Source organism: Phragmites australis, chromosome 20 (assembly GCF_958298935.1).
Source record: "Phragmites australis chromosome 20, lpPhrAust1.1, whole genome shotgun sequence".
NCBI classification, from domain to species: Eukaryota; Viridiplantae; Streptophyta; class Magnoliopsida; order Poales; family Poaceae; genus Phragmites; species Phragmites australis.
The window spans coordinates 12,473,028-12,542,330 of NC_084940.1; the positions used below are offsets into that span (position 1 = coordinate 12,473,028).

General features: G+C 48.2%; 4 protein-coding genes across 4 annotated transcripts; 1 reads left to right on the forward strand and 3 right to left on the reverse strand.

Moving 5' to 3' along the window:
- The first annotated feature begins 5,934 nt into the window (after positions 1 to 5,934).
- LOC133902040 (probable protein arginine N-methyltransferase 1) lies at positions 5,935 to 10,221 on the forward strand. Its single transcript, XM_062343613.1, has 9 exons — positions 5,935 to 6,332; positions 7,573 to 7,583; positions 7,718 to 7,873; positions 8,474 to 8,537; positions 8,633 to 8,775; positions 9,003 to 9,090; positions 9,246 to 9,361; positions 9,453 to 9,603; positions 9,716 to 10,221. The coding sequence occupies exons 1-9, from the start codon at positions 6,119 to 6,121 to the stop codon at positions 9,919 to 9,921; spliced, it is 1,149 nt and encodes a 382-aa protein (XP_062199597.1). The 5' UTR covers positions 5,935 to 6,118; the 3' UTR covers positions 9,922 to 10,221.
- Positions 10,222 to 10,344: 123 nt separating this feature from the next.
- On the reverse strand, positions 10,345 to 12,601 carry LOC133902041 (syntaxin-71-like). Its single transcript, XM_062343615.1, has 9 exons — positions 12,449 to 12,601; positions 12,195 to 12,320; positions 11,895 to 12,060; positions 11,409 to 11,494; positions 11,150 to 11,218; positions 11,012 to 11,056; positions 10,842 to 10,904; positions 10,645 to 10,721; positions 10,345 to 10,550 (listed from the first exon to the last, which is right to left on the reverse strand). The coding sequence occupies exons 1-9, from the start codon at positions 12,599 to 12,601 to the stop codon at positions 10,535 to 10,537; spliced, it is 801 nt and encodes a 266-aa protein (XP_062199599.1). The 3' UTR covers positions 10,345 to 10,534.
- Positions 12,602 to 13,453: 852 nt separating this feature from the next.
- On the reverse strand, positions 13,454 to 15,715 carry LOC133901760 (ubiquitin-like). Its single transcript, XM_062343238.1, has 4 exons — positions 15,552 to 15,715; positions 14,855 to 15,068; positions 14,691 to 14,757; positions 13,454 to 13,695 (listed from the first exon to the last, which is right to left on the reverse strand). Exons 1-4 carry the CDS (start codon positions 15,652 to 15,654, stop codon positions 13,657 to 13,659), a joined length of 423 nt encoding a protein of 140 aa, XP_062199222.1. The 5' UTR covers positions 15,655 to 15,715; the 3' UTR covers positions 13,454 to 13,656.
- A 4,081-nt stretch (positions 15,716 to 19,796) lies between these two features.
- On the reverse strand, positions 19,797 to 22,277 carry LOC133901759 (ubiquitin-like). The gene is made up of 3 exons (XM_062343237.1): positions 22,112 to 22,277; positions 20,853 to 21,139; positions 19,797 to 20,066 (listed from the first exon to the last, which is right to left on the reverse strand). The coding sequence occupies exons 1-3, from the start codon at positions 22,212 to 22,214 to the stop codon at positions 20,028 to 20,030; spliced, it is 429 nt and encodes a 142-aa protein (XP_062199221.1). The 5' UTR covers positions 22,215 to 22,277; the 3' UTR covers positions 19,797 to 20,027.
- Positions 22,278 to 69,303: the final 47,026 nt, after the last annotated feature.

Genomic DNA, 69,303 nt, shown 5'->3' on the forward strand with positions numbered 1-69,303 from the left:
CAGCCGTGATGAATGTCGTAGTTCTTGCTAAACAATACGACGACGACGTGTATTGGGAGTAACTTTTGTGATATCGTCTACGCACGTGTTCCTCCTTACTCGACGGACTTGTAGAGCCGGCACTCAGACCTTTCCCTGAGGATCGTGCCTGCCTTATTCATGTTGTGGTAAGTGATGTGGTACTTATAATGATTTTTATTGGTTAAACCTCTGTATTACTGATATGTCCCTCATCTTATACAAACCGAAGAGGCGTACGAGATGCATACGCAGGCAGAGCAAGCTTGTGGGGAAGCAAGCAGGTCATCAACGTGGAGGAATCAGAACCCTCTCCGGGACTACATGAGGACTAGAGGGTCCTGCTTCCTGTCCACTATATGTGGTCTAGGTGGTTATGCCCCCGCGTTGTAGGGGATATGACCTACTAGCTATGGATCCATCTCGTGCCTCCCACAACAAACGCTCGTCTAGTACCCATGACAAACCTATTTGAGCATAGTTGCGAGAGGCACCTACAGCTTCGAAGCATCACGAGGAGTGCACGCAGGCTCCTGCACCCGAGTAGTGTAAATTGGGTTCACAAGCCCCACAGTAGACACATTCTCCTCAGACTATGTTGACACCTCCACCTACAGCATCGACTCATCACGAGGACGTCATTGACTGCACGCAGCAGATGCCTGACTGGAGCGACACACATGATTTTGACTGGGTTGTTGCAATGCAGGGTGCCAACTTCATCGAGCTCCTCAGCGCACAGTAGCCCTAATATCCCGATGCACCTAGGGGTTCACAGTGGTACCAGCAGGGCAAGCCTTCGACACATCGGACTCCGTCAGAGCACGTTCTAAGGGCGTCCACACTGCCTCATGAGGATCCTTCTTCATTGTACATGCAGGGCAGAGTTAGCGGGGTGGGATATACGTTAGGTAGGGGTCCCACAGGGTAGGACGATGATGATGAAGAGTAAGGGAACACGTGGCAGGTGCCATCGCATGCCACAAGGATGAGGGCTACAAACCCACCAGACGCGTACACTCTTGGGGATTCCGTGTGGCGTCATCGTCGTTGAGTCGTCAGTGTTGTTTGTTCGGTGCACTTGTACTTATTAATGACACATGTATTATTGATTTTATTGTCGTAGTCATTCTTATTATGTGTTATTCACTGTATTATTAATTTAATTGTTTTTAATTTATGTAATGTTTGTCAAATAATTATGACACATAATTTTATTTGTTAGTTATTTATTAAGCTTTGTTACATATAATTATGATATTTAATACTTGTTTAATTTTTTTAAATAATTAGGGATTTATACTTTGGTGCAGAGCCATAACGTTGCAGTGAAGGATCGATAAATCTATGGCGGTATCTTTGAGTACAAGTTTTCCACAGATACCTATAACGATCTATATAGCACTTAATGTCTCCTTGCAGGTTGTGCATCAAGAGAAGAATGATCCTTTCAAGGAGAACAACCTTCTATTATGCGTTAACCGTTCCATTCCAACATGTGACCACCAAGGACCTTAGAACCCTCTTGTACAAGTAGCGTCAAACGTATCTCAGGGTATGCGAACTGGCCTACCGACCATCCTTCTGTTATAGGTTTCTCTAGGAGGAAAAATGATAGTGATGTTGCCCGACCAGTATGCATCCCACATTCAGAATCGTAATTTCCTATGTGCTCGCCTACTTATCTTTTTTCCATTGATTTGAATGCTCCTCTTTTGCATTAGGTATTTTTGGAAGACGCATAGTTGATCAACAAAGATATCATAAACTTCTTGGTGATGTATATGCTCTTCGGTGGGGGTGTTATGCCTGATTTGTGTAAAAGACGACAACGATCAGCGAACATAAGGGGTACAAGGACACCCTCTACTACTCATCTAGAAAATAATGAGACTGATGATTTCATGCCCCCAATGCCTCGACGTTCCAGCAGCAATACAAGACAAGGTTCAATGATCACTACAAGAGGACGTTCACGCAACACATCAAGCACTACGTGAAAAACAGACAAAGGAGACACGAAATGAGGTGACAGATCATAACATAACCCGTCACTGATGATAAAAGTGATGGGTCATAGTTGTGACCCGTCACTTATGACTTATCATAAATGACGGGTCATCCAAGCCAGTCATTGGTGATGGGTCACAACTTGACCCGTCACTAATGACTAACTCATCAGTGACGGGTCATCCTAGCTAGTTATTAGTGATAGGTTACAACTTGACCCGTCACCAATAACTTGATCAATACATAGAGCTATCATTTCATGTATTGTGTGTATATATATACCCCTAGGTATTCATACATATACTTAGGTTTATGTAGATACATATACACAACATATATATACGCAACATTTTTCTCTATGCAAAAGTGCATGTGCATATACTCATATATGTATAGTAGGCCAAAAAAAATTATTTTTCTTTTATTTTTCTCTTATTTTTTTCTCACCTAAGCAACATTAGAATAGGAATTATTGTACAATTTTGCTCAAGTTTGATATAAGGGATGACAGCTATGGACACAAACACGCGTTTCGAAAATGGTGCAGAAACTTTCGGGGGCGAGAAGTCAATCTTCTAAGCCATTTTTGGCCTAGAAATATTCTACAAACCTGATGAAGTGGGGGAGAAATGGATGTAACTTTTTATGTAGATGTCCGTAGAGTAAAAAAAATTCAAAATTAGAGTTCGTATGCAAAAGTTATGCCCTTTTTACTAAAAGCACTCTGGTTCAACATTTCGAAAAAAACATCATCGGTGACCCGTCACTTATGCATAAGTGACGGGTCAAAGTTATGACCCATCACCTATTACCTTTGACAACGAAGGTTAAAAGGACAGTATAACCTGTTTCTATCACAAGCACGTGATAGCCGAGGTGGTAAGGGAGTCGCGCGAGGCTAGGCGTGGGTTTGAGTCCCATGAAATGCAAAGACCAAAATAATTTTGAAAATGATGTGGATTGGGCATATGCGATGGGCCTTGTATTAGGGTGCCTCTCGGGTGAAAAAATATTTTTTTTTTGACTTTTTCGTGTCTAAAAAATGTGAAACATGGTTAACAGTCATAAGTGACGGGTCACTGTTACGACCCATCACTTATGTTCAGTTATAAGAGACGGGTCACTGTTATGACCCGTCAACTATGATCACATTGGTGACGGGTCTGTACCCGTCACCCATAACGACTCATCAGTGATGCGTTCGGGGTAACGGGTCGCCTGTCACCCATAAGGGTTATCACCCATCACCCATGTTATTTTTTCACGTAGTGGAGATAGCGTACCAACAAGGAAATAGGACGTGCTACTACCATCATAACTCAAGATGACGATGATTTCATATCACAACGGCCCCTCCCTCCGAGGTCTCAATCTCCAGAGGATATTGATGGCCCTAAAAATGATGGTGGATTCGCTGATACCCATCCTTGCAACTTCCTATTATCACCTTGGAGACAACAATCATCTTACCCTAATAGCATTGACTGGCACATATGATATTCTTTCACTAATTTACGTCGCCACTTTCCTCCGCCGTCTTGAGATGATCTATGTATTCAACATCTATACACTATGAATTATGCAAATGTCAGGAATGACTATTTATTTTGGTTACATTTCTATTTCATTAGTTCACTTTGATGGATATATAGTTTGTGTCTTATATTAACATACTATGTTACGAACTATCTGTGAGCTTTATGTCTAATCAATGTCATGGTATGTTTATTATATTAACGTACTATCCAAGCACAATTCTTTCCAACATATGAAAAATATTTGTGAACTCAAGCTTTAGACACGCCAATGCTTATGCTAGTGTCCTCTTATGACTAATATTGTAGCACAAGCACTTTGGAGACTAGCATAGACTGGGGTTGTATCACTAGCACTTCAGAGACTAACATTAATTGTAGCACTAGCATCAACAATGTGATTGTATAAACCGTTCAACCTCACGCTATTCTTGCTTTAGGATGAATGCTTAAATCAGGCTTTGACTTTAGATTAAGATTAAAGGGATATATGTTACTTTTATACCCACTCAAAATCAACAACTTTTATAGGAAATGCTTTCATATAATTCTATACCTCCATGCAAAGGCAACAATAACTTATTACTAAACTTTTACAGAATCAAATGACCACACCAAGCAATAACTTTTATAGAGAATTTCTACCAAATATCAATATCACAACTTTTTCAGCTTTCGCAGAAGCAATAACTTTCATAGGAAATTTCTGCCAGGCATCAATGCCATAACTTTTTCAGCTTTCACAAGGAATCCTATGCTACAGCCCCCAGCCAAGCTTATGCACTCAGTCCATGTACCAGTCTCTAGCCACCATAAATAACCCCACCCTCATCTATAGATAGACCACTCATTCCTAAAATCTCTCAACTGCAATATCTTCATTAGCTCCACCAAGCCCACCCAAGAAACATTAGGGGATTTTCATCCTCTAGGGGATCGAACCACCAATGTGCTTCTGTGATGATCCTTGTAGGCTTCATAAGTACTAAGATATCTCCTACACCTATGGCCTACGCTTCTTCATACGTGTCAACTACCAATACGATAAGCCTGGATATGGACCGTACGAGTACCCACTGATATAGCGATGTATATCACTAATGTGGCACTTTTCGTACGATTTCATGTATTATCTTACTAATATCCCCTCTTGTTTCATTTGTCTAGTCTCCTTAACCTATTTATGACTTCATGAAATGGCTGAACATTGAGCAAAATACGCACTAGAAGTGGTGGGTTGACATGAGTATACGGTGGAGGAGGAAAACGTACGAAAGCCGGGAGTACAAGCAACAATAGAAGGAACTATGGCTTAAGAGTTAAGAGAAGGAGCGTATGAGGAAGGCAGCGAAGGAGCGCGTCGCGACTGAGGTATGCAAACCAGAGAGAAAAGAAGTAGGAGAGGGCACGTCGCGCTAAAGCAGAGAGCCCTGATGCCCTACGAAAGGGCAAATATCTTAGATGCACACAGTAGAGAGTATCTATTTTAACACGGTCCATTTTCATTCCATAAGATATATTTGGTTTAGCAGCGGCACGCTATTAAGTTAATCTTTAGGCGTACCGTATATGCCAATATTTTTTGTCGTCATCTATTTACAGTTAGTGTCTATTCATGCAACGATGAAAAACCTCATATCCCATGTAATATTTATCAGCGTATGCAACCTATATACTGGGTATGATAATCGTACTTTACAACTATTATTGTTCAACAAATTAGAATTTATATCCTCCTAACGTTACTTCGCTAAAAAGTTATCTACACAAATACATTAAATAAATAATAAAATATTGACAAAATTACGTTCAAACAAATTTACACACACTCACTCATCCAGTTCTTTCTTTCTTTATTCGTTCGTGCCCTGATAAAATAAAGTTGTGCTACTGCACTCTATTCAGTCCCACTATCACTAGTATGTACTGCATTATGCAGAGAGATAACACGAAATAACACACACTCACTCATCAAGTTTGTTTATTTATTTATTCGTTCATGTCCTAATGAAATAAAATTGTGCTACGGTACTTTATTCAGCCTCGAAATGATACACGACAAGACACAACGTGAGCAACGAAGGTGCCGAATACAGGTCAGGCCTATCTTTTTTTTTTGTCTCAGGTACTGAAATCAATTTTTTAATATTTGAGTGTTGAATATCGGTGCTAAATTTCTAAATATACCGATATATTACAAATATGATGGCGTTTGTTGCATATTTTTTTATATTTGCCGAATTTTGCCTACGGTTGCAGTTGTCCACGTATAGAAGTAGACTCCAAATCCAACTACATACATGTACAGGCTCACAGTGACAGATATTTGTGCTACAGTAGCTATAAACCCTCTCTTCCCTAAACGGCTAAATCCGGAACCGGTTCCGCTGACGTGAATAAGAGGCTCAAACAACAGACGAGCCTCGTGGGCCAAACCCCTCTCTCCCTCTCTCGCAAAACCCTAGCTTTCCTCCCCTGCTTTGCGGCGCGCCACAGAAACCCTCCGCCGTAGCGAGGTCGTGCGAGAGAGAGAGAGAGAGAGAGAAAGAGTAGAGATGGATCAGCGCAAGGGCGGCGACCGCAACGCCAACGGAGGGCTGGCGGAGGCGACGGCGTCGAGGCTGAGGTTCGACTCCGACGAGGAGCCGGAGGCCGAGGAGGAGATGGGGATGGAGGTGGAGGAGAGCCCCGACGCTGAGGGGGAGGAGGAGGTGATCGGCAGCGACAAGACCAGCGCCGACTACTACTTCGACTCCTACTCCCACTTCGGTATGTGCGCTCGGTTTCGATTTCACAAAAGAGCTATTTTTTTCTCTGATTCGGATATTGTTGCAGTTAGCTCGAATAGGAAAAAAAATCGATCTTGGGTGCTTTATGGAGCGAAGGAAGTGCTAGATTTGTTTGTATGACTGTAGATTTGATGCTTGCGTTGTCTAAGCTTGAGGTTTTGCTTATTCATTGTACTGTGCTCTAAGGATTATTAGTATTCATCTGCAGTATTAGTTTGGGTGAAGATTTTAAATTTTTGTTGGTGCTGATAGTGAAACTGCAAAAGGCCGATCTTTTGTTTATTTAATGCAGCCTGTCCTTATACTAGGATATCCCTCTGCTGAAACATCAATTAGAATTCCATCATGTATAACAGAATGAGTGGAAAAATAATTATTTTTGATTGATAATCAACTTGATCACCATGCATGAATGAGAAGTGATTGGTTGCTGTATTGAAAGATTGGTATTTGGTTGGTCTTGTAAAGTGCATGGCCTTTCATCGCTCATCCAGATGTTCAATGCTTTCAGTAGTAGGAATTTAACTTGTGGTTCCTGGGCTGAAAATTTGACCCATAATGTAGTTGTGATCATTAGTCGAATTGAACTTATTGGTAGTTATTGTATGCCTGTGGTAAATTTTGCCCTTACTACTTGCAATTTAGTTGTCCATTGGTGCAAAAAAGGCCTAAGTGGCTACATACTTTCATTTAGTTATTAGTCAGTCAATGCATAATTGTTGTCTTGTTGGTATTCTAAATGTTTACTGATCATTGTAACATTGCATGACAAAAAGGAAAAAATATCTTGAGTAGATTTTAGAGGGTGTTCTTAGTTGTATGAACGGTAGTCATTGAAGTCTTGTGCACTCCTGCAGCTTCCTTTTTGTCCACTGGTACTATTTTTTAATGCTGTTTTGCACCAACAAACTAGCACTGTTTTTTTTCCCAGAAGAAACATTCGAATTGAATTGTTGCAACTTCTATTTTTTGTTATCTGACTTGTTGAGATTTTACTTTAAAATTTCTTTATTTTTTAGTTCCTTTGTATCAGTGATATTTTGTAGGGCATGTTCTGTCTCTTGTACTCATTTTTCCCCCATTGCATTTATTTCCGCTAGCAGTTTTAAATTTTCTTTTGTGTTCTGTTTTTGTACAGTAAGTTAACCATGTACTCATGCTTCTCCCATGAATGAAGTGTAATATGTACTCATGCTTTTCCTGTGTTTTGTATTTTGCAGGTATTCATGAAGTAAGTGATTCTGAAGGAAACCTTACTTGTGCTTTTAATGGCTTCGCATTTCGCAAGCAATTAGTTTCTCCTTGCTTGTAACTATTCAGAGTAAGGATATGGTGGTGCCAATTATTGTTGTATATTGACTGCAGGAAATGCTAAAAGATGTTGTTCGGACAAAGTCATATCAAAATGTTATCACCCAGAATGGCTTTCTTTTCAAGGACAAAATAGTCCTTGACGTCGGCGCCGGAACTGGGATTCTTTCACTTTTCTGTGTAAAAGCCGGAGCCAAGCATGTCTATGCGGTTAGTTGGCTGACCTTTGCCCTTTTCATTTCATTATTATGCTAACTTAGTGATCGTAAGTAAGCTATTTAAGTGGGTACATTCTTTTTCCCCTCAATCTAGACTGTTAAGCAATTGTCTGCTACATGTTCTGGTGGAACCTTGTAACTAGTTACCGTGCAAGTATGTGTCTCCAGATATCTATGATCTGAAATTAAACAGAAGTCACATAACCTATTCATATGTACTTTAGAAGCATGAAAAGTACACGAAATTGGTTAGTCTGATGTCCACAGAAGCTATGAATCATTAGTTTTCCCTTCAAGATAAACCCCACATGTTTCCCCTAATGTTGTTATGTTATTTATCTATCTGGATGCCCATTTCGATAATAAGCACAATGATTGTTCATTGTCTAAAACAGAGGACTTGCAATATCCTGTATTGTCAACATGCAGTTTCAGATTTGAGAAATTCTGTAGTTTTAATTCAGGGGATTTTTTCATCTTACACTGGGCTCATTGGCCACTGTTTTCTGCCATCTTGACATCTTGTAAATGTACTTGCAACTTTCAATCCTTTTCTTTTGCTAATACATTGAACCGTTCTTACTTTTTACAGATTGAATGTTCCCAGATGGCAGACATGGCAAAGGAAATTGTGAAAGCAAATGGATATTCTGATGGTGATTTCCTGCCATTTATTTTACTACCTATTTTATTTCTGCATACCATGCTTATTTGGCTATTACCTATCATTAAAGTTATTTTCCTTTTGCAGTCATAACTGTAATAAAAGGGAAAGTGGAAGAAATTGAGCTTCCTGTCCCAAAAGTAGATGTAATAATCTCGGAGTGGATGGGTTATTTCCTCCTGTTCGAGAATATGTTGAACACTGTCCTATATGCACGTGATAAATGGCTTGTAAGTGATCCTTTATAGTTAATATGTTCATAATTTTGTGCTGAATAGATGGTATGTGTTTGGTTCATTGTGTGTTTCCTCTGTCTATTTTTCTATTACAAATGCAATTTGGTTGGCTATGAATATTCTGAACTGCTGGAATATTCTGAACTGCTGTCCTGTGCTTTGTGGACAGTATTTGAACTTTTGGAGAGCTGTAGCTTATGTTGTGTGCTACTGCTATGTAGGCTGACGGTGGTGTGGTCCTACCAGACAAAGCCTCTTTGCATCTTACTGCAATCGAAGATGCGGAATATAAGGAAGACAAAATTGCATGTAAGTTTGGTGGTACTTGGTGCACAAGACTTATCTACATGAGGCTTTTTTGCCTTAAAAAGCTTCAGTTTCAGGAAGTTCTCCTACATTATTTGTTAAGTGATGAAAGTTATATTTGGAGCTCTTTCTGATGGTTTTGTTTATCCCTTGTGCAGTTTGGGATAATGTCTATGGATTTGATATGAGCTGCATAAAGAAACAGGCAATGATGGAGCCACTTGTAGATACAGTTGACGCAAATCAGATTGTTACTAACTGCCAGCTACTGAAGGTATTTACGCGCCTCAAACCAAGTAGTACTTTGTTTCTGTTTTTTCGATGATATTTCAGCTTAAATCCTTCTACTAATATATGCATTTCAGACAATGGATATTTCCAAAATGACTCCTGGAGATGCGTCCTTTACTGTACCATTCAAGCTGGTAGCAGAGCGGAATGATTACATTCATGCTCTTGTTGCATACTTCAATGTGTCATTTACCAAATGCCATAAGATGATGGGCTTCTCAACAGGTTCGTTCTCTTCTGGAATGTACGGTGTTATACTTTCACCTACAATGTACAGTGTTATGCTTTCATTCGATTAATTTTGGTGAGCACAACTCATTTACATTACTCTTTGCAGGCCCGAGATCAAAAGCCACCCACTGGAAGCAAACTGTTTTATATCTCGAGGATGTAATAACTATCTGCCAGGGGGAAACCCTGATGGGCAGCATGACAGTCACACCCAATAAAAAGAACCCCCGGGACATCGATATTAAGCTCAAGTACTCTATAAATGGGCATAGATGTCAGGTATCAAGAACACAGTACTACAAGATGCGGTGACCAATGAACCAACGAGAACTCAGATGCCATGAAGTCCATTCAATTTTGCTTTACTGAGTATCTTGTTTGACAAATATTGATGCCTTTTCTTGTGATCATTTATTATTATGCATCATTGTTTATGTTCTTGGATTATAGCAAAAGTAGATTATGCTGGCCTGCTGATATGACATTGCTATAGTGCAAAACTGTCATATTTCCTGGTTGGTGGCATGACTTTGCCCAAGGATGTTGGCAGTTGTTGTATGCATTTGATTTGAATGGATTGATAATAGATTGCTGCTGCAATTTATGGTTTGAGATACTCTGCCATTACAGTCCTCGTTTTTCTTTTGTATGCACATTATTACTGCTAGAGCACTCAATTATTTGCTTTGCGAATGCTACTTTTGACTGTAAAACTGATTACAGACTGGATGAAGATTCTTACGGCCGTGGATTAAAAAAAAGGCTATCTTGTCTGGCCTGCCTGGAATGTCATTATCAGGTCATTTCAGATGATAACATAGGTTATCTCATAGCCATGCAGGGATCCACTCCTTTACATAAACTAAGGATTTTAGAACATATTGTTCCTGCACAGCGGATGCTTACGTTGCCATGTCGTGAAGCTTCACTGTGAGAGTATGCTGCATCAGAAAGGGAAGCATACAGATAGAACCAAATCAGATGAGCTACCAATAAAACGAATGAAGTAATCAGTGAAGCTGGCGAACTTCTTACTTGTAGAGGTATGCTGCAATGCTAAGAATGATGCATATCAAGATGATGTCAATTGTGAAGTTCCTAGTCGATCGAAACTGCCAAAAAAAAAAAAAAAAAACAAACCCGGATTTGTTAGCTAAACTATGAACACTTACAACTAAATTTTAAGTTTCTGTTAAATAAGGATTTAGGATTCAACAAAATCAGCTGGTCACCTGGTTGACGGTTTCTTTTAGTCTGACATTAGTCTTCCTGAGCTCTAAATTAGCTTTATCCACCTGCAAAAATCATGCAATTGCATAGATTTCCCTCAAACTTCAAGCGATGGACAAGATGATAACATGCATTGTGCAAGTAGTACTCATCCATCAGAGTATAAGCCAACCTTACTGTCAATCTCATCCATCAGAGGAACCTGCCTATCCAATTCCTGCAGAGTTAAATAAACACTGCTGAATCAATGCAACTATAGAAGAAGTAATGGATCATACAGAAGCAAGCAACCTGCATTTTTCTACAAAACCTCATTCATGTCCTCAGCCAGATCCTTCAGTGTGTCCAAACCTTCAGAGATGAAGTTCAGCCCTTCCTCCTGCACATCACATCTGAGAGGTTATGTATAGTTCTGGATCAAGAAGAGAACAAACATCTTCGGGCGAAATGAGTTCATGTTTGCATGTTTATGTTAGCATGGAATGTGCAGCATGGATTATCGTTTGATCTGTGAGGTTTTGATATGCATTTGGTGATAAGAAATCTAGCACCATGAGCAGAACACCTGCCTGTTTGATTCGCCGCATCTCGTATTCTCTTCTGAACTGCTCCGATTCTTCGCTGGTCTGGAAGTGCCCCTCATCAAAAGTTTCAGCTGAATTTCGATCGACAAACGATGAAGCCGGTCAGTTCAGACTCTTTCAGACAATCTAATTCCTATATTTATGCGATTAAATGTGCCATTGATTCCTCGAACTAGAGGAATTTCATTGTCATATTGCATATGATCCTCCACGGCAGAAAGATACAAGCTGAAAAATGAGCTGCTGCCCACTGCTCGCTGCTACACAAAATTGAAAAGCTATGCAGACAGATTTTACATAGCGACAGAATGAGGCCCTGTTTGGGAACGCATGAATTTCTCCATGTCCCTGTGTCAATCGAACTATTTCTCGCGAAATTGCAACAAATTTCTTGTGAAATTCTGCGTTGCAAACAGGCCCAAAAAGATGATTTCGACATCACAGATGTTTACAGAGGAAAAAAAAGGAGACCTGAAGAATCGAACTTGATCCCCGGCCTAGCGTTCCCGCCGCTCCAGCCGCCATCCTGGTCCGCCGCGCCACGGCCACCACCGTCAGAGATCGACTGGATCCTGTGGGGCAGTGCTGCGACCAGATCACTTCGCAACGACCTCTCCTCCGGCGAGAGCCCTTTCACCTGCATACATGTGTGTTCATGCATCCAGATTTCTATCAACCATTTAGCACATTTCATTGTGCTCTAAATCATGTGATGATTAACATTAAATAACAATGGTGATTTACAGTTAAGAAGAATGATCGAGTCTTGACCTTCTTGGCGGCTGTCTTCTGGAGCTTGACCACCTCCTCCAGGAGCCGCGCCTTGGTCCGCCGCACGTCGGCGTTCAGGGCCACCGCCGCCGCCCGGTTCTTCTCCCTCGCCGCCCTCTCCGATTTCTGAGCGAGTCATCCAGGCATGAGTGGCATTCCAGGATCGATCAATTCACGGGACGCAAGAATCAATCCAAAAGGCGGCCGATGAAGGTCTGGTGGCAACGTGAGACGAAGCGATCACGGGGAGAGACCTCGATGGCGGCGTCGATCTCGGCGTCGACGGCAGCGTAGAGGCGCGAGAAGGGGTCTCCGGCGGCGCCGTCGCTCCGGTGCTTGTCGGCGTCGTATCTGTCGTACTTCTTGCAGATGGCGTCCACCCGGGTAAGAACGTCGGTCATGCTCATCTTCCCCGCCTAGCTCCCTCCCCGCGACGATCACCGGTGACGCACAACGCCGCGGCAGGAAGGGTATCGTCACTCTGTCTCCGGCACGCTGCGGTGGTCAGTTTGGACAGCGAGTACGCTGGAGAGGACTGGAGGAGGCTTGGTCAGGCGGTGCCTGTGAGATGATGGTCGGAGATGTCCGGTTGGCAGGTAAGTTAGTTACCCGCGAAACCCCCGGGTTTCTGTTACTTAATGCGTGTTCATCCCCTGCTCTAATTTTAGACAATATCGCTGCATCGCCATGGCTGAAGCTCAATCACTCTTGCCAGAGGCCAAAAGGGAGGCCATTCCTGCTGCCACTCTTCACCAGAGACAAGCTCGTCGACGTCGAAAACAGCCCCATCAAGTCCATTTCCAGCTCAAGGCGCTTGCAAACAACTCCAATTTTTGTGTACAGTGTGGCAGATCAACTGCAACTGTATAAGCAAATGCACAGGAAGTGCATAGGAAATCGTGCGAAATCGGAAACCCAAACAAGAACTACTGGGGCATGTAAAAACCCAAAATTATGCACAGATCGTTGCCCGGATCAGTCATCAAGCAAATGATCATAGATCATCATGACCCGATGAGACATAAACAACGCATGCACAACAGCACAAGAACAGTCACAATGTGCTCCTATTATGTAGGAGAAGAAGAACATGATCAGATAAGCGATACATATCCAGCCATCCAGATGACACCGACCAGTTCAACCAAGAAAAAAAGGCTTATAAAGCAGACAAGAAGAGATCATTCCAGACTTAGTTAAGATTCATGCTGCGATGTTAACTAGCATTAAGAACGATAAGGTTCAACAACAGACAGGGACGTTAAACTAGCAGTTTCTTAAGCTGCATGACACTGCTCTGCAACAGATAAGTATTTAGAACTTTAAACTAGGACTGAGCTTAAATTTTGACGACCCTAACATGGACGCAGGATAACACTGGTAATAAGAAGCTAATTAAGACAGTCGATTCAACTGATGCACGACACTTTGGATTCACCATTGCTTTCCGATGCTGCTTTAGTCAGGTCTTCTTGTAAGCCAGCTTCTTCTTTAGCCTCAGCTGAAAAATGGAATTAATGTTGGGTAAATAACACGTCAGGGCGAAGAGTGAACAGATATTCATTACATAATCATGCATCTTTATATGAGCTTCCAGCTATTGATATCCAATGAGTACATTTATGGTTGTTGCACAAAAGGACTATACAATGGAAAGATGATTTAGTACACGGTACAAAAATCTAAATCACACAAAACAAAATTAAAAATGTAGTAGTGAGCTCTGTCAACATCAGAATTGACACAAAGCTACCTAGATCACAGATGCCAACTTATGAGAACTCTAAAACAAGCATCATAAATATGTTCATCACGAAGGCCAAGAGATCATCGGCGATGATATGACCAGTGGCGGAACTTAGACCGAAATTCAAACCATGCCGGTGAAGCTAAATGGGCTCCAACTAGACCAGGGGGGGCTGAATCAATGAAGTATGATACATTATGCCCAAAATACACTACAAAATGCAGGGGGGGGGGGGGGGGGGGCGGGGCACGGCTTACCTTGGCCACCACAATGCTCCACTACTGGATATGACCAACGCCAACAAAATGGACAAATAACATAAAGGCAGGACTAATTAAGACCATGAACGGCGATTCTGTACATACATAATACTTTGATGACAGGGTGAAACAAGGCAAGCTGTTTCTTTGGATTCAACTGAAAAAGGAATGTTGGAAAAAATGCTACGCCAGATAAAACAGCGAACGAACATCGTATCCATTTTTATATCTAGATTGTTATCAGCTGCCAGAACTGAAACTCACAAGAACATATATGTTGCACAACTTGTCCTTGGGGAGGATGCATGATTGAGAGCAGCAGATGCAGAGCACAGTACACAGAACAAATTTAAAGCAGGCATAACATCAAATAAAAAACTTGGATGACAGGGGAAAATTTATTAACTGCAGCCAATAACAACAATGATGATACCATTAACATATAAACACTTGGATGAGAGGGGGAAATGATCAAGGCAGCCAGCTCACCTCGTTGCTGTGGCCACACTTCTTCTTGCAGCAGTTCATGGCCCTGATGGAATTGCGTGCGTAGCACCTGCATGGCATCCCAGATCGCAGAATTAATGGTGAGTGATTAGTGGCAACCGAGCAGATAATTTGAGAGAGCTAGCTAGGGCCGCCGGGAGTCCTACTCGCGGCAGATCATCTTGTGCTGACGGTACTTGAGCGCGAGCTGGAGGAGGTTGGGATCCACCTTCGGGGGGTAGCAACCGCCCTTGCCGCCACCGCGGAGGCGGAGCACCAGGTGCAGCGTCGACTCCTTCTGGATGCTGTAGTCGGCCAGGGTGCGCTCGTCCTCCAGCTGCTTCCCGGCGAAGATGAGGCGCTGCTGGTCCGGCGGGATGCCTGCTTGGTAGAGCAGAGGCTCGATTAATCGGATGAACCCAATAAGAGATGATGAAACCAAATCGATCAAAGAGAAGGAAAATCCAGCACTGTCTTCTCGTCGGATCCATTCAAGATTAAACTCACAAGAAACGACGCAAGAACAAGCACAACTAAACCCTCTCCGTTCCTCCCCGGATCCAAAAATCCGGGTCGATTTGCTCTCTTCCAGACTAGAACGATGCAAAAACGGAATGAATCGAGGAAATGATGCCCGCGCTGATCATCAAACCACACAACCGCGCCGAGGATTTCTAGCGCCACCTGCTGCTTGGTCAAGCATGGATAAACCAACAACCGGAAGCTAAAGCACCTTTGCGCACGGACCGAAACAGGGGAGCAACGCGCGGAGCAAGAAACAGGGCGGCCGGCCGGTCACCGGCCGGCGAGCAACAGACGAAGGAGAAAGAGGTGATGATCGGAGAGCTATACATGCGTACGCACCTTCCTTGTCCTGGATCTTGGCCTTGACGTTAGCGACGGTGTCGCTGCTCTCGACCTCGAGCGTCACCGTCTTCCCCGTCAGCGTCTTCACGAAGATCTGCATCTTGCCGGAGCTCGGAGCTTGCTCGCCGGAGGAGTGGGGTTTTGGGGGAGTGGGTGGTTGGTTGAGGGTGGCGGAGTTGCCTGTGTGGGCAGCAGCGCCGCGGACGTGGTGCGACTTTATAGCAGAGCAGCGGGCCTGACGCGTCCGGGGCTCGCGCGCGGCGGCAAACGGGCTCTGGACCCGCGTCACGCCGGCCCATGAGCTTGTTGGGACTTGCATATGCATTCTCTTCATCTTAGGTGCGTTTGTTCGCCGAATTTGTCATAACCTAAGCTGACGTAGAAATATAATCGCAGAGAGAAGTGTGTTTGGTTATCTATATCTATAGTTCTAGTCTAGCGTGAAGGATATAAGAGAGAGGTGAATATGTGCTTCAACAAATTTCTTCCGAAATTGACGGTCTTCTCATATATTCACTCAACGTACCTCAAAGCTCAAACAAAGCAAAACAGAGAAAAAGTTCAAAAGGAAGGTATCAAAACAACATTACTCCATTGATAAAATATGAACCCTAGATTCCATTCAAAATCATTTCATGTGTCATAGCACTCAAAAGCTAGTAACTTGCAAAGAAACTAAAGAAAATGATCACCGGGCAAAGAAACTATTTAGGTTGATGATCTAGAGGTAAGAGAACTTAAGACCCTCTTATATACATGAATGTGTGAATTTTATTCCTCTAGCAACAAAAAGAACAACTTTCTAAGATAAAAGGATTGTAGCTCAAAGATAAAAACGAAAAAATAACATGAAAATAGGAAAACCTGCAAGGAAGGCAAGTGAACTAAAAGGAGACTAGAAGGAGTAAGCACGAGCATATGCAAGAAAATAATCTTCATTAAGCACATATGTCATTCCTATTTTCAGCAGATTACAAAGTTATTTCTCTCATAAAAGCTCTAGCCTATTATAAAGACTAAGTCTATCCTCTCATCTCCTCCAAAACCTATCACTAGGCTCTCAAAATGGTTAGCTTTAACTCTCTCTACAACCTTACCCCTCTATTTATAGATCTAGGGAGGTGTCTTGATCCTTAAATTTCCTTGTTCCCAAAATACCCCTCACCGATAATGCACTCCTACCTACCACCGAGGTATTTTGGTCCATTTTTCGCTCCATCTATCGAACAGCTATGACTTCTTCACGACTTAGCTTCGCCTCGACGCAAGTTTCGCGATGATGCTATGTGACCCTCCAGTCATCTCACGGTTTTGTGACCAAACCACGAAACCCTAGCATGCTTTTCAAAGTGTGACGAGCCGTCATTTGCTTTGCCTCAAGCAAGTGCTCCGATGTTGACGCATGTACTCCATCTTACGATCTTGACCGCTGGCAAGTCTCTTCCACTCTCGATCTCTCGGGATGTTTTGTCACTTGCACCGGTATCCCCTTCACTTGACTTTCTCAACACACCGTCTTCATCCTTCTCCATCTATCCTTTGCTTGACCTCTACATATATCGCTAGGATCACCCTTGACTCCGTCTGACCTCTTTGATCGTCCGGCACCAAGCCTCTCGCTTGGCCCCGATTATTCCACTATTGACCGTCAAGTTGCATCCATCACATGCACACCATGAAATAAGTAAACATATTTCTTCCATTCTGAAACCATTTCCAGGTTTGCTTAAAACAAAAAATCTCAAATGAAAATATATCACGTAGAAATCGTGAACACCGGATGTTCTGGTGTGTTCTGCTCTTGAACACCGGACCATCTGGTGAGTTCAACTTCATTTGCTCACAGAAAATTTGCTCTTTGCAAGAAAAGCTTCGGTGAGATGCTTCGGTGATCTCATGTTCATCACCGAATCATCCGATCAGTTCACATGCACCAGACTCTTATTTGCAACCTCTTTGCAAGAATTTGTCCGGTGAATAGTCCAGTGTGCACAAGGTATAAGCACCGGACCATCCGGTGCCTTCATCTCCACCTGACTCGCTTCTGCACCCTCTTTGCAAGAATTAGTCCGATGCAAACTTCGGTGTTCACAACTTGGAACACCGGACCATCCGGTGAAGGCAATACCACCAGACCACGTTTTGCAATTTCTTTGGACAAAATAGTCCAATGTCATCGCTTGCCCTTACCGGACCATCTGGTGCACTACTCCCACTTTTCTTTCTACGTTGAAATGCTTCAGTGCTCCCTTCACCTTACACCGGACAATCCGGTGAGTGTAAAAAATCTCAAGCATTGATCCGGTGAGGTAATTTTCCCTATACTCACACCAACTCTATTGTACTTTCCAACAATAGTTAGCTATAAGTAAAATCATGCATAAACACACTCATACCAACCAAGTTCAACTCAAGACCAACGTTGTCAATGATTTATCACAATCAAACCAAGATACATCTTAACTTGGTTTCTCAACACCTTCAGCCTAGCCCATTGGAGCAAGCATCCGTCCATGCAGACAAACCCACTTATCAGTGTCATAAAATTATCTTCATATGAGCACTCAATCATAATCTTCACTCTTGCATTCGCTCATACGGCCTTTGATTCGATCAACCAAATAGAAGCCCAGCTCAATATATTTAGACAGATACAACCAACTAAATATTTTTTTTTCCAACAAATATGACTCTGCTCAACTTACATCCCCTTAATCTACATATACGATATATAAAAAAAATACTCTATTCAGACAGACAAACAAACCCCTAGGGAATGTTCAAAGTAAATACAATGCCAATTACTTAGTAACATGTTCAAATTCGGACCCCAGAAAAGCAGCTTGATCCACCATATGGTGTTATTCTGTCGTGGGTCATGGATTACCGTAAGTCTAAAAACAAAGAGGTAGAAAGCTGGAGCATTGTTGTTAACTATCCATTTTCATTTCGACAAAACTTACGAACTGACCATCTAGTGCAGTAAAAAAAATCATGCAGACCAAAATCAGCAAAATATTTTTATGAACCCCTGTGATCTAACTGAAAGAAAAATCATGCAAACCAAGATTGCATCCCAAGGCATTCTTTGCACAATATCATTGTTCTGGTAAATTCAAAACCCCAGGTATACAATGCACATATAAGGAATATGGTACATTCTGTCATGGAGCATCAAAGTACGCCCAGCACCATGCCATGCGACCACAATTCTGTCAATGGGTCTAGATTGAGACAAATAGGATGATCATACCAATAAAAAAATGCAGTAATCAATGAGGTTGATGAACTTCTTACTTGTAGAGGTATGCTGAAAACTACAATAATATCAATTATAAAGTTTCTGGTCGACCGAAAACTGCACAAAACCTAGATTTTGCCATAGGAATGAAGTTGTTGAACAAGAATTTAGGATTTAAGAATATCATCAACTGCTCGTATGAAAAACGAAATCAACTGCTTCATCACCAAAATTAAGATGAAGATGGTCTGGAGGAATCAAGCTGTGAGATGATTGGAGATGTCTGATCGGCAGGTAAGTCAGTTAGTTACCTGCGAAACTCCCGGGTTTTCTTTGTATTATTTGTGCATTTACTTTTTTTTTTCCTCGGGAACATGAAACCACTTGTACCATGCCTTTGAAATGACCTTGAGATTCGTGCTGAGGTAAAATCACTCCTACTGATTTATGCCTCATGCCCTCATCAACCACATATGAATTGTAGCCATATCGATGATGTGTAAAGGCTAGGCCGAGCTTGTACCCTTTTCTTCTCGTATGCACACACTTATTTCGTTTTTTTTTTTGTGTCTAACAAACCTTTCGATAATGGTGGTTCTCATTTTGAAAAATCTTGTTATGTAGAAATATTTTAATTGGAACAAGTTACAAGTGTAAGAGCTCATTTGGAACACAAGAATTTCACATGAATCAATTCAATTTCGTAGGAAAAACACAGGATTTGGAAAAAAATCCCGCGTTCCCAAGGAGGCCTAAGTGCATTTAATCACATTGTGTTGGTTCGAGGTTCTGCGTTGTGACCGTGTGATTCGTATACACAATTGCAGCGTGCTCCTACTATATAAGAGAAGAGCATAACTTGATCTGCAGTGAATCTGGCACACGCATATGACATTTCCAGGTAACACCAACAAGTTCAGGTTAAAAAGAAGCAGAAAGCAGACAAGAGCTCATTCCAGACATAATTAAAATTCACGCTGCCATGTTAACTACTAAGGAAGATCAAATTCCAACAACCGGCAGGAGCTTTGGCTAGCAGTTTCTCAAGCTGCATGCCATTGCTGTTGCATCAGATAAGAATTCCAGCAAGAACTTTAAACAAGGACAAAAGTTATATTCCTACAACTCTAATATTGACTCTTAAGTCTGATAAGATGCTAAGATAGATAGTTGGTTCAACTGATGCACGACACTTGGATTGATCGTAGCGACGCTTGTTTTTTTATGTTGTTTCAGTCCTTCCTGACTACCATCTTTTTCTTCTTCCTCAGCTGAAAAGGAATGGTGAAAAAAAGTACATCAGATCAAAGAATGAAGAAATCATATTCATAGAAGTAGCTTGTTATCAGCTGTTAGCAATTGAGATATATTGTCTTCTTGATGCAAAAAACTGTTCTAGGATGGAAAGATGATTTACATTTAGCACAGAAGATGCAGAGAACAGTTCCAGAATACAAATCTAAGGCAAGCACAACATAAATCAAAACTGAAGCAGTGAGTGAGCTCCGTTAGCAACGTCTAAACTGGTACAAAGCTACCTAGATGACTTAGCAAAGTGATGCCAACTTATGAGAATCTGAAACAAGCATCAGAAATATATTCAGCCAACTTATGAGAACTCTGAAACAAGCATCAGAAACATATTCATAATGAAGGCCAAACGATCATGGGCGATGCTACCATCGATGACTTAAGCCAAGAACATGGACAGCATTAAGACTACTAATTAAAGCCAAGAACAACAACAATGAATCCTATATAAAGAACACATTGATGACAGGGGAAAGCGAGGCAAGCTTTTTATTTACCCCCAACTGAAAACGAATAATGTAGGGAAAATAATACATCATATCAGAGAATGAACACATATCCATTTCAGTAGATTGTTCAGCTGCCAGTAACTGAAACCTAGGAGCACACATTTGCTGCACAAAATGTTCTAGGACGGGAGGATGCATAATTTAGCACAGCACATGTATAGCACGGTAGGTATACAGCAACACGAATCTAATCAGCCAGACAAGATAAAATCAAGAGAACATGGGAGATAAAATCACCTCGTTGCTGTGGCCGCACTTCTTCTTGCGGCAGTTGTCGGCCCTGATGGAGTTGCGCGCGTAGCACTTGCGGCAGATCATCTTGTGCTGGCGGTACTTGAGCGCGAGCTGGAGGAGGTTGGGGTCGATGTTGGTGGGGTAGGTGCCGCCCTTGCCTTGGCCACCGCCGCGGAGGCGGAGCACCAGGTGCAGCGTCGACTCCTTCTGGATGCTGTAGTCGGCCAGCGTGCGCTCGTCCTCCAGCTGCTTCCCGTCGAAGATGAGCCGCTGCTGGTCCGGAGGGATCCCTGCAAAACACAATGCGTGTTGGTTACTAAGGGATATGACGAGACCAAATCCAATGCACTCTACTTGATCTTGTTCTGGCGACTCGATCGAACAAATTAAAGAGATGATGTAAGAATCCATGTGCGAAACAGGGATCTGCACGAACTAATCTAGTTCAAGAAACACAGAGAGAAGCCATATCCAACCCTGACCCTCCTAAAACGCTAGAACAAGATCATCTAAACCCTGTCCTCTCCTCCCCGGATAAAAAAAAGAGAGGATTTTTTCTAATGCCCTTCACTAGTCTAGTGCGACCGACCAGTCACCCAGGTCGACGGATATGCTCTGCTGCGGACCACGAGGATCAAACACGACAAGAAGCGGGCACAATTGCACAACGCATTTTTAGTCGCCTAGATGTGCATGGCCACACACCAAGAACGGAAGCCTTGTTCCGAAAACCAAAGAACGGATGCCAAAAGCGGCACATCGAGACAGTGATCTGTCCAATCGAGCTCAAGCAACACATCGAGAAGCCAAATCCAACACCGTCCTCTCGTCGGATTCAAAATCAAGCTCAAGAAACGCAAGAACAATTCATCCCATACAAAACCCCATCCTCTTCTCCCGGATCCAAAGAAGAGCCTTTTATACGTTCAGGGATGCAGCTCAACCCGACCCATCACCGGCCGATCTGCTCTGTTCCGGAGCAAAACACGGCCAAACACCGGCAAGAAGCGATCACTTTACGACCCGCCCACACCGAAACCGATCACACGGACGCAAAAGAGAAATCTCTAGCGTCTCATCTGCTCAGAGCCTTAGACACACGTGGCTAAACCAAGAACGTATGCCAAAAGAAGCACCTTTGAGCGAGCCATCTACGGCGCCCGAAACAGGGTCACAATGAGCGGAAGATGCAACGCCGCTGGCCGGCGCGCAGACCAACAAGGAAAAGGTGACCAGCGAACACGCACATGACCGCTACATACCTTCCTTCTCCTGGATCTTGGCCTCCACGTTGGCGACGGTGTCGCTGCTCTCGACCTCGAGCGTCACCGCCTTCCCCGTCAGCGTCTTCACGAAGATCTGCATCTTGCCGGAGCTCGGAGCTTGCTCGCCGGAGGAGTGGGGTTTTAGGGGAGTGGGTGGTTGGTTGGGGTGGCCGAGTTGCGCAGCAGCGCCGCGGACGTGGTGCGGCTTTATAGGGGCGTGGCCACTCCAGCGGACTTGACGCGCCCGCTACGAAACCCAGATCCCCACGGAATCCTAGTTCGAGCAGGATAGCCTAGCTGGTGACGGAAGATTTTTTTATATATATATTTTAAATTTTTTTGTAAAATTGTTTTAAAATATTACAATAATAAATTACCATGATCTGTTCATCGGACGAGAGTAAGATTTCCCGATGAACAGACAAGACCTTATAAGCCATGTCGGTCTGTCAATATTAAATGCGTTTCCCCAAGGTCTCGCCTGCTGGGCGTCTGCTGTGTTGGTCATGATGTACTGCGGCCTGCGCGACGCCCGTATGAAGATCGACAACAACGCGATCCTTAACAGGTGTCTCCTGCTATTTCAGATGTGGTCGTACGAGCGCATCGCCATCGGTAGGCCCTTTGAGGACCATAGCGCGTACTAGTTTCCTGTCGATGGCGTTGACAGCCTGACTATGGGATCATTGTGGTGCAGACGTAGGGTAAGAACTATGAACTTTGCATGTATTTGTTAATTACTTCTTTTTTTTCTCTAACGTAGTTTGGTTGCATAGCCGACTTGGTCCAGTGTGCAGACACACTGCGCGTACCCGACTCTGTTCAACAGTTCGATGAACTAACGGTGAACGACGTTCGCTGGATGGCGTACACGAAGGAGAAGGTACCTCGACACGCCCTGCTAGAACTTTCGGTGATGTGCTTACGGGACCGGGAGTACTGGCTTACGCGGTGCGCCCTTGCCTATGACATCTACGTTGAGGAGTACTCTCCGCACCGCGTGATGCGGCAATTCGGGAAGTTGCAGGCGTTCCCACTCCCGCTCACTAGAATGGTGCCTAGCAATGTACACACGTTGTAATTACCTTTTCATTGGAGACACCGTTGCAAATTTTTTCATATGCTTATGCTTTTACACGTTGATGCGCAAGGGGGCTCATACCACAAGCACGTTTGCGTCTCGGGTGCAGACATGGGTTGATAGATGGGAGCATGCTGTCAATGACATCATGGACGAGGATCGCCCGCACTGTGAGGAGGCATATGCGGAGTAACTATCCTGGTTCGTGGCTCAGACGCGGATCTGGGTCATGTACACACCGACTAAGTTTCCGCGGCATGAGCCGAACGTTCGCGATACGTACCCGATGCACATGAACCAGGCGTGTTCGCTTGAGGTACGTGGAGTAGTACACGACTCCTCATTTACTATACTTATTGGTACAAATAAATTGACTAATCAAATAAAACTTTTCTTTGCAGAGGGACATATTGCGTCAGATTGATGTCGAGGCACGCGCGACCAAGGTGCAGATCGATAGTGACCTCGAGGTCCCCAGGGTGGAGGTGAGCGCGACGTTAGGCCAGATTATCCGGCAGGTGAGCAAGGCCTTCAGGTCGTTTAGCTGTACCTCATCCTCGGACGTTGCGACAGGACCACTAGCATCAGCTACTCCCCCGGCATGCCCATCGACTACATTCACCGATCCCCCACACCCATCGGTACGTCCCACCTACATAGCCTAGCCATCGAGGCTGTCTTTCTCGTCGAGGCAGTCCTTCTCGGGGACCAATGACCCGCACTATAGTGGCGCTGGCCTATGCATTCTTTCTCTGGCGCCGATGACCCCCGTTACGTTGTCAAGTCTCCAGGCCAGCCTTCACCAGTGCCGGTGACAACTTCTACGCCGGCAGCAGGTCCATGCAGCCTTCCTCCGCAGACTCGGGTCCTTTGAGTTCTCGCGTCCCCAGCTCAGGTATGACACTCACTTCATGATTAACCAATTGTTACGTATATCACCCTTTACTGGTGCTAACATGTTTTCTTCGTTGTTCTATGTGTAGAGGTTGACGATCTCAAGGACGTAGAGGCGCAGGGTAGCTACATGGAGTTGCTCACCAGGGAAGGTAGTCAGGTCCCTGGGTACTCGTACATCTTCGGACAGAGTGACAAGCTCGGTGCGTCCCAGCTACCTGGCACGCCAATTTCGGGGACACAACCCTCCCAGGACAACTACGCCACTTCACCTCCCGATGGACGCCCTGGGAGGACGATCGTTCCACTAGACCCGTTGACGTACTCAGCTCACCAGGTGAGAGCACAAAGGCACAGGGTCCCGAGGTCGGATGCGACCAGAGGGGTCGTCCCCAAGAGGGCTATGTTTTGTTACGTTATTGTCGGTGTTATGGTATTATGTTAATGTCGGTGTAATGCTATTTTTTTCATGCTACTATGTTATTATTAGTGTCATAATATGTTTCATGTCTCGTGTTTTTTTTTTTGCGATTCTATTTGGAGCATCTAGTCATACCATGAGCATTCCATAACAATAATAATAAACATGTTGACCTAACGTGCAATGGCATTCTGCGACATACTAAACATACCTTAGGGGATTTAAAAGGGCAAAGATCGATGGGACGATACACAAATTACAATGCCGTCCTGATAGCGGTTCTAATCGTACTGACTTGGAGTGAATTGTGAGGACGCTCCTAAGGCCCAATAATCTCCAGCACCGTATTGCATTGAAGGAGGAGGAGCATGAGGTGGAAGAGGAACATCCCTATTATGGCACGGGCAGGTACACCATGGATCAATGCATACAGAAGGGTTCTCCATGTGTATTACAGGAGGACTTGGCATATTCTCCACTTCTCTCTGCAAGTTGAATATTTGGTCTCACATGTGGTGGATGTAATCATGGAAATGCTGCAGAACAGGAGGATCGTCCTATCTCGTGTACTAGCAGTTGTCAGGGTCGTTGTCAGAGGCCTGCAAAAATGTGAAGGTCACAATATATAATGTTTTCAAATATGGATATAGACGATGATGGTGAAATAATTCTTACCCTACCAAGAGTACATCGGAAGAATCAACACCCCTCCCATGAAAGCTCCCATCGTACATCTGAATGACACAATTGTAGCCATATGAGCACTTGGGCTATGGCTCATTTGGGTGCTCGTAAATTCTTAGGTGACTTGGACGACAAAAATCACTCCTATCCTGCAAAGAAAAGTTGTAGAGAGGCTCTTCGTACTCAGTTGGACCAAATGAACCTTCCCATCTCACCGCCACCCGCCCCGTCCCCTTCTTCCTCGCCCCCTCCCTCCCCTACCCTCCATTGATTGTTGTGGTTTCAGTTTCTAGATACATGAGCCTTTTATAGATGCGTTGTAGTAGCATACATCCTTTTACCATGGCGTAATATTACTGTCAAATTTGTGTTACCCGCACACATCCAACCGTGATAATAAAACACGTACTCTTTTTTCAGACCTAGCCTATTCATACCTAGTATTTTTCAGAATTAGCCTTCTCATCAGTAGCCTTTTCAGACGTAGCCTTTTCAGAAGTAGTCTTTTTAGACGTAGCCTTTTCAAAAGTAGGCTTTTTAGAAATAGCATTTTCAAAAGTAGGATTTTCAAAAGAAGCCTTTTCATAAGTAGCCTTTTCATGAGTAGCCTTTTCAATTGATATGACCACACCTTACTACAGAATCAACTCCTTTTCAGATCCGATTTCCGTGGACTTAGTCCATGTACTAGCACGAATCTGCAGTATAAATAGATGACCTCCTGGCCACATGTACAACCAAACCAATAGCCTCAACCTCCACAACTTCAACGAAAATGGCGTCTGATCCTTTTCCCAAGAAATACTTGCCATATACTATGCCTAATGGGGTCGAAGTGCTCATGCGCTGATGTGGAGACCTTTGTAGGGTGATGAAGTTGTCACGTCCTGAAACCGTAATCATGTAATTAAGTCTAATTATGTTTCATTAGTGCCATGATTAGTTTTGAGGCAATTTATTTTGGAATGCTAGTGCAATTCATTTAAAGTCACTCAAATGAGAGAAAAAAATTAGGGAGAGAAAAGAATATAATTCGTAGTTAAAATGGACTCCTTTATCTAACATGTGGGGCCCACATGTAGGCCAACCACTCCTCTATCTCTCCCTCACTCTCCCACTTGCCCCCTCACCCATGCTCCCTCTCCCTCACCGCAGCAAGGCAGCAGTGCCGCATCTCCTCTCTCCTCTCTCAAGCTCTCTCACTCCTCTCTCGGATTTCTCCCTCTAAAAGCGAAGCTGAGGTACGCATGTGGTATCCATACGATCACTAGATCCTAAGCTATGCATCCCTCCAAATTGTTTGCTCATTCCCGAAGGATTCGAGCCGATTTTTGACAATTCTTAGTGTTTTGGTTGAAGCACGAGGAACACCGGATTTCTTCATCTCCCGGGCGGATTCCTCCGTTTCCTTCATCACCCGACGGTCACCAACCACCACAAGCACCATGGGTAAGTCTCTTAGGCTTTCCTCGGCGAGAATGCGAGATTTGGTTGGTTGATTTCGAGTTAGAGTGAAGTTCTAAGGTTCTTGAGCTTTGGAGCAAAATAAGGATCGAGATTTGAGTTAGGAATCGAATTTGCTAGGTTGGTGAGTAAGTTCTATATTCTATGAACTATCTCAAACATATCTCTCTTTGGTTTGGAGTAGCTCGCAAAATCAAATCGGCCATTTTCCCTACAAAGAAATGCTTTTTGCAGAACTCGAGAGACTCTAGAAAATTGTCCGGAGACTCCGCAAAAATTCGTGAGACTCCGTAGTTACTGTTCACCAGACTTTTCTTCGTGCTAATATCTTGTAAAATTCATAATAAATTTTCCGTAGCTCCAAAAATTATGAAACTAATTTTGTTGGTTTCATAATAACCTCGTCTACCTATTAAAAATATCCTCAGTCATGAAATAGTTAATTAACGTTCTGAGATAAATTAATTAGGTTAACACTTCATTAGTTCACCGTTAATTCTTTATAAGTCCAAAATTGGTGAATCTAATTTTGCTAGTCCTCTTATGACTTGTTGTAACTAGGAAAAATGTTCATACATTATAAAGCCTACTTTTCATGACATTTCTTTATATGCATATGGTGGCATACATTGTTGCACTTCATTTATGCTCATCATTGCACGCGTTCTTGTTTAGTGAACGAAGAACCGGCGCGTGCCGTGAAGGCGACGCCAATCTACCAAAATTTTGTGAGTGTTACTAGGTAGCATTAGGCGGTCACTTGAGCAACAAGGCAAGCATCTAAGCGTAGTTCTCCCATTACTTTGGATCATATGTGTCTGATGTGATAAATTATGATTTATATATGTTATGCATGAGTTTGAGTCGATGTAGGGTTTATGATGGGTAGAACCTATGTTGATGCACTAATTCTCCTGTCTTGATTAATTGTTGATATGTATCCTTATAGCTCGGGTTTAATATGGTGTTGTCTAACGTAAAATATTACTCGTGGTGCTTAGCAAGTGCTTAGATCTTTGGTAGAAGTCGAACAGTGAAATGTTTCATCGTTTGCAAGCATAAGCTTTAATTACTTGCACAATGATCACAATGATAGGTTGTTGGTGTTGGTTGGATGAGTGGTGAGGATGAGAAGAGATGTGGGCGGTGTTAGAGGTGTTTCTCCTGTCCGGATGTGGAGTTCCCCTAGGTAGGTCGGGAGAGGAACCCAGACACCATAGACCGCTTGCATCGCTTAAGCACCGATCATTGTTGCAGTTGGCTTTAGCACTTTTTGTGCTTACTATATGTCGCATATGGGAACAATAAGCCGATTACCTTTGTAGCTATGGCTTTTTGGCATGCGGGTTGATGGTGTCGGGCATGAGTCCCGTTGGGGTATCCAATTTGCTTCGGGAGTAGTTCTGGATGACCCCCGCACCTATCGGCGCATGTTCAAATGGTCAGAGCTTATTGGAAAAGGTTGACATGAGTACCCCCTTGTATAGACCTGTGTGGTCATGTAAGAAGTATGGTCCTCAAGTCGTATAGGTAAATGAGTACCCCCTGTAGGGTGTAAAAATATTTCAAAATGCCGCACTCTCAGTCATGAGCATGCTTTTGTCCATTTGCACCGATCATAGTTTCTTTTGTTGGTTAGGAGTTGAGTCGGTTTTTGTCTCATCCTAACTCTCTTTTGCTGTAAATTGTAATAACTTGGTAAATGTTTAAGAACTTGTACTTTAATGTTAATTACTCGCTCTTTATTAAGCTATGTTGTGATGTTAAATGTTGGAAAGGCATGTGTTCCGATCTTGGATACAAAACACATGCCGGGACTACCAGAGAGGTATTTTGATTAATCATTGAAGTCGTGATTAGGTAAATAATTGACTTAATGATTAATTAGAATATTATTTGGACGGTTCCTTACAGAAGTCATCCGAGTTCTCTGACACCTACAAAAGGAGGTTCTTCATGTGCCACAACTATGAATACGATCTACTGCAGGGAAGCACCAATATTGGCTCCCGCCGCCAGGTAACCATTCTAGCCAAACTACTCCAAATACAACTAAGAATTACCACTTAATATTTTTGTCTTCGTTGCAGTCTCTGCCACCACTATGTGACTTCTTACAGTAGCTGGATACTGAGCAGTCACAAGCGGATGTGTTCCTCCTTCACACTCAGCAATCACGCTGCTTGGAGACGCTTCCATGAGATGGAAGCCGATGAGAGGAATGAGGCTACGCGCAAGCGCATTCAGGAGGAGCAGCAGAAGGTGAGGGAGGAGTGTAACCGCATGATGGCGGAGGCCCATGAGGCAGAGAGGGAGAGGAAGTGCGAGAGGGCACGTTGGGCACGTGAGGCAGGACTGGAAGCGGCGAGGAAGGGAAAGTAGCCACGTATGACTCAATAAATCACATGTTGTAATCATGCTATTTACATTCCCTAAGACATGTTAGGTTTAGACGCGGTGCTTGTTTAGGTTAGAATGATTGTGTATTGTACATGCCACCTTTCTGTTTCCTATTAAAATCACCATGTTCACCTTTCTGTTTCCGTAAAATCTGGGTATCCAAAATATCGTACAAGCATCTAATGGCATTGGATTAATCTAAAACATAAACATTACGGTGCAGGCCTGTTGTGCCAAATAAAAAGAGAAGGTAGCAAGGTGTCGTCCGTTGATTGGGCGACACCTTGCTATCGCGCGTTCAATGGGCGGCATGAAGATCTCGCTTGTTCATCGGGCGATAGCAAGGTGTCGCCTGGTGAACGGGTGACATGTGGTCTCATCGCATTTTTTAATCTTCTGACAGATGGGGACCACAAAGTCTCGCCCGTTCATCAAGTGAGACCTTGCTCTCGCCCGATCAACGTGCAACGATAGCATATTGTTGTAATATTTTGAAACGGCCGTGTAATTTTGCAAATTTTGACAAAAAATATATAAACAAATTCAGTGACGGAACCTACGTGATACTGGGCTGCCCAATGCCATCCGCAAATATGGCCCATGGCCTGTTTGAAACACATTATTTTTGTTTTGTTTTGTTTCCCGTTAGAGTTGAAGGCACAATGAATATCCACCGTTTCAAACAAGGAGACATTATCGCATTGCCTGCTGGTATAGCTCATTGGTGCTACAATGATGGTGAAGAGCTTGTTGTAGCCATATATGTCTTTGATACAAACAATGGTGTAATCCATGGCTCCTGCAAGCTCCCTCCCTCGCTCTCCCCCCACCCCAAGCTCCATCTGCACTGCCCTCGCTACTGCCTCCCCTGCACTTAACACCCCCATCGCCACCCATAGCTCCTCCCTCTTTGCCCCCTCCTGCTAACTGCTAGCTGGTGCCGTGTGCTCAGAGATGGGTGATCGCTCCTCCATGCTGTCGGAGGATTGGGACCTTTTGGCTGGCAAGGAGATCCAGGTAGAAGTCTTGGCATGCTTCAAGTCCTCGGTACATCACCCCTCTTCCTCCCTCGACGGATGCTTCTTTCTGCTTGCGGTTTTCTGTCGTTACACATTCAGGCTTTCCAAATCCTTTGTTAGCCACACTCTTCATGTGGTTCTGGGGGGGGGGGCACCCCGACTATTTTTACATTTCTATAGAGTCGGATTGGCATTTCCGTTTCTCTATAGCTTCCAAAGCTGTTGGTCCTTTGTCTATTCGCTCAACAGAATCACCACGAAGCACTTCGATGTTTACTTTCATCTGTGGAGAGATGGTGGTGCCAATTGACATAAAGAGGCTACCATTCGGGAAGTAGAGGAAGTAAATCAATGGTCTCTTGTCACTAGAAGGAAATCTTGGAGCGTAAAGAGGGTCTCTTTCCCTCTAAGGGTTGTTCAATCTTCACCTAAGAAGAAATCACTCCCTTCTCTTCCTTCATCCCATTCTATCAAGATTGGGAGTGTCCTCTGCCCGTTGCCAATTTCCAACCCTTACCTAGATCATCAAGCCTTGCTTAGCACCTCATGTCCAGCCTTAGTGCCTTCCAATTCGTTTTTTGTTGGTCCTAATTGGGAGCTTAGCTTTAGCTCTCACAGTTTATCCCTTAATCTACAAGCTATATTTCATAAGACAATCTCCAACCATATTCCCTTTATTTCGTTCTCTTCCCGATTCCTCTCCCCGTTCCCATTCCCTTTATTTTTTCTCATCTCTAACAACTTCCCTTCGAAGGGATTCGTGAAGTGGAAGGAGAGAGAATCTCGTCCTGAAAGGAATGACCTTTGAAATCCCTTCATGATGAGAACCGTAAAGAGAAACTATTGGAGCGCTGAAGGGAATGGAAATCCCTTCGTAAAGGGAATAGCAAAAATCCCTTGGAGATGGTCTAACAAGACCAACCAATAGTTTAAAAAGGAGAGCTCCCATTGGTCGCCCGCTCAAGCAAAATATTTGGGCATCCTTGTAGCATACCCCCTCACGCACACTCGCGTCTTCCCCATGTTAGAGGGTTCAAAGCCCGAGGGAAAAGGTTGGATGTTATCCCTGTTGGCTACAAGGCGGCCTATGCGAAGGTGCACTCGAGTGGGACAGAATTTGAGAGGATGTCGACCACCCGATCAGAGCGTCTGCTTAGTCATGTCAATAGGGGAAACCCGGTGCACACTCGTTCTTGCTTCAGATGCTGAAGCTCAGACCATCTGATAAGGTTTTGTACAAACAAACTAAGGTGTAGAAGCTACTACAACTATGGGCATAAGAGCCACCAATGCCTCGTTCATAAAGGCAAAGAGTAATTCAGCAGGAAGGAAAAAGCTTCTTCCCAAGTGAGACCCCCGGACCCACCACTGTGCAGAACCACCCTTTCGGTGATGTGCGATCGTGCCCCTACTAGTACAACTGCACAATCCGCTCAATTAGAGAAAACCCCCCTCCTCTCCAACTCTTGGTCTCCCTGTAGCCCTCCACATCAACAGTAGAAAACCCTCTAATCAGAGCTCCTCACCGGAAGCTATGGTGAACTTTGCAATCAACATGATTAGATTCTTGCCGCCTGAGATGGTCATCAAGGATGGGGGTGAGGAGTGCATTCCTCGTTCTCAGGTCTCACTTTCTGGCAACCCGCTCTATGCCCATGAGGAATTTGTCATCGTTGAGGATGAAGGACAAGTTCTGCACCCCAATGAGTACAACAACTTCAGCCATGAGGTGAGGCATTATCTACAAGATGAGATGTGCCTTCAGGTCCAGTACAGCTACCTCCATCTTTTTGGTATTGGCCTTTATCAGTTAAGAGGTGCCTTCCAGAAGGAAATCCTCCTTAGTGGTAATGATCATTTGGTGAATGGGGTTTTGGTTCATTTTGTGGAGCATGAGAAGATCCTTAACCTCAGAAATTCACCTTCTCATAAGATTGGTTAGTTCATGCTTCTTGGTTACCCACTTGACTAAGAAACTGGTTCACTGCCATTCCAATGCATGCAGTAAAGCCTATATCTTGGTCAGATGTTGTTGGAGCAAGAGTTCGTCTTGCCCCAGCAAGTACGGTGAGAGTTTCTTCTAAGGAGGAGACTCAAGCTTAGAGACAAAGTTTGAGAGGAAGGAACACCATGAATGTATTGATGGTAGAAAAAATGGATCGATCTGGGGGGAGTATCATAGCGTGACTTGGTATTTTTTCACCTCTGTGTCCTTCTGCCGTTCTAGCTCATCCCTTTGCCCAGGCGACCAGGGCTCCTATTTATAGGGCCATGCATAGCTTGGCGTACAAGTTATCACAATGTACAAATATCTGAGATCTGACCGAATTATTGGGCCTTATCCCGGATAACTACTTTCTACCCTACCTGAGAGATAAATATCTACTGTGGTAACTATCGTGGTGCCTGCCCCCTAAAGTGTGGTAAGTCGGTCACCAATTGCGGCCCGGTGCCGTACTGTTAGGGGTGTCAGGATAGCCTCCATTACGCTGGGGTGTCAGAGCGGCGTCCATCAGCCTAGGCATTTAATGCCGGTCACTTCCTTGCAGGCGAAGCATGACCGGTGCTCCCCTTCTGGCAGATCTTTCCTAAGGCCTGCTAACTCACCTTATAGCCTCCAGGAAGCCGGCCTGAACAACTGGAGATGAGGGCTTCGGGAGGCATGGCTCCGGAGGTGAAGGCTTCGGGAGGCAGAACTCCGGAAGACCGGGGCTTTGGGAGGCTGAGGCTTCAGGAGACCTAGGTCTCGGAGGGCCGAACTTCGGGAGGCCAGGCTTTGGGAGGCTGAGCCAGTTAAGCCAAGGGAAGGCTTCGCAGGTACGAAGAGGTACCGCGAAGGAGCCCGATGACTTCGGAGGTCGAGCCTTTAGCTGAGGATCCGGAGATCAAGGCTTTGGAGGGACCTAGATAGTAATCTTCAACCATTATCCTCAAGCTAGTTTATTTTCCCCCAACAGTACCCCCTCATTCTTGGGCCCCGATGTTTCGGAGGGGGAGAGGATGTAGAGGAAAACTAACCCCAACCTGGTATAGTATCAAAGATGCCCGATGGTAATTCCCTGTCCTTAAGAAGTTTTTTCGTCGGGAACCGTGGGCGTCGATGGCGAGGCCCAAGGCTGATGGCGTACTGGTGGTGGCGATCTGCTCCCGAGCTTGTTGGAGCTGGCATGCGCGGTGTCGGGACCCTGGGCCAGAGGGGCGTCGATGGATGTGGTGTACTCCGGGGTCCGTGCCGAGGCCGATACAGGTTATCCGGATTCCTTTGGTAATGGTTCTTCCTGCCTTTTGAGGTCGCCAGAGTAGAGGTTACGTGTAGGATTGGGGGACCCTACGTGTTTGCCTGGCAAGATCAGACGTGCCACTGCCGCGTTCTGACTGGACAATGCGAGGGGTCGTTTAGGGTCTTGTGCCCACGCCCCTGTCACGCGCCGAAAGGAGTATGTGTTATTAATGTGATGGGACGTTTGTGCGAGAAAATGAGGCATTCATCGTGGAACGCTGCCATGTGCTGGCGGAACGACTGGGGGTATGGCCACAGTCCCCTCAGGAATTCAATGGGGGACACCGCTGTGTTGGTTCCGCTTCATCTTCCGAGCTTACGTGGCTGCTTGGCCCGAGTATATAGCTGGGGTCACCTGGCTGGATTCTCCACAGCCTTACAAATGAGTAGTTAATCTTGACTTGAATATGGCGTCGTCTTCCTCCTTATCCTCTTCAGAGATGTCGATGATCTTGACGGCTTCTTCGGGAGCTGGACCGTTTCGATCGTCGGCAGAGGCGCCGGTGGCCACGCCGCTTCCATCTCTGCAAGGGAGGCTGCCTGCCGCTCTGGCCTGACCCTTGGCTTGGGAGGTCACACCCGTCGAGATCATCGATATCTCCAATGACGATGAGGAGATCGACTGGGATCTCCTGCGGGGGGAGAGCGAGCAGGTGTCTACGGAGACGACGACGACTTTGACGGCGAAGGAGGAGGCCAGGAAGGCGAGAGAGAAGGCCCTGCTGGTGACCTTCTCGAACTCTTCTTTGTCCTCTGACAGCTCCGGAGCCAGCTACTGTATGGCTTCCGCAGCGGTAGGCCGCAGATGAGGCGCAAGCACCGCCCCATGTGTGGCCCTTGCCGGGACCCGTAGGAGGTGAAGGTGGTCTCCTGGAGGGAGTTCTTGGTGAATTCATGAGGCATTCATGTCTCACAGTCGACCATGGCCTTGCTGTAGGCCCATGGCTTGACTTAGTCGCCTTGTACTCTTTCTCACCCTGTTTTGCTCTGTCGGGGTCTATCTTCTTCATAGCAATTTCTATACTGTTGCTTTTGTATGTGTCCTCTAGATGTACTAGTTATTTAATAATATAATATGGACCTTCGGGGATGGTCGTGTCTCTTTCTGTATAGGAGTGCAAGGGGATCTTTTGAACGGGTGACCGTTTGTGTGTGTGCCTTCGTACCTTCGAGCGTGCTTCTTCGTCCCCTTCATAGGCGATGGTTAGTTTTTCGGATGACCGAGGTACCGAGCCTTTGCATACATCATCGTCGGTTTCGTTCCTTCTGGGGGAGAGGTGGCCTCGGGAATCTGGTGGCGGTAGATACGTAGGGTAACTAAGGAGGGCCGGGTGAAGCAGTGGCGACCTCGTCGTTCCCGATTATTGCGTACTCCTCGAGCTCGGCACTGGTAGGGCCTTCTTCCAAATTTGTTCCAGATTTCTGACCCAGCGAAGTCCATCTGGAACCTTTGGAGACAAGCTCTGAAGGTGGTCCTCGACCCTCCGGGTTCCTTAGCCATTGCCCGGCTTCGAAGGCGATCTATTTAAAGCATAGCGACATCGTTGTTGGAGGCGAAGCCGAAGGCTAGATGGGAGAGGTGGTCCGTGACCCCCTCAGCCCTTAGCCACTGCCCGGCTCTAGAGGTACTCTGTCCGGTGCCTGGCGACGGTGTGTCGGAGGCAAAGCCGAAGGGTAGGCGGGAGAGGTGGTCCGTGGCCCCTCGTCCCTTAGCCACTACCTGGCTCCGGAGGTACTCCATCCAGAGCCTGGCGACGGCATGTCGGAGGCGAAGCCAAGGGACAGGAGGGGGAAGTGGTCCGCGACCCCCTCGGACCTTAGCCGCTGCTCGAATCCAGAGTTACTCTATCCGGAGCCTGGCGACGGCGTGTCGGGGGCGAAGCCGGAGGCCAGTCGGGGGACGTGGTCCGCGACCCCCTCGGCCCTTAGCTGCTGCCTGGCTTTGGAGGTACTCCGTCCGGAGCCTGGCGACAGCGTGTCGGAGGCAAAGCTGAAGGCTAGGCTGGAGAGGTGGTTCACGACCCCCTCGGCCCTTAGCCGCTGCCCGGCTCTAGAGGTACTCCGTCTGGAGCCTGGCGATGGCGTGTCGGAGGTGAAGCCGAAGGCTAGGCGGGGGAAGTGGCCTGCGACCACCTCGGCCCTTAGCCGCTGCCAGCTCTGGAGGTACTCCGTCCGGAGCCTGGCGATGATGTGTCGGAGGCGAAGCTGAAGACTAGGTGGGAGAGGTGGTCCGCGACCCCCTCGGCCCTTAGCTACCACAATGAATTTGCGACCTCTGCAATTGACAGTCGAGGGTTCCACTATGTTTCCCATGCCATGCAGTGTGGGCTTTTATTAAATATCAGTATAACGCTCATAAAATGACGTATGAAATGTGTCTTTAAAGGAGATGGTAGGGTAATGATTTTACCTTTTACCATACATGTTTTGAGTCACGCGGGTCATACCTTTCACCGTAGGGAGGGGGATTTTTATACCCCTTTGATTTGTTTGCTGTGCCCTTTGGAGGCTAGCGGGTTTCGTACCCCTTCGACACGGAGGTATTTGCCTTCAAGATGCCAGGGTGCTCTTCCCGTCATTTCCTTTCAAAACCTTTCCGCCCGGCGGAGTTTTCAAAAAATATCCCCATCTGCGGGGTTTTTTTTGGAAGTCTCTCCACTTTGGCGGAGATTTGGTAAACTCTCTGTGGCGCAGAGGTTTGGTAAAGCTCTCCGTTTTTGCCGGAGGTTTTGTAAAACTCTCTGTTGTGAGGAGGTTTTTGGAAGTCCCTCCTTTGTAGCGGAGGTTTTTGGAAGTCTCTCCATTTTTGCGGAGGTTTTTCAAAGTCTCTCCATTTTTGCGGAGGTTTGGTAAAGCTCTTCATTGTGCGGATGTTTTGGTAAAGCTCTCCGTTTTTACCGGAGGTTTTGTAAAACTCTCCGTTGTGCTAATGTTTGGTAAAGTTCTCTGTTTTTGCCGGAGGTTTTGTAAGACTCCATTTTTGCCAGGGGTTTTGTAAGACTCTCCGTTTTTGTAGAAGGTTTTGTAAGACTCTCCGTTTTTGTCGGAGGTTTTGTAAGATTCTTCGTTTTTGTCGGAGGTTTTGTAAGGTTCTCCATTTTTGCCGGAGGTTTTGTAAGACTCTCCATTTTTGTCGAAGGTTTTGTAAGATTCTCCGTTTTTGTCAGAGGTTTTGTAAGGTTCTCCGTTTTTGCCGGAGGTTTTGTAAGACTCTCTATTTTTGTCGGAGGTTTTGTAAGATTCTTCGTTTTTGTCGGAGGTTTTGTAAGGTTCTCTATTTTTGTCGGAGGTTTTGTAAGGCTCTCCGTTTTTGCCAGAGGTTTTGTAAGATTCCTTGGCATGTATTAATGCTGAAGGCCCTACACACTATCGGATCTACGCAATACCTTCTAGGAAACCTAGGTAGTCTTGCCTTCCAAGTGACCTAGGTATGCAACACCCGCGGTGTGTAGGCTTGTCGTGCTCCCGAGGAAACGCTCGGGGGGTGCACCGCAACACTTTCCACCAAAGATGTGCCCTGGCGCGTGGAATTCATACGACCGAAGCTATGCAATACCTTCAAGGAAACCTAGGCCTAATGCCTTAGCGGTGACCTGGGCATGCTGCACCCGCGGTATATAAGCATTTCGTGCAACGAGGATTCCTTGCAACAGCATTCCTCAGAGCACCGCATCCTCACATCAGGGCAGTCCCCTGATATGCGGCATCCACACACTATCGAGGCTATACAATACCTTCCAGGAAACCTAGGCAGTCTTGCCTTAGCGGTGACCTAGGAATGCTACGCCCGCGGTGTGTGGGCTCCACTACCTACCAGGGCAAAGCCTACCCTCCGGGAAACCTTTTCAGGTGACCTTGGGTTTAGGCAAGCAATGCTTACTGGTGTGTGGCCCTATCACGCCTCTGAAGAAATCCCTCGGGGGTGACGCAACTACATTACCAAGGAAGTCCCTTGATAACCGGTATCTACACACTATCGAGGCTACACAATACCTTCCAAGAATCCTAGGCAGTCTTGCCTTCCAGGTGACCTAGGCATGCTACGCCCGTGGTGTGTAGGCATGTCGTGCAACGAGGATTCCTTGCGACGGCATTCCTTAGAGCACCGCATCTCCACCACCAAGGACATCCCCCGGGGCACGGCTTTGACACCCGAGGGTATGCAAATGCCTTCCAGGGCACCCTGGGTATAATCTTCCTTCCAGGTGACCTAGGCATAAGCGGCGCCTGCGGTGTGTGGGTCTTACTGTCTACCGAGACTACGCAATGCCTTCCAGGAAATCTAGGCAGTCTTGCCTTCCAGGTGACCTAGGCATGCTATGTCTGCAATACGTGGGCTTGTCACGCCACCCGAAGATGTCCCACGGGTGGCACCGCAACACGGTCTATCAAGGAAATCCCTTGATACGTGGCAACTACACTTCCGAGGCCGCACAATGCCTTCTATGAAACCTGGGCAAACCCGCCCCCAGGCGACCTAGGCATGATACGTCTGCGGGAGTGTAGGGATTTTGCATAGTTATACTAGCTAAGTTTTGCAGTCTACTGTTCGCAATAAGAAGTTGATTGCAGTATAAAATATAGCTAGGTTATATAACTATTCATGCTAAATGAGGATGTAACTCAAGTTCTACTGCTTCTACCTAGTGGCTATCTATTGCAAAAGACTTCTAGCAGTAAGGTTGGAGGCCTCCAACACACTCTAACCTTGTTGTATGAAAGATAGATCACTAGGTAAACTACTGATAGTTAATAGTGGGAGTATCTTTGTAGAAATAAGGTCTCTATTGTGAAGCTTGGAGTCCTCAAAGCCTGTGGCTAGGCCAGGAGAGGTGGTGCTTGACCCCCTCAGCCCTTAGCCGTTGCCCGGCTCCGGAGGTAATCCGTCCGGAGCCTAGCGACGGCATGCTAGAGACGTAGTCGAAGGCTAGTCGGGAGAGGTGGTACTTGACCCCCTTGGCCCTTAGCCATTGCCAGGCTCCGGAGGTAATCCGTCCGGACCCTGGCGATGGCTTGTCCCCGACTCAGTTCTCGTTGCTGGATATAGTACCATTGGTAATAGGGTTGGTAGTGACGGTGTAGGGTTGAGGGGCTGGGGATTTGCCCAGGAATTTTCCCCAGGCCTCCGAACCCTACGTCATCCTTCGCCAGCTCCTTCTACGGCCAGGTATTCTGCTTGCCTTCCGAGGTATTCCTCCCGGAAGGTCATGAGGGTGCGGTAGTCGTTGGTGTTGTGGCCGCGCCCTGGTCCGTGCAGGATGCACATGTGTGCCTCCGGGGGCACCGGAGCTTGGAGTTGTCGTTGGGGTCGCTGTCGAAGGCGGCGTGTTCCAGAGCTTGTGGTTTCCCAGGGTCTCCTTCCCCTTTGGGAGGCCGTCGAGGCTGCCCGGTGAACCAGCTTTTGGAGCCGAAGTGGTTATGACTATGCCTCTCCGGATGAGGTGGGCTTGGGGTTCCTTGCACGCGATTGGCGTTGCGAGGGCGGTGTCGAAGGCTCTGGCGGGGTCTGCACACCATGGAGCCCTGCGTCTCCTTGGAACCCTCTTTCACCTGAGGGGCCCAAGGAGGACGCTGGGTGGACAGACTTTCCAAAGATGTTGGCTCACTTGGGGTGTCCAAGGTCTTGTCGAAGGGGATACTTCGGGACCAAGTCCAGGTGGGAACACTCCTAGGTTGGACCACCCAGAACCACTGGAGGGCGGCCTGCTTGGCTGTGGCTTTCGACTGCGTCCTCTCTTGAGGCGGCGAGGTCTTCATCGTGCAGAGGTTGGAAGACCTTCGCGCCGTCTGGAGTTCCTGTACCCACCCAAGGTTCTGGGTTGGCTGAGGTTGGAGGAACGCCGTCCCACATGGCAGCGGGGCTGGAGCATGCATACGGTGCGCATGGCTGAGAGAGCCATGCATATGGTTGCATGCTTGCAACGGTGGGTATGGCGGTTTTGGCTAGCACTTTGGTGGTTTTCCTACCTCTCTTAGTACTTCTGTGTTCGAGTCCCCATGGACGGCGCGCTGTTGGAGCAAGAGTTCGTCTTGCCCCAGCAAGTATGACGAGAGTTTCTTCTAAGGAGGTGACTCAAGCTTGGAGACGAAGTTTGAGAGGAAGGAACACTATGAATGTATTGATGGTAGAAAAAATGGATCGATCTGGGGGGAGTATCATAGTGTGACTTGGTGTTTTTTCACCTCTGTGCCCTTCTGCCGTTCTAGCTCGTCCCTTTTCCCAGGCGACCAGGGCTCCTATTTATAGGGCTATGCGTAGTTTGGCGTACAAGTTATCACAATGTACAAATATCTGAGATCTGACTGAATTACTAGGTCTTATCCCAGATAACTACTTTCTACCCTACTTGGGAGATAAATATCTACAGTGGTAACTATCGTGGTGCTTGCCCCCTGAGGTGCGGTGAGCCGGCCGCCAATTGCGGCCCGGCGCCGTACTATCAGGGGTGTCAGGATAGCCTGCATTACGTCGGGGTGTCAGAGCGGCGTCCATCAGCCTAGTCATTTAATGCTGGTTACTTCCTTGCAGGCGAAGCATGACTGGTGTTCCCCTTCCGGCAGATCTTTCCTAAGGCCCGCTGAATCACCTTGTAGCCTCCGGGAAGCCAGCTCGAGCAGCTGGAGATGGGGGCTTTGGGAGGCATGGCTCCGGGAGGTGAAGGCTTCGGAAGGTAGGACTCCGGAAGGCCGGGGCTTCGGGAGACCTAGTCTTGGGGGGGCCGGACTTCGGGAGGCCGGGCTTTGGGAGGCTAAGTCGGTTAAGCCAAGGGAAGGCTTCGCAGGTACGAAGAGGTACCGCGAAAAGCCCGATTACTTTGGAGGTCGAACCTTTAGCTGAGGGTCCGGAGATCTTAGCTGAGGGTCCGGAGATCAAGGCTCCGGAGGGACCTGGAGTCCTGGATAGTAATCTTCAATCATTATCCTCAAACTGGTTTATTTTCCCCAACAAATGTCCGCTTAAGAATGATCACAAGGTTCCCGGATGGGAGGAATCGGAAGATCCTGAAGAGTGCCGGTCTACATCCTTAATCATGAGTTTGCAGATGACTTATCCCAGAGGAAGATGACCCACCGCCAAACAATGGCAACCCACACCCATTTGAGGAGCCACAACAGCACAAAGAGCTAGGACAACATGAGGAGCTAGACAACCAGCAGCATGATTAGGTTCAGGGAGATCCCAATTGGGACCAGGCTGCCCAGGAATTTCAAAATTAGGGTTGGCTGGTTTGGCCAAACACCGGGAACCAGCCAGTTCAGCCTATTCTAGCACAACAACAGATGCTTATATCCTCTTGTTCAGAGAGTGCCGTTGAAGGTTCAAGATCCTGTTCAAGCTATGAAAGTTCTTCTACCCGATATTTACCTATTCATGTCCATGCGTAGTATCTTCGCTCCCAGAACTTGCCTCTGATACACCCATAAGCTCCCTTGCCCCCTTTGACCTGGAATACAAGAGCAGACCAGGGATCTTCGGTTCAACTAAAGGTAATAGAAGAGCCATTTGATGTTAAAGGAAAACAAGTCGCGGAAGAAGGAACATACAAGTGGGCTGCTCTCAAAGCCAAACTGGTGTTTAAGCACGCCTACCAGAGGAGGAAGCGGGCTCAAGGTCTCAATGCCAGACCGGCAATAGGCAAACCAAGGATCACTGGAAAGAGATGGCTTGAACACTTCCTGGATGAGGATCAGATGGATGACAGCCTAAGAAGAAGCAAGAGATTGGGGATGAAGTACAAAGGCTGTCGCCCATCGCTGGCTACTTCGACATCATCCTGAGGGAAAGGGAAAGCAAAGCCTCCTTCAACACTGTTACCATCCCCAACACCAAGCGATGGTAATCCCGCCTCCCCTTATCCTTTCTCTATCCCTGTCAAATTCCCCTCCCTTTCTGACCTTAATAATTATATGGGAGTCTTCCCAGAAATTGACACAGAAGCAATCCGGGAAGTGGCGACAACAAGGTGCAGCATCCCTCATGAGGAGATGACTCAGGAGCTGCTATTGGAGCCCAGGACGGTAGAAGAGCCTGGGCAGGAGCAAAGGAATTAAATGATGATATCATCCTCCAACTTCTAGCGAGTTTTTGGTGGGGTTGAACACTGCTTGGGATCGAGCTTTGAACTATGTTTTGAGTTGTTATGGGGTGACTTTTCCCCCTAAAAGCTTCAGTGTCTGGAGGAACAGTTTGATAGATGTGCTGTATTTTTTGTGCGCTATGTTAGCGTGGACTCTTTGGTGTTCAGTTGTCCCTAGATCTCGTTCTTACTTCGATAGATCTCCCTCTTTCCATGAAGATTTTTTGCACGAGCACCAGTTTTACTTCTCTTGTCATTGTCTCCTTCCCTCCTGCCGTGGACTCTTTTTCCCCGTTCTTGAAACTCTCTGGAAGTTTCGCAGTTCGTATGTCTGGACTTTGGCCTCTCCCAGTGTTATCATCAGCACCTTATGAGATCGGGACACCCTAACGCATCCTAGGGGGCATGGGGGTTTCGCTCGGCCTGCTCTTGGTCCGACAATAAGATTTTTCAGTCCGACAATAGAAAGAACCCTCACCACCTCCTCCTTACCTCATTAATCTGGGACTACCGAGCAAGCCCTAAAATCTACTAGATCATTTTTTGTGAATCGAAGCGATATAAGTTGGAATATCCTTAATTGGAACGTTCGATGCCTTAATAGTGAGGATAACTAGAGGGCTCTGTGCAATAAGACAGAGGAGAGCGGTTGTGCTATCTTCTGTATCCAAGAAACCAAGAAAGAATTTATTGATCACAATAAGATAGAGGATAAATGAGGTGCTTCAACAAATTCGCTTTTGCTCCTTCTGCTGGAGCCTCAAGGTGATTCTGATGTTCTGGAATGACGCCTTGTTTTCTGGTGATATTCAGTTTATGTCTAACTTTGCCATCATAGTGAATTTTCAGTCTAACTTATATGCTGCAAAGTGGACCATGTCCACTGTTTATGGTCCTTGACATGGGGAGAACAGAAGCAACTTTGTGCAATGGCTGAAAATCATGGTTTTCGATGATGTCATCAGTGATCTTGGGTAACATGCAAGAGGACCCTCTGCTAATACAGCTGGATTGGTGCTTCACTACGATCAACTGGAGTCTCAGCTACCATAACACTCTTCTAATTCCAATGGAAAAACCAACCTCTGATCACACCCCCTGCACAGTCCAAATTGGCACTTCCATCCCTAAAGCCAAAATTTTCATATTTGACAATTTCTGGGATCTTCTGGTGATGGATCAACGATTGTTCTTTGGCTGGATGTTTGGAATGGAACGTATCTTAAGGAGCACTTACCAAGGTTATTTTCTTTCGCAAAGGATAAAAGCATTTCTCTGGCTCATTTTGCTACTTCGGGAGAACTTCAGGCTCAGTTTCACTCCCCGCTAAGTCAACAAGCCAGTGTTGAACTCAGTTTCACTCCCCGCTAAGTCAACAAGCCAGTGTTGAACTTGACATGCTTCAGGAGCACATGAGTCGAGCTCACATCACAGCTGGGCAGACACATGGACCTGTAACTGGGGATCCAACTCTTACTCCTCAAGCAAGTTCTGCGTTTTCATTTTCAAAAATCTCACCCCCTCCCACTCCCTTCAACTAGATTTAGAAGTCCAAATGCCTCAAAAAGATAAAAGTTTTTTTTATGGCTGCTCTTCAAAGATAGGATCAACTCCAGGAACCTCCTCAGAAGGAAGAACTTTCACATAGAAGGAAATGACTACAATTGTGTTCTTTGCACACAGAACATTGAAGAATCCACCTATCATCTTTTCTTCGCCTGCCCATTTGCCACAAGATGCTGGCAGCACCTCCAAGTCGTTTGGGATCATTCAAGACCGTTCTATTCCATGATCCAAGAAGCTAGGGAGCAGTCTCAGCTGTCCTTCTTTATGGAAATTTTCATGATTGTGACATGGGAAATCTGAAAGTAAAGAAATGCCAAAATCTTTCAAGGCAATATGTCGTCGTTGCAAGCCTGGAAGGCTTGCTTGTTGCTTCAGAGATACTGTTCTTTTGCACTTGTATAGAATGAACAATGTCCTAAGCCTAGCTGATTCTTCTTGGTTCGACTCTCTCTCCTAGTTTCGGCTTTTCTCCTTGGGCTGGAACTGATGTTTTCTTCTCTTTGTACATTTTTTGTCTTTTTTGCTCTTTCGTCTATATTACTAAAAAGTAACACAGTAGGGGTCTCTCATATTGTACAACCTCAAAAACAGTGAATATAATTGTGACCATGTTGGGGGCGGTCACCATCAGGGACCCTCAACACGCCTAGGCTCCGCCTTCCTCGGTCCGAGGGTCGCCTGGCTTCGGAGCCCCTCCGGAGCCTATGGGCTTCGGACTCTCTACGGAGCCTCAAGCGTACGGAGGGCTGGGGACCGCTGGAGGGCACTAACTCCTGGAGGCCTTGATGAGGCGGTTGAGCCCCCAGAAAGATCAGCAGGAAGAGGGCCCATCAGCCATAATCCGTCTGCCATGAAGTGATCGGTGTTTAATGTCAGTCTAATCGATAGCCAGTTTGACACTCTGTGTAGGGTGGGCACCGCAATCGACGACAGGGTGCGCGCGGCAACCACTTGGCTCCACTATAGTGCCGTGATTAAATGATGCCATCAGAGTAGGCACATAATTACCTGGGCCTGAGCAATGTTTTACCAGGCTAGCCCTAGGTCCTGGTTGTATAATGACAACTTGTATCTTAGCCCTCCATAGGGTTATGCATGTACCCTTGCCCTCTGTAAGACACTATAAATACAGACCGTGGGTATACGGTGAAAAGGGACCTTAGCCCAAAAAATCAGTCATGGTGTTTCGTTCCTCTCCACTTCTCCTCCAAGCCTGAGCCATCCCTATGGGATGGCTCTCGCCACATTTTGTTCGTGGAAGACATATTTTCTTTCACCAACATCTGGCATTGTCCGTGGGGAGAGAATATGTGTAGATGCACTCGGAGAGGTAGGATGCCACCAAAGAAGAAAACCACCAAGCCAGCGGCCCAGGTGGCTAGCTCCGCGGCCACGCCTATGCGAAAATTCACATGGCAACCGCGACCAAGCGCGCGCTATACCGACACCAGCCCCACAGTTGCACGTAATGAGGGCCCCGTGGCCACCATTGATCCAACCCTGGCCCTGGCTGTGGTTGACGCCAGGGGGCCCGCCGTTCCGGAGGCCCTTCAGTAGTAGCACATCGAAGACCCTGCTGTGTCCCTAGGGGCTGCAACTAAGACCGCTATTATGCACGCCGCCACAGTTGGCCAGCAGGCGCATGTGGTGGCCCTTCGAGCTCAGCTGGAGGAACCGCAGGCAGCCCTTTGGGCTTAGCTGGAGGAACTCGCAGATATGACCATTGTTGCTTCTGTGACGACCAACGCTATGCTGACCCAGGCTCTAGGGGCCGATGAGGGCTTCGGCATTGCGGCTCATCGTCCCTGAGCATCGCAAATAGTCAATCTACAGGCAGCAGAGCCACATGCCTATTGGTGCGAGGCTTCGCTCGTAGACCGCGACTCTCCCCTTCAAGAGAACCTGCAGGCCGCTCCCTTCCTGGACGGGTTCCGAGCCCCAAAGCTACCTAAATCTAAGGGTGATTCGGACACAGATGAGTTTATTCGTGCATACACCCTCGCCATCGAGGCCAGCAGAGGCAGATATGCCACCATGGCCAAGTGATTCCCTCTCGCTTTGGAGGGGGTAGACATCCGGTGGTTCTGGGCGCTAGAGCTCGGGACTATTTACGCTTAGGCCCAGCTCCAAGACGCCTACTGCAACAACTTTCAGGGCACCTTTGTTGAGCCAGTGACCTCTGAGTGCCTGTTTGCCATCAGGCAACAGTCAGGTGAAACCCTCCGGGAGTACTTCCGGAGATTTGCCCAACCAAGGCCCAGATAAGAGGCATCTTAGAGTCATTGGTCATCGACGCGGTTACCTAGGGTCTGGCCTCCGGGCCCCTCTTCAATCGATTGCATTAACGCCCTGGATGCTCAATGAGTCCCCTCATGTGCAATTTCAAGGAGTACGCATGCGCGGAGGAGGAGCAGCTCCATCGGGGGGAGGGGGGTCATGTATGTTACCACAACCCCCTGCATCGAGTCCGAGAAGCCAACCTCGCAAGAGGGGTCCTCACACGCCTCACCACCTCCATCGGCAAAAAGGGACCCTGAGGATGCCAAGGTCTTTAGATCGCGCCAGCCCCAGCAACGGCAACGGCGCCACATCCACAACATTGACAATATGCGAGGGGCTCCAAACCCGCTCCGTTCTAGGGGGCGCAACCGGGGACGCTCCAGGTCCTTCCTCGAGCGGTAGCTCACCCTGGGCAAACTGCCGAAAGGAAACTGGTGCACTCTACACGGGGTTGGGCATGCCCACAATGCCAAAGATTGCCAAGAGGAATACCTCGAGAGGCAGGCGGCATGCACACGGGACATAGGCTTGACAATAAATGACCCGGAGGACGTAGGTCGACAGCGGCCCGCTAGGTGGATCATCTGGCCCTGCAAAACCCTCCTCAGCTAGCTATGTCGCCTCCGCCTCCGCCGCCAATAGTGCAGCACGTCGATGATGGGGGCCATGCCAGGCAAGTGGTCTTATCCATAACGGGAGGAGGAGGTTCCGACGGCTCCGGAAGTGGAAACGATGAGACTACACGTAGGGGATCCACCATGTCGATGCAACCAGCATCCACTACCATGCCCCTGGATGGATTGAAGCCCCTGTGACCTTCACCTACGATGACGTTGTAGGGTTGAACTTCCCCCACACCAACGCTCTAGACATCACGGCCAACATCATCGAAGTCGAAGTCCGGAGGGTGCTGGTCGACGGAGGAAGTTCCGCAGATATTCTCTTCATACATGCCTTCGACCAGCTCCCCATCCCGTGGAGCCGGCTCTCTCCAGCTCGGAGGCCCCTTCAGGGGTTCAATGGGGCTCCCCTCGATGCCCTGGGTCGGATAGAGCTTCCAGTCACCTTCGACGAAGGATTCACCATGCAGATCGAGATGGTCACCTTCAATGTTGTGGGCGTGCCCTACACATAAAACGTTATCCTAGGCTGGGGAACCCTGAACAAATTCGGGGTGGCCTCCCATCACAATTACCTCTGCATGAAGATGCCTGGACCCTAGGGGCTGGTCTCTGTCCATGGTGATCAAAACGTGGCTAGGCGCATCGAGTATGGGCACCCTGCCCCACTCAACAGCAGCCACGTGCATAATGTAGCTAAAGGACCCCCACCTCCGGTGTGCCTCGAGCATCGTGGCCCTCCGAAGCCACAGCCGAAAGGGGACGTTAAGCATGTCCCGTTAGGTATGGGGAACCCTGACCGGGCTTTTCAGATAGGGGCGAACCTCACTCCAGAGCAGGAATCCTAGCTCATGGCCATCCCGAGGGCCAACTTTGATGTCTTTGCATAGTCCCCACAAGACATTCCCGGAGTCGACCGCCACATCAACGAGCATGCACTCTGAGTCAACCCGCAAGCTCGACCCGTACGCCAGGAGCTCCACAAGGTGTCCACCAAGTAGGCAGAGGCCATGAAGGAGGAAGTCCAGAAACTGCTAGAGGCTAATGTCATCTGGGAGGTCATCCACTTAGAGTGGCTATCAAACCCCGTTCTGATCAAGAAGCCTAACAGAAAATGGCTTATGTGCATCAACTTCACGATGCTCAACAAAGCCTACCATCGAAATCCATACTCGCTCCCTCGCATAAACCAGATGGTGGACTCCATAGCTAGCTATGAGATGTTGAGTTTCCTGTATGCGTACTCAGGATACCACCAAGTGTGGATGGCCGCGGATGACGAGGTCAAGACTAGCTTCATTACCCCCTTCGGGGTATACTGCTATGTTTGGATGCCCTTCGGCCTCCTGAATGCTGGAGCCACCTTTTCTCTCCTGGTGTGTAAGATCCTAGAACACCAACTAGGCTGTAATGTGTAGGCCTACATTGATGACATAATCTTAAAAAGCAAGCTCGAAGAAAACCATGTTGCTGACCTTCAAGTGACCTTCAATAGCCTCCGAGCTGCCGGAGTGCAGCTCAACCCGGAGAAGTGTGTCTTCAGTGCCAAAGTTGGAAGGTTGCTAGGTTACCTCATCTCAAAGCAAGGCATCAAGGCCAACCCCGGCAAAATCCGTGCCATCACGGAGATGGCACCCCCCACCAACTCGAAGGGGTCTAGCGCCTGGCTAGTCGCCTTGCAGCCCTCAACCATTTTCTCGCCAAGTCCACCGAGCACATCCTTCCTTTCTTGAAAATGCTGAGGGGCTCTGAGCCATTCAAATGGATGACTGAGTGCCAGGATGCCTTCAAGGCCCTTAAGGCCCACCTCTCCGACCTCAAGACACTCTCAATACCCCTTCCTGACGAAGAGCTCCTCTTGTACTTGTCCGCCTCCGCCTCCGCCGTAAGTGTCGTACTTGTGCGGGAAGAGGAGAAGGAAGGCTGCTCTATTCAGAGGGTGGTTTACTACATTTCGTAGGCTCTAGCAAGGGCCAAGGCGTGCTACACGTAGCTCAAAAAAGTGGCATATGCCCTTCCGACGGCCTGCCGCAAACTTTGGCACTACTTCCTTACCCACGACATCACTGTACCTACCCCATACCCACTATGTGATATGTTCCATGACCGGGAGGCGATGGGACACATAGGCAAGTGGGCTGTGGAGCTAGCGCCTTTCGTGGTGAAGTTTGTGGCCCGTACGGCCATCAAGTCGTAGGTCCTTGCGAACTTCATCGCTGAGTGGACTCCCCATCTGCAAGGCCCCCGGAGACTCCACCCCAAGATGTATGAACAATATACGTAGACAGAGCATACGAGTCCAGTGACGCGGGGGCTGGGGCGGTCCTCATCTCCCCAACTAGCCAACGAGCAGCTTTCGTTGCCCGCTTGGAGTTCAAGACAACCAACAACATCACCAAGTACGAAGCCATCCTCTTGGGGCTCCGCAAGGCTCGAGCCTTAGGAGCCGGTAGACTCATCATCAAAATCGACTCCCAGGTTGTTGCTAGGCACATCAACAAGAGTTTCCAGGCTCGACATCCAGACCTGCTGAACTACTTTGAGGCCATCCGCAAGAGCTAAAGGGTCCTTCCAAGGAATCTCAGTGTGAAACCACAAGGCCGATGCCTTGGCCATGGTTGCCGCTGGAAGTGGAGTCCTCCCCTCAGGGGCCTTCTTCGAGGTCCTCCATAAGCCGGCAGCCTGCACCTGTGATGATGTTGCCACCACCATCCTACCTATTGGACTCTAGGACTAGAGGGCCTCCCTCCTTCCTTTCCTAAAGGAACAGAGGAGCCTGATGACCCCGTCGAGCTCTGTTGTATTCAACAACACGCCAGTGGCTACCTCTTGATCGACGGAGCCCTTTACAAGGCTGGAGTCTGCATCCCCTCCTCCACTGACAAAGGAGCAGGGAGTCTCTCTCCTAAGAGAGATTCATGAGGAGCTCTGTGCCAGCCACCTCACACCTAGCGCTCTGGCAGGCAAGGTACTCCGCCAGGGGCTATACTGACCCACGATCATGATCGATGCGGAGGAACTCATCTGCACCTGCCAAGGATGCCAGTGGATGGGGTGTCGAAGCCACCGACCTCCAACTCCGTTGCTGCCAATCGCTCCCATCTGGCCCCTGGCACGATGGGGAATGGACTTGATCGGACCATTCCCTCGTGCCAAGGGGAATCTCTGGTATGCGGCCATGGCCTTGGAGTACATCTCCAAATGGATCGAGGCCGAGCCCCTCACGATGATTACATCCAAGAACGTCAAGGAATTTTTCTGGAAAAATATTATGTGTCGTTTCAGCGTGCCACGTCAGCTCACCATCGACAATGGGACACAGTTCGACTCCGGCCCTTTCCAGGAGTTTTGCGCCAAACTCGGCATCGAGATGTGCTTTGCCGCGGCTCATCACTCACAGTCCAATGGGGCAGTCGAGCATGCCAATAGCAACATCCTCTCAGGACTAAATTGGTGCCTCATCAGCCTCGTAAAAGGCCTATGGGTCAAAGAGCTCCAAAAGGTGTTGTGGTCCCTCCGCACCATGGTCACCTACCCCACTGGGTTTACGCCCTTCCGCCAGCTGTTCGATGATGAAGCTATGACTCCGACAAAAGTTAATGGATGCTCACCTCTAAGTATAGCTACCGGAGACCACTGAAGAAAGAAAAGTATCCCTCAACCTCGTAGAGGTCACGAGGCTCCAGGCTGTCTGGAACCTCGACCGCTACATCATTGAAACCAAGGCTTGGTACAATCCTAAAGTCACTCCATCGCTCCGCGAACCTTCAAGCCTTGAGACCTGGTCCTCCGGCGCGCGTTGGCTTCGGGAAAACTTCAGAATAAATGGGAAGGCCCTTACCTTATTCTCAAGTCCAACAGACTAGGTTCCTATCGATTGGCGGACACGGAGGGGGACCCCCTCGAGCACACCTGTATGCGGAGGCACTCCATAGGTACTACGTGTAGAGAATTTGGTGTTTTACCTGAACCTCACCAATGTTTCGATTAAGGGACAACGTCATGTGCATATATAAAAAAAAGGAAAAGAGAGAGACAGAGAGAGATGATATGAAGGAGATAGCCAAAGTTGCATACAAATCATTAAACCAACGGTTTTTTACATCCAAAAGATGTGTACATACGCAGGCCACCTCTCCGAGCTCCTGGCTTATCAAGCAACTCAAAAGAGAAAAGCACACAAAAAAAAACAAAAACCCCAACAAGCTGCGAGCTCCTAATGACGGCATAGGCTCTTCAACCGCGCCCCATCTCGGACGCTGATGTAGTAGCCAGCCCCCGACCCACCCCAACCATCGGAGGACAAGGCAGAGCTGGGGGACGCCTCCTTAGCCTCCTCCTTCACCTTCTCCTCCCTTGCCTCCTCCTCCTCCTTCTCATCCTCGTCAATCTCCTTCTCCAGGAGATCCCAGTCAATCTCCTCTTCATCATCCGAGATGTCGATGATCTCGACTGAAGCAACCACTTGGGCTGGAGATCGAGATGGAGCAGCAGGCGGTGGTCCTCTCTGCAACGACAGAAGTACGATGGTTGCCAGCTCTAACCCTGCAAGCAGGACCTCAGGATCACCAGCCCTCGGTTGCACCACGGCCAGCGGGACCGGTGCCACCGTTGATGCCGGTCCGTCCAGGCCGCTTGTGCCCAAGGTGGGAGGAGACGCCATGGGAGATACAAGCTGAATTGCAAAAAAGAGATCTTATCTTACTCAGATGCAAGAGGGTCACGAGGCAGGGCACTGCTTATAAAGCCTGGTCCCGGTGACTCCCATTCCAACTCGGGAGCATGCGGCCACCCAATGCCCTGGTTTTTCGTGCACACATCCTCTCACAATTATTGCTCGAATTAATTTCGCCGCGTACAAGGTTAGTAGGCACAAGACCCAAGGAGTTAGATGGAAGCGGTTCCTCGAATGTAACCTCAACCTGTGACATGGTCCCACAAATCTTGCTAGAGTCAGATGCGCTACCATTATTTTGTGTCATCATGTACTTATGCCAGAAAAAAGAGGATAATATCTCACCACCACACAAAATATCCATTGTGGCATTCCAAATTTGGAAGACTTGCCAACGGAGAATCGACAGTCACCATAGGGGGGATGTGGACATCACTCAGAAGAGCTCCACAGATCTTCGTGATGAGGGCATCGAGTTGTGAGTCAAATTCCTAATGACGGCCGCCCCGAGGAAAGATGGCCGACGAGGTCATGGAGGTCATCTAAAAAATCAATTTTGGCGCTCGCATGCCCTCTCCATCACTTAGTACCACCCCAATCGGCCACCAATCTGGTCGCGGTACTGACCCTGTTGGTCGTGGTGGTGACCAGACTACTTGGAGCTGGGTATTGCCATAGGTGGAGGTTCGGAGAGCTGCGCCGGTCAGCAGAGAGTCAATCAGCCTCGCTCCAACTAGCCTTGCTTCAACCAGCCTCGCCCCGACCAGACCGGGGGTGATCCACCGCGACATCAGCTTCAACTCCATCCAGCCATCGCCAGCCCCCCCCCCCTCCGAACACCGTCGTAGGGCTCCAGAAGGTGCTGCCTTCGTTGAGCCCCACCGCGGCCTTCACCAAGGGGTGGGGTAATCCATGAAAGTTACGCTCCACCGCTGCCCTCTTCAAGTTCAGCACTGATGTTTACTTTCAACCCTTACAGAACATACTAAGGGCCTTAGTCTGCCATGAACTAAATAATATTCGTCCGACCTAGTCATATCTTATGCTGCAATTAGCTATTCGCTGGCAACAGTAAACAAGAAACCTTAAGTTAGATCTCTGTTCAAAATACTCCGCATCTTGAAGGCATCATCCTCGGTCGCATCAAGGTCGACCCTCCGCACCTCGAAGGCATTAGCCTTGGTCGCATCGAGGTTCACACTCTGCACCTCGAAGGCATCAGCCTCGATCACATCGATGTCTACCCTCCGCACCTCAAAGGCATCAGCCTAGGTCACATGGAGGTCTACCCTTCGCTCCTCGAAGGCATCAGCCTCGGTCGTGTTGAGGTTTCCCTCCTCACCTCGAAGGCATCAACCTCAGTAGCATCGAGGTCTACCCTCTACTCCTCGAAGGCATCAGCCTTGGTCGCGTCAAGGTCTACCCTCCACACCTTGAAGGCATTAGCCTCGGTCGCGTCGAGGTCGACCCTCCACACCTCAAAGGCATCAGCCTCGGTCACTTCAAGATCCACACTCCGTACTTCGAAGGCATTAGCTTTGGTCGCGTCGAGGTCCACCCTCCCCACCTCAAAGGCACCCTGCCTCGGTCACATAGAGATCTACCCTCCGCACCTTGAAGGCATCGAGATCACTAGTGTGAGGCTTCATCACTCTAGTCACACCCTCTGGCCTCTAGCAGCCATAATATACGAGGAGGTTGGGAGAAGGGAAGCTTCTGGAGCGTAGGCGTGACAAAAAATAAAATACGATAAGCGAAGTCAACACATCATGATCTTTTTTATAAATAGTATGTGCCTTACAATCAATCTAGTCCTAACAGACGAGCTAGGCCTCCACGCCTTCCAGAAGTGCCGGCTCATAGTAGAGCCACCACCCCCGCGACTAGATTGACGTATGCGGCGACGTAAGGTGGACCCTCGACGTAAAGGCCTCCTACGAAAGATAGAGTCCCCTCAAGCCCGAGAGGTTGAGGCTTCGGCCTGGAGGGGATCCACCTGGAAGGGGTAGGAATCGAAGGCTAAGAAATCCAACTCCATCAACGGTGACGGGTCCTCCGTAGCCGCCGCATCCTTCGCCTTGATCCAGGCCATGACATCCTCAAGGGTGTCCAATTGAACCCTTCCATCGGGATTCCGAGGGAGAACAAAATGCCGAGAGTCACATGGGTTAGCCGCGTGGCACACTCCTCCCAACACAACACACAGATGAATGGATAAAACACAAGAGAAACATAGCCCCGCAAAGGGTGGCAAACAAGCCAAGGTACATGAACCAGGAGAGCCAGGTTAACATACTAGGTCTCCGGCCCAATCCGTGTGATAAAAAAGAAGATAAACAAAAAGATAAAGCCCACTCAGAGCTACACCTCCGTCCGTGGATCCTGTAGAGCGTCGCCCGCGCATGGAGGCTCTTCCTGCGGAACGGTGTCCAAGCGAGGAGCCATCCCAGACAAGCTGATGTCCTACAGTGGCGGCGGTGCGCACTAGTAGGCCTCCAAATGCGAAGTCTGACCTCCTGCAGAAGGGCCCGACCGAGGAGATCCTCGAGCACTTGACTTCACGCGATTTTCCATAAAATGCAGGGTCGCGGGTCAGCCATGCTTCACCCATACCCCCCGGAGAAATCCGTCCAAGGCTGTGCAGATCTCTACCAGTGGCGCCTCAAGCCGGATCTACTCGACCATGAAGTCTGGGGTTGGCTGCTCCAACGCTTTGAAATGGCTACACCCCGTGCACTGTAGCAGCACCAACTGAATGCTGAGGCTACTCGGAGGCAAGAGTTCGTGTAGGCCTCGGCAGTGTTGGCCATCAACCCCGCTGCGGACTGAAACCAGCGGAATGTGTGGACCAGGACCTCCAAGCTAGAGGGCAAGGGTGGGCACTTTGCCCAGAGGCCACCTAGGGACTTCTCAATGGCGTGGGCCTCCTCCGTTGTGCACTCGGCCAGCCTCTAGCGCTCCGTACGCATGGCTTCCTCAGCTGCCAATGCTGCCTCGCGTTCTTGTTGGGCTACAGCCACCACAATCCGGAGGTCCCGGGCTTCGCCTTCTGCAGCGACCCAAGTAGCGATGGCCTGGGCAATATACTCCTCCACTGTCTGACGGGCCTCAATGGTCTCCTAAGCCGCAACTTCCTCCACACAGTGGGCATCGGTAGCCTCCTGGGCCATAGCCTCCGTGAGCTCCCGATGCCATGTCTCCCCCTGTAGACGCCCCTCCGCACGCTTCTCAGCCACCTCCAAGGCTTGTCGGAGCCCAACCGTTTCTCGCGAGCCATATCTTGGGCCACTGTGAAAGCCCGACGATGCGAACAGCCCAACGCCCTCGCTAAGAACAGTTGCTGCAAAACACGATAACAGAGAGATGAGGTTAGCTGCCCCAAGGTCAGAGCCAAGAAGACTTCATCCAACAAACAAACCTACCAGACCACCACCTCTAGACGTGTCGCCACCTCATCCGGGGGCCACCGAGCCATAGACAACTCGGTCTCCCCACTCCTGAGGAGAGATGAGGCAGAGGCAATGGCACTCAGCGCCTCTGGGGTCAGGGCCTCGAAGCTCAGATGCTACTCTAAGAAGGTTTAAGCCGCCACCCCAGAGGGCCCGGCTCCCCCAGCTCCGACCGCAAGGGCCAGGCCAGGACCGACAGGGGAACTCTGGGATTGTAAAGTCACAGCCTCCAGAGCGGCTGCCTCTAGTGCCTCCAGAGGAGTCAGAGGGTTGTTTGAGGAAGCCAGCACCCTCGGATCAGAGGCCGAAAATGGGTCCACTCCAACAACCCCTGCAAATAGAAAACAGACCTAAGTTAGGATCCCTAGGAGCAAGTTCGGCGGGGTAAAGGGGAAAACAACGCCTCACCCCTGCTAGCAGGTGCAACATCGAAGGGGCCCATGACGTCCTCATCATTGGAGGGGTCGGCAATCTCCCACGCCATGTAGCCATCAAGGGAGGCCTCGTGAACCCCTCCACTTTGGTTGTGTCCAGCAGGGTCCGAAAGGGTCAAGCCCTTCCCATGATCGCTTCCTCCAGTCCAAGGCTCGTCTCCAGTTGCACCACCAGGGCCATGGTGCTTCGTTCCATCTGAGTCCACCTTAGAAAATTTGGTAACTGAGCTAGCATACGAGACTGTAGGGGCAGCCGGGGCCTGTGTTTGGAGTGGGATAGCAAGAATCACAAGGGACGCAGTGCCAGGGGCCCTGTGCCCTCGCTTCCCTATGACCCAAGGCTCCATAGGGTCCGGCCATGCTGGAGACGCCAGTCCAAGGTAGGAACTGATGCGGTTGTGCTGCTCCCAACTCCCAACCAGCTCTAGACGTTGGTATCGCTCCACAACAGAAGGCTGACCCAAGAATTTTTGCACGATCTCAGTCGCTTGGTTCAGTGTAAGGCAACTCTCCGAAAGTAAAAGGTGTTTCACTTCTGTGGACTCAAAGCTAGACAAAGGAGAGGGCTCACCCGAACTGATGATGGGCCCAGAGTACTCGTTCAACTCTCCCTCCTCACTTTCCTCGAAGGAGTGGTCCCAGCCCGCCTGAAGGGACGGATGCGAAGCATCATCAACTCCTCCGTGAGATCACGCATGCTCATCCTCCAGGCCACCCTCCAGAGGAGCGCCACCCTCGAGACAAGATGTGCCTCAGAGGTGTCCACCACCGGGGTCCTAACGTAGAGGATATCCCAGTTGGTGGAGCGAAGGGGGGACCAAAAGCCTACATCATAGCAAAACCACGCCTTAGGACACCCGGTGTACCACTTATCATCGATGGCTTTCGTCAGGAATGCATCCTGATATTCCTGACAAAGCTGGAAGTTCATGCTACCGAAGCTGAGGACCTTCGTCTCCCCGTCCATCGTCCAGATCTTCGGCTAGCAGCTTACTTCATGAATGGCAACGAAGAGCTCTGCTCGTCCCTCGTAGCCCTCCGCCTGCATGGCCCATTCAAAGAAGGCCAGGCGGGCGATGGTGTTGGCAAAAAGCTAGGGGAGCTTCATGTAAAAGTGGTGAAGCACACCTTCGAGGAGTGGCACGGCCAAAAAACTAAGGCCAGTGTCGAGGAAGGCCTTGAAGACCACGGTCTCATGGTCCTGCGGTGTCGGGAGCGCCTCTTCCCCCAGGATGCGGATGACAGATCTGGAAGGGATTTTCCCCTCCCCGACCATCCAGTCGAGCTCAACCTCGGTGACGGTTGATTCCCCCAGTGCGTGCATCTGTAGGGGGCACTTCTTATTGGCGAGGTGAAGCTTCACGCCCAGCAGCAATCCGGGCAGCAGCGGAAGGTCCGCTTCTGCCATAATTCCCACCGGCCTACGCACAACGGCGACCCCACCTACTGCGGGTTCACCGGTGGCAACGTCGGTGGCGGAAGGTGGATCCGCCTGATGGGTGGTGGCTGAGCCTACCAACCTACCGGCGGGGACCCCCTAGTCCACACAGCCCCCCGTCGAGGAACCAACCTTGCCGCAAGCACCCGAGCGAGTCATGGCGTCCCTATGATATGGTAAAAAGGACTAACCGGTGATGGAGGCTGGAGGTGCAGAGGTCGGCAGGCACAAGTGCAAGAGAAAGGACGACAAAGAGCAATGATGCTAGATAAGGACGCCGTTCGTCCAAGACCCCTGCTTTATTGGCCCGGGGAGACGTGATGCCCCCTTTGGGGTGCGTGCCCATGCCCCGTCCTATCCATTCCCCAATGATCATGGGGAATTTAAACTGCTCTCCACAAACCTCCAGTACTAGGGCGCCACGTGTCCCACTACTGCCTAGCAAGGCTTAACCGTACCACTAACCATAGGTTGCATTTAATGCCCTCCAGTGCAAGTGACATTAAAATATTTGGTCCAGCCGCTCGGTCGGCCTTTCAAAAAGGCTCAAGGCAACCGGAGGACTGAAGGGCCACCCAGCAGCAGAGCCTAGGACCACCAGAGGCCCCACTCCGAAAGAACCACAGGACCAGCCGCACCGCGAACCATCCCCACAAGGGGCTGCTGTTGGGGGGTCGCCCTCAGGGACCCCCGATGCTCCTAGGCTCCGCTTGCCTGGGTCCGAGAGTCACCTGGCTTCGGAGCCTGTCCAAAACCTATGGGCTCCGGACTCGCTACGGAGCCTCAAGCCTTCAGAAGGTTGGGGACCGCCGGAGGGCACTAACTCCCGGAGGCCTTGATGAGGCGGTTGAGCCCCCCCCCCCCCAATAAAGATCAGCACCCATCAGCCATCATCCGCCTACTATGAAATGACTGGCATTTAATGCCGGTCTAATCGATGGTCGGTCTGACACCCTATGCAGGGCGGGCACCGCAATCAGCGACTAGGCACGCGCGACAGCTACTTGACGCTACTATAGTGCCACGGTTAGATGATGTTAGCAGAGTAGGCATAGAATTACCTGGGCATGAGCAATGTTTTACCAGGCTAGCCCTAAGTCTTAGTTGTATAGCGACAACTTGTATTTCCGCCCCTCATAGGGGTACGCATGTACACTTGCACTCTGTAAGGCACTATAAATACAGACCGTGGGTACATGGCGAAAAGGGACCTGAGCCCAAAAATCAGTCGTGGTGTTTCGTTCCTCTCCACTTCTCCTCCAAGCCTGAGTCATCCCTGTGGGTTGGCTCTCGCCGCACTTTGTTCATCGAAGACATATTTTCTTTCACCAATAGACCATGTTAACAAAAGCAATCAAAGAAAATACAATTGGGAATCAACAACAAACCTACGTAAATTGGCGCATGGAAAGGCACAACCTTTTCAATCCTTGCTGTTGTTACATTATTACATACAAGCATGGAAAATGTTTCCAAAAGTATCACTATGTGAAAACCAGACAAAGAAGACACAAAATTAGTGATGGGTCATCGGGACCCGTCACTAAAGACCCATTAGTGACGGGTCCCACTACAACTCGTCACTTATGTACCATCTGATCGGGGCCTGATATAAACATGTCACTAATGAGTGATCATTAGTGACGGGTCGTAACATGACCCATCACTGATGACAATAGTGACGGGTCAAGTTGTGACCCGTCGCTAATGATAACTCATCAGTGACGGATCATGTTGTGACCCATCACTAATGACCAACTCATCAAGGACGGGTCGTCCTAGGCTAGTCATTAGTGACGGGTCATGTTGTGACCCGTCACTAATGACGATATTTTTCTTTTATTTTTCTAATCTCACATCACTAAATAAAAAAATGAAACAAGGTTGTGAGAAAAAAAGAAAAATTATAGAGTTGTAAACTTTGTTGTACTCGTAACACCTAGCATTTATCAAACACTTAAGATACTCATGTTATTAATTTTGCTTAATTGGTTTGAAGTTGATTATCTATTTTATCCTAGTTATTCGTTGTTATTCCTTTTAATTGATGGATTTGCATAGCCTTTCATTTTAGAATAGATGGAATGCAATAGACTATTCACAAATATTTTCTATTTTTCTCTTATTCTTTTCTCACCTCAACAGCACTAGAATAGAAACTATTGTATATTTCTTCTCAAGTTTGATGGAAGGGGTGGTAGTTATGGATACAAACGCGTGTTTTGAAAATAATGCAGAAATTTTAGAGGGTGAGAACTCAATCTTCCAAGCCGAATTTGGTCTCAAATTTTTTTCCAAACCTGACAAAGTGGAGGAGAATCAGATATAACTTTTTTCTGTAGATGTCTGTAGAGTACAAAAACGTCGAAATCGGAGTCCGTATGCCAAAGTTATGCCCGTTTTACCAAAGGCACTTCGGGTCACCTATCAAATGGCGATCGTTTGCACGAGATATTCAGAAATTCATAAAATATTAATCCAAATTTGCATGAAGAAAAATTTTATATGTAAAATTATAACCCTTGACGAAATTTGGTAAAATCAGTCATTAGTGACGGGTCAAGATTACAACATGTCACTAATATTTAGTCATTAGTGATGGGTCATGGTTCTGACTTGTCACTAATGACCTTCGGTAAAGAAGGTTAAAAGGATTAAATATCCGGTTTCTATCACAACTACGTGATAGGAGAGGTGGTAAGGGGTTACATGCGTGAGGGGGGGGGCTCCCCAGTTCGATTCCCACTGAATGCAGACTAAAAACAGTATGAAAATAGCGTGACTTGTTGGGTATATGCGATGGCCTGCATTGGGTTGGCTCGGTTGAGAAAAATATTTTTTTTGACTTTTTGTGTCCAAAAAATATGAAAAATATTCATCAATCATTAGTGACGGGTTCTATCATTAGTGACGGGTCAAGATTGACCTGTCACTAATTTTTTAAACGAACGGCATCGGACAGTGTCCGTTTCTATTAATATAGCAGGAAAAAATACAAGAGTATAGCTCTAGAAGGCTATAATCAGGAAAAAGAAAAGCAACAACTGAAAAACAAACAGCTGTAGCAACTATACTCGACCAGTTGGACAAAAGGACCCCAACACACATCGACAACTATAACGAACCACCATGACTTCCCTCGTCACCTTGTCGGGCACAAACGCCTTTCGCCGAATTTGGCAGCCGCTATGCGTGACCGACCGCCGCCGCACCACTGTGCCCCACTAGCTCCAATGGACAGAGGCTAGCCCCTCCTCCGCTGCCATCGAGACCTTAGTGGTCGCCGTGTCACGCTGAACTTGCCGCTGCCAACCCGGGTCAGCCGTCGTAAGCACATAGTCCCATCGTTGCCGCTTGCGCCATCATCGACGATGTCCCACACCATACTAGCCGCTGCTAGGCAGGGCTAAACGCCGCAGTCCGCTGCAAGCCACCATCTTGACACGCGTACGGCTGCCTCTTGCCGCCGCTACACCGTCCATGTCCTCGCCGAGTACACTGGTCACATCAAAACTAGCCACTTCAAGCCACTGAAACGAAGGCTGCCTTGCACCGAAGCAGCCACCGCAATGCGGGACCGTCCGCCACCATGCCGTGCAAGCCATAGCGACATCGCACCTCTACTGGCCTCTGCAACCCACCACGACTGCCGTGCCATTTCTCGTGATCGCCCATAGCGACGGCCTCGCCTTGCCACCGCCTACTGCTCTGCCAAACAGAAGCCATGCCCATCAACCACCGCGCGCACGTCCTCGTCCCAGCCGCTATACGCAACCACCCACGCCCACACCCTCATCTTGGCCGCTACCTCTGAGTGGATCCGACCTCTTGGTTGTTGCGCCGAAGCGACCGCCGCCATGCGGGACCAACCGTTGTAGCATCCCCCTCCGCCGCCTCCGAGCCAAAACATAGCCAGCATGCTGACACACCATCGTTGTTGCTTGCGCCATCTTGAGACGATGTCCCGCACCGAACTAGCTACTGCCAAGCAGGGCTAGATGCCACAGTCCATTGCAAGCCTTCTTGCTGACACTCCATCGTTGTTGCTTGCACCATCATCGATGTTTTCCCGTATCATACTAGCCGCTGCATTCCGCTGCAAGCTACCATACCGACACGCATTTGGCTACCTCTGGCCACCGCCATATCGTCCATGACCGGCCCAATGCAGACCCACCAATCACGCAGCCTCAGCAAGTCCAATCCCAGAGCCGATGTGAGCCGTCGTCACTGCTACCACCGGTTAGCACCGCTGTTTGCCCCGCTGAGCTAGGACTTCACCCCTAGCCACCAAGCGCAGGATGTTGATTCTCGCCGATCCGGGCACGAAGGCAACGCCGCCCAGCACCGAAACAAGCCACCGCTGTGCCAAAAGTGGCCCTGCATTTAGATCTAGCACCACCGTTGACCTTCTCACCACCACTGAGTCTCCATCCGTCGTCTTGCCACTGCGCATACATATGCCATCGCCGTGTCGACCGCACCTCTGCGCCGACCAACTACCGCACATGGTCGCTTCCTCCAGTGTCGTTCGGCACACACGACCACCTCCTGCGAGCCGCTCGTGGCCCACACACAAGCACTGTCGTCCCACGCGGCCGCCGCCCCGATCCGGCCCTCCCCGTGCAGATCTGCCCACTGGGGCACTGCAGCTGCCCCTGGCCTCCGCCGGTCCTCAATGGTGGCGCCGGACCTGACCGGATCCGAACGACCACACTTGGATCCACCCAACCCACCAGCCGACACCTCGAACTGGCCACCCGTCGAGAAGCTAGCGATCACTTCCTCACGCCGACCCGCCACCATGCTCCAGCTTCACAGCCCTGACCACCATGGATGTGTCTAGCTAGATCCGGACGAAACCGGTCTAGAACCAGGCGCGTCAAGGCCGGATCCGGCCGCCATGGATGCCCCGGCCGTCAATCCTCAAGACAACGAGGGAGAGGATAGCGGCGCAGACGGGAAACAGCCCTGCTGCCGCCGTCCTTGCGGCCGCACGGACTTCCGACAGCGCACTCAGGCAGCGGCGAGGCGGGGACACCAAGGGGAGGGCCGGCGGCGCAGCGGGTTTGGTGGCGACGCAGGGGCAAGGGTCGCAATGACCCGTCACTAACGACAAACTCATCAGTGACGGGTCACAGTTACGACCCGTCACTAATGACCTTACATTAGTAATGCGTTTGAGGTGATGGATACAGGACCCGTCACTAATGACGTTTATCACCCACCACTAAAGGTTTTTTTCACGTATTGTATACATATAAAACATGGGATGTAGCTGAGAACCGGGATAAGCTACAAGCTTTACGCAAACCTTGTGTCACACACAAAAGTGCGGGTTTTCAAAAATCATTGCACACATAAGCTATTGAGATTCAAAAGAATGCACAAATATGCACTAGTGTGCCTTGACAAGAGAAATAGTTCATCACCAAACACATTGCAGACTTGTAGTGGAGAACCATTAACTCTGAACCAAACCTGCAGGTACGGTACGGGTACAGCTTCATCTTGCCAATGGGCCAAATTGGACATCAAAGCCGCGCTATCACTTGTTAGGCTCGCTGGGACGCTACTGTCCATCTCCCAAGCTTGCTCCAGCGCCAGGCTCTCCTTCAGCTGCGCCACTACGGCGGCCATGGTTGGCCTTTTAGCAGCACTGCAGCAGCATCTGCCGTCCACATCATGGCGGTCTCGACTACCTTACACATGGAACTGACGTTGTAGTCACCTCGACTCACCTTGAAGCTGTGGATCGGCAACGGAACTGATGTCACCGGTGGCGATCATCTGTTTAACATGCTGAACGCTGTGGCTGTAGCCTGGCACAATGGGAGGCTCGCCGGTGGCCACCTCCAACAGAACAACTCCGATGTTGTACACATCGCTGCAGCTTGTAATAAGGTTTGGGACAGCTTGCAGCTTCTCCAGGTACTGAGATACTGTAAGCTATATCCCATGAGTCGTTGTATTTTTTTAGAACGTTTTCCATGTTTATATGTCATAGGGTAAGAACTACATAAAGGCTTGATTAATCTGAACAAGGATTGAAATGATTGTGCATTTTTCATGTCCCTGTACGTAGGTCTGTCTTATGTCCTATTGTTTTCTCTTTGATATCCTGTTGTTACCATTATTACAATTTACATTTATATTCATTATTGTGCCTTAGCATATAGCTGTTGTTTTCTACTAGTTAAATTATTTAATATTGTAGACAAATGTTTGCAGTCATTTTTTAAGAAAAATTGGGCAACTGATATGAGCAAATATTTACTTAGATGAACTGTAGCCATCTTCAGGCAGATGAGAGCACAGCATAGCCATCTTCACTGCATTAGTTGGCTTCTGTGTGTGCGAAAGCAGTAAGGATTTGGTGTTCAGCCACTGATCTGAGTTATTTTCCATGCTTATCGGCGGCAACATCCTAATGCTAGTGTCTGTAGTAAGCTGAAGCAAGGATTGAAAAGGGTATGCCCATCATGTTTTCTAGGTTTCCCGTTGATTCCCACAAACTTCGTACTCCAAAATCGAGCTATTTCAAGATTTTGGCTCATAATTGCAGTTTACTTCGAAACTTGTCCCTTTTTTATTGACATTTGAATGTCTAGCGACTTTTCTTCCAATTGAAAGTTCTCTGGTTCTAAATTTCTGATTTTTCTTGTTGAAGTTTGAGTTTGTAAATAATTCCTTTTAGGAAAAAACCGTAGGGATTGCCTGACAGTATATATAAAGGAGTTTATGAACAAGAAAAGGAGGCCGGCGGATTTACAAAAATGAATATTAGTTTGACTCTAGCCATGAAAAGTTTATATTTCTATCAGATTCCTTGACTCGATGCACATGCAAAGAATTTTTAGCTTTGAAGCCAATCTTCCATGCAGCTATTGTAGATCTCTTGTTTTCGAATATATTCACATTTGATTGTTTCCAAATGCTCGAAGCTGAAATAATGAAAATTTCCATCACTAGGTGATTCTGGAAGTTGTTCTTGGCTTCAATTCTTGCATATACGTCGTTTTTATTTCTCCACTGTATTTGTGATGTTTGTAAATAAAATTAACCTCAAATCTCTGGTTGAAGTTTTGAATCAGGATTTTCCCAATCGAAAGCTTGGTTTGAATTTCCCAATTGAATGCTCCAATGTATGTAGTTAGAGAATTGAAGTCCTCCAGATGATCATGAAAAGTTTTTTTTTTCTTGTGGATGGGGGGATAGTTGCTTTTCGTCCTTCTAGAATATAATCACACTAGATTAATGCTTACCAGATTAATAGTCCAACTCGCACAAGAAAAAAAGAGGATAGCATCTATAGATGCAAACGTTTGCATATAACATTACTTAAATGTAAGACAGAGAACAGAGCAGCGAATGAAGGAAGATGGACATACAGAACAAGAAAAAGAAGATGGAGACATTTGGGAAAAAGATCGAACGTATTTTATGGGTTGTACTATATGTAAATGTTTAAACAGCCCTACGACACAATGATGTGCATGCTGGCAATCTCTTCAAACTCCTAGTTTTTTTCAATCCTAGGTACTCGACAAACTGCTGCTATCAAATCCATAGGATTTGTGAATTCTGATGCCATATTTTATTTTTTTTCCACGTTTAAATCAGTAAGTTAGGGCTTAAAATAGTAGCCACTAAAATTTCGTGAAACGGCCAATGACGAGCATTGTTTGGTTGTTTTCTCCTTACAAAGAATTAAGTCGGCATCAAGAAAGTTTCACAACAGGATTTAGTTGGGTACAATTTCATTGCTGAAGTGATACAATTGACGTAGTTCGCGCGGTGTAGACGAAAAACCTGTGATGCGTGTGAGCGCTCAGTCGCTCGCTCGCGAGCGACGCTGTTTGAGCGGCTCACGGACCAGGCTGTCCGAGCGTGAGCGAGCGACTGAGCCAACGCGCGGATGACCTGTCCGACTGCCCACAACCCGTGCTAATTGGCCGTTACATGGCCGCGCGCTGTGTGAGGCTGGCTGGGCCGCATTGGTTCGGGCCGGTCTTTAAGATTTGAGTTGAAAATTTTGTTGAGAAAGTCTGTGCAGAAAATTTTGTTGAGAAAGTTTTTGCTGAAAAATTTATTGGTAACTTTTTTCAAAACTTTTTTTTGATAAATTTTTCTTGATAACTTTTTGTTGGAACTTCTTCTCGATAATTTTTTCTTATTCTTAAAACTTTTTGTCGATAACTTATCCTCAGTAATTTTTCTCGTTCTCAAAACTTTTTCTCGATAACTTTTCTTCAAAACTTTTTTCGAGCTAAACTTTTCTCATACAAACTTTTTTCTAAAACTTTTTAACTAAACTTTTCTGGTACAAACTTTTTTTAAAACTTTTCTCGAAAATTTTTTCTTAAAAAGTCCACCTTTTTTTCTTGGTAAATTTTCTGAGCTAACTTTTTTCTGGGAGCGAACGGTGAACGGTAAAAAAAAAATGAACATGAATACGCGTGTTCGCGGTGAATGGTGGAGGAAAACGCGTGTTCGCGGTGGCCGTGTTCATGCTCGTTTAGTGCGAGAGGCCGCATTAATCGCGTGGAGCGCTCGCGCGAATGATGCGTCTGTCGTTTTCCTGTCGGAAGGCACGTTAGCAGGCCTGCTCGCGCGCGCTAAATAGCAGGGTCCCGGTGTAGGACTGGAGAAAAACCAGTCAGTCACTGCCACGGTGGTAGCATCTGCTAGCACACAGAGATTACATTGAAGCAGAGAGAGAGAGAGTTGAAGCACTGCATCATATGTAGATTAGTCACCATTATATTTATTGGCCAAGGTAGTTTTTTTTAACGAACCAACAAGAGAACGGCTGCAAATAAAGTTACAGAAGAGCCAAACAAAAACAAGAGGTAGTTAATTGTACTTGTATGTGCTTATCTTACAACGGTCAATTAATGGCGAATGTGTCCATTTCATGAGATTTGAAAGCACCACTTGTAGATGGATAATCACTTAAGCAAGGGAAGAAATTCCTTTTGCCCCTAGTTTTGCCTGCAGCTTCTTTCTTTCTGCCATTTCCATCCCACCAAACATAATTAATCACCATTTTGCTTTCTTAGATTTTTTGACCAAAATGCCCTTTGGTGACATGTCAACTATATCTCCAATTTTTCAGATATATATATTATCGAACACGCAGGAGAATTGTGCGTCATTGCATTATAGAACGAACAAAAGAAAGCAATGTTTACACGCAAAATCACCCATAGCCACGCACGCAAACGCACACCGACAAAGACTTTAGACGTACAGACGCGCCACAGACAAAACTAAAAGACGACCAGGCGAAAGAAACACGTCAAACCAACAATGGCCAGACAACACGCAGACCTTTAGCTCCTGCCATGCACCAGAGCATGGCATCAACCTTGATGCTCCACAGCACCAACTGGACATCTGGGGATGCGCCATCGAACAGACAAGAATTTCGGTGTTTCCACAGTTGCCAAATCACCAAGATGACGAGTGAGTTGAAATCTTTCCGCATAGGCTTAGGCAATTGACGTTGCATTCGGCACCATCAGTCTTTGAGCAGCTCATCTTCCGGCTGCGGGGTCAAGCCCTGGTGGCCAACGATTGACAAAGTTGTGAACCACACCTCTCAGGCAAACACGCAAGGCACAAGGAGGTATTGCACTGTTTCGTCCTCCTGGTTGCACAAGGGACATTGCGTCTGTCGGAGGGTGAACTCCTCAAGTAGGGATCCGGAGGGACCCCCTTTGAGATTCGACCAAGGGGATGATTCTGAATCTGTTTTGCGGGTGAAATAAATGGGTGTAAATGCGATGCAGGTGGAATGGAATGATCGGATGTAGGATGCAGTAAATGCTCAGGAGGTTTTTAGACAGGTTCGGGCCGCACTGAGCGTAACACCCTACTCCTGTGTGTGTGCTATAAATGCTTTGAGAATGTCTCTCAGAGATGTTGCTGGTTACAAGAATATTTGTCTAGTCTAGAGCTTTAGGCTCCTTGTTCTTCGGTGATCTGACCTTCTGTGCTTGTTCTGTGTCCACCGGTCCTTTTCTCTCCGGGGAGCCCGCCCCGCCTTAAATACCTGCCGGGGCGGTAGCGTGCCCAGAAAGGGAGGGCGCGAGTTCCAAGACGCCATAAATGGAAAGCAACCATCATGGGCTACTGCGCGAAGTGACGGGGAGGCTTGAAAACGCGCCCCCGTCCGATCTTGTTTGTCATCATGTCGTTCTGCAACGGGCGCCGCGGGGAGGGCCCACCGGGCAGCCACCAAGCAGCCTGGCGTGCCCGCTCGGTCAGAGCGTGTCTGGCACAGCAGGGCAGCATGCGGGGCGCCTTGGGCCTTGCGATGTTATCCTGAGGCGCGCCGGATGTCCCGCGATGGGACCCATGCATTAAATGTCCCCACGCCTCCCCGCTAGGCCGTGGTAGGGACTGGCAGCAAGCGTGGAGGAGCAATTGGAGGTGACAGGCCACACGCCCTCTTAAATGTAGCATCGGGCCTTTCACTAGTTGACACCTCACCACTGGACCTCTGTGGGGGCCACCAGCGAAGGACTTCTGAGGCCGTCGGGGAATCGAGTGCTCGGGGGCCACTATTCACAGCCCCGAGCACTCTCTCCCGGATATGGCTGTTCGGGTCCTCAAGGAACCGAGTGCTCGGGGGCCACTATTTATGGCCCCTAGCACTCTCTCCCGGAATTGACTTCCCTTGGGTCCTCGGGGGACTCGGGTGCTCGGGGGCCACTGTTCGCAGCCCCGAGCACCCCCTTCCCGGTACTTGGCTTTTCTGGTCGTCGGGGGACTTGAGTGCTCGGGAGCCACTGTTCACGGCCCCAAGCACTCTCTTCCCGGCACTTGGTCTACTTGGGTTATCGGGGAACTCGGGTACTCGGGGACCACTGTTCATAGCTCCGAGCACCCTCTCCTGGGACTTAGTCTTCTCGCACCTTGGGGAGATGATCCCGGTGGGAGGGCGCCACGTGGAAAACTGCTGATCTGGCCTTGAGACTCGGGGACCCCTGGTTCCTGTGTCACCGACAACGTCGGATGCGGTATTCCATGTTTCGCTAGACGATCCGTCATCCAGCAACACCCGAGGATCACGAGCCATGTAAAGAACTTGCATCGCGACGGCCCCCATGATTTCCAAATGAGCTTCCACAGCTCGAAACCCACTGTGCCGATGAAGAAACACTGATTAGCCGACTTCGAGGAGTACTCACCGGTAGGCGATGGTGCCTAGCTATGTTGGTCCTGGACGTCCGCCTGGAGGGTTACACGGCCATGAGATCCCATAGATTCAGATACTCCGCCAGGGCCGGAACAGGCAGACCCCCTGATATCGCGGACCCACTAGTAATCCTGCATCGCCTGCTGGATGGTCCAGCGGTTGATCGTCTGCTTGGAGACGGCCTTGACGAGAGACGGCGCAAAGTCACGGACGTATTTGCCTTCTATCCAGTGATCGCACCAGAACAAAGTGCGATCACCGAAGCCCACCATGGAGACCACAGACATGGAGAACATGGCCACCATCGTTACCTGCATCGGAAGCTTAAGGTCGGCCCATGGGCGATCGGGCTACGTCTTCTGCAGACATTGCCATCGCATGCGTAGCGACCAACCCTTGGCCTCCAAATCATGAAGACCAAGGCCACCCAGCTCAATCGACCGGCACACGCATCGCCAGGAGACGATGCAGTGACCACCATGGGCCTGAGTTCGTCCATTCCATAGGAACGCACGCCGGAGCTTTTCAATCGCCTTTAGCGCCCACTTGGGAAGGTCCAACGTGATGAGATGATAGATTGGGATCACTGTAAGCAGTACCCGAATCAGCATCTTCCGACCTGCCAGGTGTATGAGGGCCGCCTTCCAGCTCGGCAGCATGTCCGTGATCTTGTCAATCAGGGGGTACACGTCCGCCTTCGTGATTTTGCTGATGGAGAGTGGGAGACTCAAATACTTGCAGGGGAAAGAGGCCATAGCGCATGACAACATTTCCTGTAGCACCTCAATGTCTTGATCTTGGCACTGGATTGGGATGACAGAGGTCTTAGTGATGTTTATCTTGAGCCCGGACGCATCGCCAAAGCGTAGCAGGATCTCCTTAACAATGGCCAAGTCATCTTCACACGGCTTAGGAAGAGCACAACGTCATCGGTGTAGAGCGACACATGGTGATTGGGGCCACGTGCCAGGAGGGGCTGAAGCAGGCCCTGAGCGCTCGCAGAGGTGATCAAAGCATTGAGGACATCCATGATGATGATGAACAGCATGGGCGAGAGGGGATCTCCTTGGCGGAGCCCACACTGATGCATGATCTCCTCACAAGGGTCGCCGTTGACCATCACCTGCGTCGTGGATGTGCGCAGGAGATTGCAGAGCAGGTTACACCAATTGTGTCCAAAGCCCAGATGTAGCAGCACATCCAGCAAGAAGGACCAAGACACAGAGACAAATGCTTTGGAAATATCCAACTTGAGCATGACCCGGGCGCGCTTCTGTTGGTCGAGCAGCTGAGCCATCTGTTGCACCAGCACAAAGTTGTCGTGGATGCAATGGCATTTCACAAACACGGTTTGGTTGCAGGAGACCAAGGCAGGTAGCTCCGGCGCCAGCCAGTTAGCCATCAACTTGGCCACCAACTTGGTGAAACTGTGAATAAGTCTGATCGGTCGATAGTACTTGACCTCCAGAGCATTGAACTTCTTTGGGAGCAGTGTGACGAAGGCCAAGTTGAGTAACAAGAGATTTTGTGCGTTGCCCCGCTGGAGAGTGCGTAAGGCGGCCATGATATCGCCCATGATGATGTTCCAGCAGGTTCTGTAGAATCGGCCGGTGAAACCATCTGGGCCAGGCACCTTGTCGAGCGGGAGTGTCATGACCGTGGCCCGCGCCTCCTCCTTTGAGAACAGGGCCTCCATGCCAGACACGTCACGGGGCAGTTGGTAGAAAGCGCCAAGATGAAGTGTGGCCAACCGCTCCTCTACTGTCCCCAGTAGAGCAGAGTAGTAGTCCCACATTGCCTCCTGTTTATCTTCCTGCCCGGTAATGATATGTTCGCCGACCTTAACCTTTGCCATGAAGTTCTTCCTCTTCCTGTAACAAGCATAATGCTGGAAATAGGACATGTTGGCATCACCCTCACGCAACCAGGAGATGCGCGATCGCAATCGGGCAATGGTCCGCTCAAGGGACACCAGCCCGAGGCGATGATGCTTTAGATGGCATTGCAACCAAGCTTCCACGACCGAGAGCACTCTGGAATCCTATGCGATCTCGAGGCGATGGAGCAGTTCCTTGGCGTGTCGTAGTTGTAACTTAACGTGCCCCACCTTGCACTCACTCCAGGCTTGCAAGTTGCGCGACAACCACTTGAACTTGATAGATACACGCTGGAGCAGGCCACACGTGTCCACCGACACCGT

Excerpts from the sequence above, each read along its gene's own strand:
- LOC133902040 (XM_062343613.1), top strand. The coding sequence starts at position 6,119 with ATGGATCAGCGCAAGGGCGGCGACCGCAACGCCAACGGAGGGCTGGCG. Across the intron at positions 7,874-8,473 it reads GAGCCAAGCATGTCTATGCG|ATTGAATGTTCCCAGATGGC; the intron begins GTTAGTTGGCTG and ends TACTTTTTACAG. Across the intron at positions 8,776-9,002 it reads ATGCACGTGATAAATGGCTT|GCTGACGGTGGTGTGGTCCT; the intron begins GTAAGTGATCCT and ends ACTGCTATGTAG.
- LOC133902041 (XM_062343615.1), bottom strand. The coding sequence starts at position 12,601 with ATGAGCATGACCGACGTTCTTACCCGGGTGGACGCCATCTGCAAGAAG. Across the intron at positions 12,061-12,194 it reads AGAAGACAGCCGCCAAGAAG|GTGAAAGGGCTCTCGCCGGA; the intron begins GTCAAGACTCGA and ends ACATGTATGCAG. Across the intron at positions 10,722-10,841 it reads TAAAAGAAACCGTCAACCAG|TTTCGATCGACTAGGAACTT; the intron begins GTGACCAGCTGA and ends TTTTTTTGGCAG.
- LOC133901760 (XM_062343238.1), bottom strand. The coding sequence starts at position 15,654 with ATGCAGATCTTCGTGAAGACGCTGACGGGGAAGACGGTGACGCTCGAG. Across the intron at positions 15,069-15,551 it reads CAAGATCCAGGACAAGGAAG|GCATCCCGCCGGACCAGCAG; the intron begins GTGCGTACGCAT and ends TCTACCAAGCAG. Across the intron at positions 14,758-14,854 it reads CACAAGATGATCTGCCGCGA|GTGCTACGCACGCAATTCCA; the intron begins GTAGGACTCCCG and ends GATGCCATGCAG.
- LOC133901759 (XM_062343237.1), bottom strand. The coding sequence starts at position 22,214 with ATGCAGATCTTCGTGAAGACGCTGACGGGGAAGGCGGTGACGCTCGAG. Across the intron at positions 21,140-22,111 it reads CAAGATCCAGGAGAAGGAAG|GGATCCCTCCGGACCAGCAG; the intron begins GTATGTAGCGGT and ends TGTGTTTTGCAG. Across the intron at positions 20,067-20,852 it reads AGTGCGGCCACAGCAACGAG|CTGAGGAAGAAGAAAAAGAT; the intron begins GTGATTTTATCT and ends ATTCCTTTTCAG.